Genomic DNA, 62,234 nt, shown 5'->3' on the forward strand with positions numbered 1-62,234 from the left:
TTGTTCTTTGTGGCATTTATGAGAAAGACGACAGCACATATTATTGTCCCCAGTGTTTAGATGTAGAATGACTTGCCTCAGTTCATACAGAAAGTGTTTGATCCAGTTCTTCCTCAATTGCTTGCTTATCATACAGAATAGTGTAGTGATTATAAGCCTTGGACACCTGTGTTTGAGTCCTAACATTGTCTCTTAGATTTTGTTGTTGTTGCAATTTTAGGTTTTTCCAGCCAGAGACATTTGAAGGTATTTAATATCTCTAAGCTGCAATTTCTTTATCTGCAAATAGGGTTAGTAATTCAGCTTACCACCAAATCAGGGATATTATAAGAGTAAATGAGGTGATGAATATAAAAAGCTTAGAACTATGCCTGAAACATAGTAAGCAGACAAAGTATATTGACTATTATTATTACCGTTGTTTTCTTGTTGAAGAGTTTATTAGATTATGTTTTTGGAATCAGTTTAATTTCAGTTTTCATTTCTGATATATTGGGTGAATATGATTCTTATATAATAATCAGCTACGTTTTTGTGAGTCTTGAAATTGGTCATGCCATTGAATAGCGTTGATTGTGTTCCCTATCGAGTTATACAATGGTGAGAATGTCACAGGCTGTGCCCAAAGGAAACTTTATGATCAGTAGATTCCGGGAACAGAATTGCTCCCCTGCTTCACAGCCCTGCAGGCTGAGAGACTGAGAAATCCTAGCTAAGTTGTCAGCGACCTTATTGGCTTGTAAGAGTTGACCCTGGATTGGACTTGGCCTTCCAGCCTGGGCAGTCCTTCCAGTGAAGTTTGACTTCCCTGGTCATCAGGCACAATCTCCATCCGCTGTCAACTCTGGGTAACAACCTTTAAGAACTAAACTAAATGCCTGGTTTGTTTGTGCCTAACATGCCAAGGTACTCCTTATATGTACACGAAACCCCTTAGACCAAAAAGCCTGGTGGCTCTAGCTTGCCTTGAGGCAAGCTGTATTGTCCAAAGGGTACATGGGCCAGTTTCTGCCAGTAGAGTGTTCAAATGCTCTGTCTGTCTGTCTCTGTCTCCAAAGCTTTGTTCATTGTATCTGTTAGAATTTTGGTCCCAAGGAGTAGACACTTGCCTTGCTTCTAATAGGAAGTATCTATTATAGTCCAGTGGTATCTCTCCCAGGTTTGAACTCACTTTGACCCCCACCTGATGCCTTCCTATTTAATTGTATTGTGATGGAACATTTTTGTTTCCACAGCTTTTAATTTCTATGTCCTTATTCCTTAGTTCTTATTTCTAAGATCATAAAGTTTTTGAACCAAAGTTGATACTTCTTATATATGTTTTCACAAATAAAAACTGACGTGTCAGATGAGGGAACTTCTAGGAAAATGCTCTTATTTTCTGCTTTTAGAAGTCAAAAGAATGTCTAATTATTCGGTGCTACCATTGTATATAGGAAGTTTTAGAACAAGAACACTTCTGAATTGATCCTTGTTAACTTTATTACAGAAAGTGGTAAAACAGCTGTGGCATATAGACCCTGTGAAGATGTCACAGATGCTAGAACCGAAGAGGAACTACAGGATTTAATTCAAGTATGTGGAGTTAAAAACTCAAGAGGTACATAGCCAGTGTAGCCATAATTCAAAACAACCAGCAGGATTTGGAAGACTTCAGCATGTCTACTCAGCCCTGTCTTCCTTAGGGAAATGTGAAACTCTGAAAGTACTTTTGAGGCAGGGAATTTCTAGTACTTCTCCAAGTCCCGAGCCTTGTCTCTGGTCCATTATTTGATGTTTGGAGAGTAGGATTGAGGGCCACCAGTGTACGTCTACGGTTGTGGACACAGGAGAAGACACAGGCCTTTTAGAACTCCCCTCAAATAGAATTGCAGGGACTTGGGAACAAAGTAACTATGGTCTTAAGTGTGATTATGCTACACTGTTTAAAAACCATTCATGCCTTTCAAGTAAGGTATATTACCCAGATCTCAACATCTCATATATATCTTGTGTTAAATCTTTTGCCAAAGAACCTTTCTGTAAACGAGTTATATGGATGCCTCGAATTAGGGATTAAGTTGTCAACGTAATTTCTGAAAGAAAACATTAGTGTACTGCATATAGGATTTTTATTTAAAAGGAGCAAAAAATGTGTTTCATGTCATTGAGAGCTTAATTTGGGGCTAGATTTCTGATTATTTAACTCACCCCAATGTTGCAAAGTTTGTTTTAAAGGGAAAAAAGTAGAGAAAGAAAAGGTGGTTATGTTGTGAAAAATGAAAAAAAATTGAAAGTTTTTCCTGTACAAAATAATTATTTTAATTTTAATTCAATTTAAATCAGTCAAGGAAACTTCAAACGTATCCATGTTTGGGCTATAAGAAGTCTAGCTTCCTGTGAAATGTGAGAGGAAAGGATTCGTATTGATACTAAAGATTTTGGAAACCTGATTATAACAACATATCCACTCCTAAATGAGGCCAATCTTGGAATCAGTTCCATTTAGAAACCATTATGTGTTAGGCAGTGGAGATAAGATGAAGCTCCTTCTCTCTTGGAGTTTAGGTGTTAAAGGTGTACCAGACAATTAAAAAGGACTAAAATTAAATAGATTGTGGAAAGGGCTGTGAAGAAAGTTACCTGGTGCTAGTTACAGTATTTCAAGAAAATTACTTAATATGCTGACTTTAACATTCTAAGTGTCTTCTCCATGTGTTCACACAGGGTAGACCTCTGAAAAGTGACACTGTAGTTTTTTCTAGATTAATGGCTCTGTTGAGAGAAGGTGGGATGGGGGAAGTCTTCCCATGCCAATGTAAAGGGCCATTCACTTGGTTTTAAACTCTCTTTCCCAGAATGAATTGCTCACCTGCCCCAAACCCCTCCTACAGAAATTCTTGAGTCATCACTGATTCAGTCGTTACCCCTAAGAACACAGTTGTGAATGTATAATGAGACGTGAATACTGAGAGTTTGGAGGAAATGGCAACATTTTAGCATAATTGTAAGGAGTGTCCCCCTCCCGCCACCCTAACTGGTGCTCATTTGGCAGGTCAGCTACTTTTCTTGTCAGCCGTGTGGCCAAAGGCAGGAAGAATGTCTCTCAGACTTCAGCTTTCAGGAGGAAGTGTTCAGATTGCCAGAACTGGACTAGCAGTTTTGAATTTCCCAGAATGCCAGGTCCTGTGGTTTCCTCGGGAAGCTCTGCATCCTTCCCAACACCCCTCCACCACTGGGCTGCTGGAGACACCCATTAGGATGGCTCAAATGTGAACAATGACAAGAACAAATTCTGTAGGGGTGGTGGAATAACTTGCACAACATAGGCCTGGTCCTGTTGGTATTAGGATTCTTTAATTTTGGCATCCTAGGATAGCAGCTCTTTTTAGTCCTGAGAAGGAACAGCTCAGGGGTGTACAACAATTCAGATGAAACTAACTAATATTCAATGACTATCTCTCACTACTCAGTTGTTTATTTCTATTAGTCATTATTCTCCTGGTTTTAGCTCTGATGTGGGGATTACAGAGGAGTCAACATTTAAATCTTCATAATCTGTGTATTTGTAGCTTCAGTATCATTACTGACCCATAGTTTTTTATGGTTTGGGAAGAGTTATTGATTTCATGTATCATGTAAAGGATTCACAATGATGATAGAGCAGCTAAGATTACAATAATGGCTGGTAAATTGTTCACATTTTCTCTACCTTTGCATCTATTGTATATATATGAGTTAGTTTAGATGTCAATATTAGTGAAATAATATAGAGGACTAGAGAACTTATTTTAAAAATCACTATTGTGTGATGATGAAAATGTAAAAGTTCTTCCATAATCGGTGATGTTGTGTCTTGAGAGCCTAGATGAAATTGGTATGCCTTAGTGATATACAGGATTTTAACCTATGATTTAACTTTGACAAAGTTACATCACTTTTTACTTTTATCTCATTTATTGAGAAAGACATAAGTGTAATGGTGTTGGCTTGAAACTGGTTGAAAAGGACTTGAGTCCTTTCTTATTTTACATTTACATAGGTAGGATCTTGAAACATGGGATATGATGTAGGGCATTCGTGTAACCATCCTAGGTTAGGAGTAGCAGTTTCCACTGCTAAGACTTCTTGTTTAGACGCAAATGCTTTTCAAAGAATGAAGATTATTAGCATTACCGCTGCTACTGAGATGAATGAGCCAAAGACAAAATACTTCGTGTTGTGTGTGCCTCAGGGTACTCAGACTAATGTAGTGACATCCCTGAGAGGCCAAGAAAGTGCTGCAGGAAGTCATATTTACTACTACAAATATACTTGTAAAGTGAATTTTTGCTCATGCTGAGTTAACTGTATAACCTGAGAATAGTGGGAATCAGTGTAGGAAGCCTCCTATAATAGTGAAGACTGCTCCCATGGACATTAGGTCATGGAAGTGTGCTACTACATAGTATGTATCCTAGAGGACAATGTCTGGGGATGAGTTGGCTAAGATGATTCCTGTCAAACCACCTACTGTAAAGAGAAAAACTAAAGCCTAAAACTCATAATATAGTGGGAGGTAATACAGTATTACCTCCGTGAAGAGTTGCTAACCAGGGACTTCCCTGGTGACGCAGTGGTTAGGAATTCGCCTGCCAATGCAGGGGACACGGGTTCGAGCCTTCGTCTGGGAAGATTACACATGCCGCGGAGCAAAAAGCCCGTGCGACGCAACTACTGAGCCTGCCCTCTAGAGCCCGCAAGCCACAACTACTGAAGCCCACGCGCCTAGAGGCCATGCTCTGCAACGAGAGAAGCCACTGCAATGAAAAGGCCGCGCACCGCAACGAAGAGTAGCTGCCGCTCATGGCAAGCAGAGAAAGCCCACGTGCAGCAACCAATACCCAACGCAGCCAAAAAAAAGGAGAAAAATTAAAGAAAGAGTTGCTAATCAGCTAGATACGTTTACTCCTGTAGGGATAGAAGTAATTACGGTAGCTGATGCAAAGTGTGCTCCTGAGTTGACAGCTATCCCTATGGTAAACATATGATGGGGCCACAAGAGAAATCCTAAAAAGCCAGTGGACATGACTCATACTATTCCCAAATAGCTGAAAGGCACTTTTTGTCCTAAATAGTATGTAATGATATGTGAGTTTATAACAAACCCTGGTAGGCCATGAATACAGACTTCAGGGTGACCAAAGAATCAAAATAGGTGTTGGTATAGGATTCGGTCTCCTCCTGAAGGGTCAAAGAAAGTAGTGTTTAGACTTCTATCTCTTAACAGTATGGCAATTCTGGCTGCTCGGACTGACACTGGTAATTATAGTAATATGGCTATAGTTGGGGAAGATTAAACTAATAGTGGTGTTTGGTATTGGGATATGACTGCTGGTTTTGTATGAAAGACTATAGTAATAAAAGTAATAATACCAAGAGTTACAGAGACACGGGCTAAATGTAAGAAGAAAATGGTTAGGTTGACAGAGGCTCCTGCGTGGGCCAGATTGTAGGCTAGAGCTGAATATGGGATTCCACTGGTACCAGAACCTGCTTCTACTATTGGTGATATGAGTAGAAGTAAGAATGATGGGGGAAGTAGTCAAAATTTTACATGATATTTTGGGGGAAATGCTCCCTGAGGTGTCTGAGTTGTTAGTGGGCCAAGTCAGTTTTCAAACTCTGCAATCATAATGGGTACAACTCTAAAGAAAATTATTACAAGTGCAGGGACTGTTATGACTACCTTACAGATTTGGGCATCTCCAAGTAGCGCTCCAGGTTAGCATAGCTCAGCCTGCATTAATATACTTAAGGTGCTGCCTGCTACTCCAGCTCAAGCACCAAATAGTAAATACAAAATGCTGATATCTTTGTGATTTGTTGAAAATAATCAGCAGTGTATGAACAGAGGTAAAAAGACTGAGCTAGCATTCGACTGTAAATGTAAAGACACATTGAGCCCTCTTTCTCGCAAACCCTGTGCTGAATCAACAAATTGAATTGTAACTTCAGAGAAGCAGCTTAAACTTCTGCCAGAGATTTTCCTGTCTTTTTTTTCTTTCTCAAATGAAGCAGAAGTAGACTGAAGCCAGTTGACTAGAGGATTGGCCTGTTAACTAAAGTTTCCTGGGGTTAAAACTCATCAATCTCGTAAAGATTTGGCTGAATTACAATGTTTGCTTTACATTCAATTGATGTAGGATGAAGGCTTGCAATCCTTATTTTTAGGAATTAAGTAAATTTTACTTGTTTAGGGTTATGAAAGCTCTTGGTCTGATCTAACCTAAATTCCTAGTCCAGCACTGATAGAATGGGTGTTATGTGTAGTAATCGTGTGGATATTATGATTGGTAATGATAGGAAGGTTATTTCTTTGTATGTTCAAATTGTTTTATTTTTGTGTTGTTTAATGAAGGGAACATAGTTAGTGATGTGGAGTATGTTAGCTGCAAGTAGAAATATATGTTGAGGACTGCTATGTTAGCTATTAGTGTTGGTAGAAGGATGTTATCATTTTTGTTATCTCTTGGATAATTACTCATTTGGGTAAAAACCCTGATAGTGATGGGTGATGTCCTAATGATACTATAATGGTGAGGAAAAGGATTGTGATGGGAGGTGTTTTATCTCATGTGTGTGATAACGATACTCTTGTAGTACATGATCTGGGCATAAATAAGAAGAAGAGAGTGTTGTTATGATATAAATTAGTATGTTTAGGATTGTTATAATTGGAATATACTTTATAATAGCTGTTATTCATCCTATATGGACAATTGATGAGGAGGGTGTAATTTTTTCCAGGTGAGTATGGCCAAGTCTGCCTCAGCCTCCAGCTATGATTTATAATATCACTATGATTAATAGTATATTTAGCTTGATGGATGGTGACATGTGATATAAAACTGATAGGGGTGCAATTTTGTCAGGCTGATAGCATCAGGCCTGCTGTTCATGGGATGCCTTGTGTGACTTCAGACACTCAGAAGTGAAATGGGGAAAGTCCTACTTTTGTGACAAGGGGCGATTGTCATGAGGGTGGATGCTGCTGGATTAAAGATTTTTGTTATTCTTTGTGTTCTTTGACCAGAGTATATTAGATTAATGATAATAGCCATTATAAGTAGTATTGATGTGGTGGATCGTTTTAGGAAACATTTGTTGGATGCTTCTGTAGCTTATGGGTTCATGTTTTTTATTAGAATGGGGATACCATTAACCAGTGTGAGCTTGTTATACAATTATGTTTCCTGAGAAAATGGTCAGTAAAATGATAGTAAAAACAATGAGAGTTTATTAGTAAAGGAAGGATATACAACAACATTTTGGGGGTATGGGCCTGAAGCTTACTTAGAGAACCTTACTATATAGCATGTGGTGTAAAGTGGTAGCATGGAGAATGTAAAATTCTTAGGAAGAATTCAATTCCAGGAATAAGAGCATTGAAACCTCTATGATTTACTCTATCAAAGTAACTCTTCTGTCAGACATATTTCTTAAGTTTGTGGTGGGTTGCCTGGTATGATGACAGGTAGTGAGAAAAACCCTCATATATATAGGGCTAATGTCAGTAGTAAAAAAACTTTTTATAAGAGATGTATACGTTGATCATATCAAAATTGTGGGTAGGATGCTCGAATTCATAGAAAGGAGATTGTTAGATGTGTTTTAATGGTGACTTGGGCTGTATATAATTCTGGCACCTAGGGATTGTCCAATGCTCCTAAAAATAGATTGTTGTGGAAATGTTTATTATAAGGAAATTGACATATTCTCTAGGAAGGACGGGGTGAATGGGCCTGCTACATTTTCTACATTGAAGACATATACAGGTTTTGTTTCGACTTCTGTGAAATCAAGTGGGGCTTCATTGGATTTCTGCTACTGCGGAGATAATCAAATTCTGGGTAGGGGTCAGGAGAAAATTAGTCATAGGTGTTCTCGTGTAATAATTACTGTTGAAAGTGTAAATGATCCATTTATCAGTAAGACCGAGAATGGAATAACTGCTACGTTACTTCATATGAGATTGTGTGTGCTACTGTCCCTAGAGCTCCAGTGAGTGAGTATTTTGAATGTGAAGCTCATCCAGATCTGAGGATGGAATAAATGGCTAGGCTTGATATGGCTAATATAAATAATATGCCTACATTTATATTAATTAGTGGATAAGATACGGGAAGAGGAATTCATGTTGTGAGAGACAGGGATAAGGCTAGCATTGGGGAAATAATATATAAATTGATGATGTTGATGGACATAGAGGTTCTTTAATAAGTAATTTGAATGCCTCAGCAATGGGTTGTAATAATCCATGGGGGCTGATGATTTTTGGCCCTTTCTGGATTTGTATATAGCCTAGGATTTTCCATTTAGTTAATATGAGGAATGCTATGGTGAATTAAATTGGATCATTTGTGAAAGAATGTTGATTATAAACATATTCTTAGGAAGAGGACTTGAAACAGTGCAGATAAAGGTTTCAGTTTTACATAATTACTGGGCTCTGCCACCATAACAAACCCGGTTCTACAGTAAGGTATGTATAAATTAATTGAATGTAGATTTTATCATCATTTAGCTTGCAGACTTTTTGTAAAGTAAGCCGTATTGCTCTTGTCCTTTCGTACTGGAAGAAACCTGCAATAGACAGAAAGCAACCAGGATGACTCCAGTCTGAACTCAGATCATGTGAGACTTTAATCGTTGAACAAACAGACAATTAATAGCAGTTACACGATTGAAATGTCGTCATCCAGCATCAAGGTCATAAACCATATTGCCGATATGAACTCCAGAATACAATTACACTGTTATCCCTAGTAAAACTTGTTCCGTTGATCAGTGTTTTTAGGAACAGGTGATAAAGCATTTTGACTAGCTGGTCTAAATTTTGATCACTCAGAGGTGGTTTTATTATCCAAAAAATAAATGGCACACAGAGTCAAGGTGCACCGGCTTCAGTAGTTGTGGCGCACAGGCTCAGTAGTTGTGGCCCACTGGCTTAGTTGCTTCGTGGCACGTGGTATCTTCCCGGACCAGGGATTGAACCCGTGTCCCCTGCATTGGCAGGCAAATTCTTAAGTACTGCATCACGAAGGAAGTCCCAGAATCGCAGTCTCCCTTTTAATATACCTTAAGCCCAAAGAATCCATGGAACGTTGTTACAGAAAATAAGACAATAAAATATTGTAAGGACTATAACAGAAGCATATAGTACACAGTTCATATAGACACATCCCAAGCAGTTACAAAGTATATGAAAAGGGAGGCTGCAATTTTATTTTATTTTTTATTATTTTTTTAACATCTTTATTGGAGTATAATTGCTTTACAATAATGTGTTATTTTCTGCTTTATAACAAAGGGAATCAGTTACACATATGCATATGTTCCCATATTTCTTCCCTCTTGCATCTCCCTCCCTCCCACCCTCCCTATCCCACCCCTCTAGGTGGTCACAAAGCACCAAGCTGCTCTCCCTGTGCTATGCGGCTGAGGGAGGCTGCAATTTTAAAAGAATAAGATAAATTATACCCACAAACTCCCAGTATTTCCTGGAACATTGCAATCTGTAACGCTATTGTAGGAAGCAGAAGATTCCAGGAGACATTCTACGAATGAAGGACTCTAAACGCTGTGGTTGAGCGTTTAGAGCATAAGGAATTCTGGAAGGAAGGTATCCTCACCCAAGGAGAGCAGGTTTCTATACTTCTCTAACATCACATCCCTGTACAATTCCCACTGATCTTGGTCCAGGCATTCTCACTCCTCTTGAGAGAAATCTATGGCCATATCCTGGAATGTCAGCAGTCCCTGAAATTAAAGGTACACATGCCATGTGGCCACGGGAAGAGTTCATAATGTGACCCAAGAAGAAAACAGCAAGTTAAGAGAACTGGTTTTAATTTAGAAGAGTGTCTTCAATTATCACAAATATATATATATACACTACAAAGTAACTTTCTCTACTTTATTTCTAACTACAAGAAAAGAGTATGGCATGTGATTCACAAAACCAGTATAGAGACTATACTTATCTAGAAAAGAAATGATAAAATGATGGTTTCAACACAGGCATATGCATTTTTGAATGTTTTATTTATATCAAATTGGATAAAATGTGTGTATTTCTCAGACAGAAAAGACATGTCGAGGTAGAAATGTACCTTTCAACTATTCTTGGGTACACAAGTACACTGGGGAGATTGTAAAAGTGCAGATTGTGATTCAGTAGGTCGGTGGGCCTGAGTTCTATTTTTTAACAAGCTCATTTTTAACTAGTGATGCCACAGTCTCTGATCCATTAAGGACAATTTTGAATAGCAGAGACATAATTAGAAAGGTAAAAATTCATATTTAATTTTGAACTTAAAGTGTTTTATGGATTTTACACCTTTAATAGGACAGTAAGCACAGCAGCAACAATCATTTGTGAATATTTACTATAGACCGTGTATCTTTCTAACTTTTTTGTGTAGGATTCCAGGAAAAAGGCCTGGGCTTCGGTCACAGTCGGGGGGCCCCCAGGCCGGGCCTCCCCTCCAGGAACCCCGACGGGGCCCTGCGCTCCTGGCGGCTCCCTCCCCCGGCGCCCCCCTCCCTCCCGAAAGGCCTCGGGGCAGAGCGGTCCCACCCTCTGCGCCCAGAACGGAGCCCGCGTTTCCGCAGAGCTGGAACTCCCGCAGCTCGGGGTCTCTTCCCTCCGCCGTCACAGAACTCCCCGGAGGCCGAGGGGAGGGCGGCCTCACTGAGGCTGCCGGTTCTGGAGAGGCCCCGGCGGCCGAAGCCGCGACAGTCGTGCGGACGGCGGGCCGGGTAAGTGGGCGACGACCCTCCGCCTGGTCCGGTGCCCGGGCGACAGCGCAAGACCAGCTTCTGAGGGACAGGGGTTCGCTGCCACCCGCCGCTGCTGTGCAGAAAGAGCTGCCCCCAGCGTCTGGTCCCGGGGAACTTCGGTCACTCCTCTCGCCCCTGGCTCGCGGGGCCTGTGGGGCGTGGGGAGGGGTTCGGCCTGAGCGTCCTGAGGGGAAACTGGGCAAGGGTGGAGCAGGGTCCGGCTGCAGCCTCAGCGCCTCTCCTCCCGACTGCGGGGAAAGCGGCTGAAAACTCCTCCCGAATCTCGCAGGCCCCTTATTCAGCCGAGTCTCTCTGCGCTTCTTCCTCCCTGAGCTACAGTATCGGGGTGGAGGGGACAGGGCGGGGACCTGGCGCAGGTAATGGGAAACATTAAAAGGTGATTTTTAACTAAAGAAAACCAGCTCTCCCAACGTGAGGAATGTAGCGCTTTTTTTGTATAGGAAGATGCCAGAGTCTGGGCTCACTGAAATCCTTCCTTTCATATGCACCTCAGCTCTCTGGGGCCTGCATTCTCTATTTGCATATCCTGAATTACTCAGGGCCTGCGGCTCACACTGGAGGGCTGCAAGTGCTGATGACTGTGACATACTTTGTTTACTGAGCTGGCAAGAAATATTTCATTTCTCACAGGCTTGAGGGGCAGACAGTGAAAAAGAGTCAGAGAATCTCACTCAGCATGTACTTTGGTTTACATATAGATAGTATTTATACTTAACTGTGCTAATAGAGGCTCTCAAGTCCAATCAACTTGTAGTACTGCCCTCTAGGTATTCATTTCATCAGTATCATGAGATAAATGCCTATAGAATTGACTTAATCCATTTAAATAGGATAATGATTTTTAAAGGAAACATAATAGAAATATAACATAAAAACCTTTACCACTAAAGGCTGGGTCTGGAACAACCTACATAAATGTTCATTGTTCAAATATTGAAAGATGTATTCAATAGAAATATCAGCAAAAATGACAAATAATAAGGGCAGCAGGATGTTGAAATGTTCTATCTTTATCATTACAGTTGCAGAAAGTCATATATTAGTAGGCACTGGGGGCAGAAGATGCCTGATTTTATATCTTTGTCATATTTGTACAGTTGTTTCAACAAGTTACATAAAGACAAAATGGAAAAACAAGGAGGTTTGTGCCTGAGATCACGTTGATGTGAAACCAGGGATGGGCAGCTTGTGCCAGGTGAGTTAAGTTTACGTGGCAGGTAGAAGGCAGAGCTCCTGAGAAGCAAGGGTTGTAATTTATCTGCTGGGTGCCCCTTAAGTTCTGTGACTGACTGATTGTCATGTTTTGGGAAAGACCTGATCACAGGAAAAGGGTGGGAATAGAGTGATTTGGGGAGCAGCTAACAGCATTCATCACGGCTCAGGGCCTGAATGAATTTTAAAGAAACAGGAAAACAAATGCCTCTCATGGAATCAGAGAATGTGAGGGCTGGACAATCCCACGAAATGAGGAGCACCCATCCCATTTTCCAGATGAGAAAACAGAGGCCCAGCAAGGTGAAATCCCTCACCCGAGTTGCACCAGTCTCTCTTCCCCACTGCATGGTTCATGGAAGCAGGACTCTTCCTGTCGTGATCACTGCTGAACCCCAGAAAGGGCCAGGCATCTGGCAGCTTCTCCAAAAATTTTGGTTGACTGTAGGAGGAATGCTATTTCTTTCTTTCTCACTCTTATTCAGGATTGTGCCAAGAACTCCCCAGTTTTCAATGTAATTCGATAAATGTAAATATTGAGTTTTGTTGTGATGAGGACTTAGGCTTTGAAGGTAACAGACTTGGTTCAGATCCTGGTTCTGCCACTCAATAGCTGTTTGGCTTTGGGAAAATTACGAAACCTCTCTGAGCTTATTTCCTCCTTTGTAAAGTTGGGATAAATATATCTGAGCCAGCAGAGCACTTGCATGAGAGATGTGCACTAAATATCGGTCTTTCTCACTCTCTCACGCCATCTCTCTGTTCTTCCCAGAGAAGTTGTACAGAAGGATATAGTACTTTAAAAAAAAAAAAAATTAATTAATTAATTTTTGGCTGCGTTGCGTCTTCGTTGCTATGCACGGGCTTTCTCTAGTTGTGACGAGCCAGGGCTACTGTTTGTTGCGGTGCACGGGCTTCTCATTGCGGTGGCTTCTCTTGCTGCGCTTGCTGTGGTGCACTGGCTCTAGGCGTGCGGGCTTCAGTAGTTGTGGTCTTGCAGGCTGAGTAGGTGTGGTGCGTGGGCATACCTGCTCCTTGGCATGTGGGAACTTCCCTGACCTGGGCTCGAACCCATGTCCCCTGCATTGGCAGGCAGATTCTTAACCACTGCACCACCAGGGAAGTCCGGTATAGAACTTCAGAAAGAGGGGTTTTAATTTATGTCAGGTAGTGTACATGTTTCTTGTAGAAAAGATTATTCCACTATAGAAACTTTTAACACGCGATACGACTACAAATGCAGTATTCTATGGGCTAGATCTTATCAGTAAATTTCATAAGTAATTGGGCAAATGAGAAAGCACTAGGTACTAGGGAGTAAGAAGATTCAAATCTGGTGTGCCCCCACCCCAATTTCAAGAGCAGGGTGTGTTTTTCAAATCCATATTTCATCTGGTCTTTGTTTCTCATCCATCCTCGGTGTCTGCCTTTCTCGAGAAGGCTCAGATCCTCCGCTTTCAGACCCTCCCGGCTGGCTGTGCCCCAGCTCCCGCCCTGGAACCTCTGCATGCCTGGGTGTGCCCACTCTCCCTGTGCATCACCAGCTTTGCCAGGGAGCTGCTGTATCGTGCACTGCTTGCTGTACCCCAGAGTACCTAGACCGTTCTGGTACATGAAGTACACCCTCATCACCGTGAGTGCACGCCCATCCCCTTACCTTATATCTTGCCTCTAAGCCAGGCTTGGGGGTGACTACAGTGTGCATTCAGCTATGTGAGCTGCTGGGATCAAAGTGAAGTTCCGAACTTTAGAAGTTGCAGGCTTGAGGGGCACACAGTGATTTAAAGTCGGGTCACCTGACTTAAAGCGGGGGGGCTGATTGATTTAAAGCCATGGCAGCTGACTTAAACCCCGCTTCTCTCAGCTGCAGGACGAGACCAACTTTGGCGGTGCTCGGGTTCGCTCCAAGCCAGCACTGCTGTTCAGGAAGAGCTTCCAGTAGTGCCTTAGTGCAGGGGGACTTGGTGCCTTGTCTTGCCCCTGCCCTCAGAGGGGGGCCATCTGCTCTTCTGGAGGAGAATCAGGGAGGGGGAAGTGCAGAGTGCCGGCTGGAGTTGCGGCACCCCTTGTCTGATGGCAGAGAAGGGGGGCGGGGCTGTGTGGTGTCCAGGGGCTGGACTCATCAGGTCCACTCAGCTTCTCAGCTTCCTAACCTCCCCACACACACCCCACAAGAGTCTCCAATCATATGTAATTGTGCCTTAGGTTCTTGGTCTTCAAACTCATACCCAGACTCCCAGGTCCCTTGGTTCATCCAATTCTTCTGTGCTCTTTTTTGTATTAGTTACAGTCCTAGAAGAAGGGGGTGGGGATGGGACTGGAGGGACCCCCGCAGCCCTGGCCTCAGCTGACTAAGGAGAACCGGGGCCTGCGCTCTCACACATGTGGGAGGACCCTTAAGGCGGAATCGAGCGGGCCAGTTAGAGGCAGTCCTTGCTGCCTCAAGTGAGTATGGATCACCGTCCAGTAGGGAGCACGCTGACCCCTGAGAAGTACTGTTAAGAGGATGTGTTCCTCCTTTGGCTTCAAGGACGTGGGTGGGCTTCAGGGCTTCAGTTCCCCTCCAGGCCTCCAGGTCCGACTGCACCCCAGCGGCCTTGCAGACCTGCCTTCCTGTCCCAGAACTTTCCAGGCTCCAGGAAGAATCCAGACTGCAGAGATGGTGCCTGAGGGCTCCTGCTTAGGAAGTGCTGTCCCTGGGGACCCAACAGTGGAGGGAAGAAGGGTGAAAGGAGTGTGGGGGTGGGGTAGGGAGGGGTGGCTGCCCTGGGAGTTGTTGAGAGAGAAATATTGCCTCCCACACCCCATGCCCCCTGCAACAGACGCATTGATACCATAGGATCTCAGGGCCGTTTAGTCAGAGATGTCTCTGCTTCTTTACTCCTGTGTTCAAAACTATGCAAAACCAACTCTTCATCCTCTTGCTGCCTTGCCAGGACTTTTAAAGCACTGTTCTTTTGAAGCACTCGTTCCCTAAACTGCAGTTTGGAGCTGTCCCAGCTATTTAAAAGTGTTCTCCTTAAACTGAGACTAAATCCTTCTCTTTTGGAAAAACGATCTTCACTTCAGAGGAGGTCGTCTTTTCTGCCCATTCCTTCCTTCTACTTCCCTCTTAAGTACCCCTGTGCTCAAAGAGCTTGGTGATTTATTTTATGCTTGATGTCAAAAAGAAACCTTCCTCATGCACCCCAAAAGCTTTCCTTGAACATAGGTGTTTCAAAACCGTGACAGTGTTTTCCAATTAGTATACACTGGGTAGACTGCCTAGCAATCCCTCCAAGAGCCAGAGGTGAGCGACACCTTTACTTATTTGATTGGATGCCCTTCAAGTTTAGGAAGGTCACATTCTTATGCCCCAGCAGATAAGACAGAGCCCTGGATGGCTATGGCTGTGATTAGATAACTTCTGATGATTTTATTTCCCTTACTGAGCTGCTGCTTCTAGGTTAAATTCATTTTATTACCTGTTCTTTTTTTTTTTTTTTTTTTTTGCAGTATGTGGGCCTCTCATTGTTGTGGTCTCTCCCGTTGCAGAGCACAGGCTCCGGACGTGCAGGCTCAGCGACGATGGCTCACGGGCCTAGCCGCTCCACGGCATGTGGCATCATCCCGGACCGGGGCACGAACCCGTGTCCTCCGCATTGGCAGGCGGACTCTCAACCACTGCGCCACCTGGGAAGCCCTACCTGTCCATTTTTAAAGAAAGGCTGACAAAGTCACTGTAATAGGTCAGGAGTCTGAGCTCAGGGTTGGTCAAAGGTACTCACAGGGAAGAAGATGGATAAAAATAGGTGGGTAAAATAGGAGGGTTGGCAAGTACAACCAGGACAGCCATGTTCACCGTGCATACTAATAAAGGCCAGAATCTCCTCATTTATCTCTGGTGGGAAGTTCTGTTGGTTTCACAGGATCAAACTCAAATCATATTCAAACTAGGGGGCTTCCCTCGTGGCGCAGTGGTTAGGAATCCGCCTGCCGATGGAGGGGATGCGGGTTCATGCCCCGGTCCAGGAAGATCCCACATGCTGCGGAGCGGCTGGGCCCATGAGCCATGGCCACTGAGCCTGCGCGTTCGGAGCCTGTGCTCCGCAACAGGAGAGGCCACAACAGTGAGAGGCCTGCATACTGCAAATAAAAATACAAACTAGGGGATTTCCCCTGAGCATAAAAGTAAGTATCCACCCCTTGCAGGAGTCGCTGCTGAGGAATAAAAAGCAGATGTAGAGAACCAACGTGAGTACACAGAGAGGGGGAAGGGTAAGCTGGGATGAAGTGAGAGAGTGGCATAGACATATATACAGTACCAAAGGTGAAATAGATAGCTAGTGGGAAGCAGCTGCATATAACACAGGGGGAGATTAGCTCAGTGCTTTGTGACCACCTAGAGGTGGGATAGGGAGGATGGGAGGGAGACGCAAGAGGGGGGGATATGGGGGTGTATGTATACGAATAGCTGATTCACTTTGTTATACAGCAGAAGATAACACAACATGGTAAAGCAATTATACTCCAATAAAGATGTTAACAACAACAGCAAAAACCCCCAAAAACCTAAGTCAATCAAGCCAAGGGAGACATTGTATGTGTTTACAGTTCAAGAAATCCAGAAGAGAATCCTTTACCCTGTATGCAATGAATGGTCCATTTGAAAAGAAAAAAACTTTCTGAAATGTTGTTTTTCCATTTATTGTTCAGAACATCATTTTTATACCTCTGCATTTCTTACTATTCAAAGCCAAGTCACGTGAGTTACAGGGAAGCAGCTGATTGATTTAAAGTTGGGTCATGTGATTTAAAAAGCAGTGGCAGTTGATTGATTTAAATCCCGGTCATATGACATGAGGAGGGAGCGCTAAAAACTGCTTTTTCATCTCTGGCTCAGAATATCATATTTACCTTGGTTTTTCTTATGATTTAGAAAACTTGAGCTGTCTCTCCTTGGAATCATCAGGAGAAAAATACAGTATTTCAGGTTCATTCTTGAAACCAGATTCTCACGGTTAAGGTGTATTGACTAAAAGATCCTCCTTCTTCAAGAGATTCCAAACCTCTGTAGGACACTTCGTTGTAATTGGAGAAAAAAGGATAATGAAATCAGGCCAGCAGCTGCAGAGGGCATGGCAGCCCCCAGGACTAGGGAAGGAGGAGGAGGAAGGGCTGAGAGTTGCCATTAGAGAAGACAGCCTCCAGAGGGTGCTAAAGCACCGGCAGAGCCCACCTGCACTCCCACTTTGGCACTCCAGGATCAGAGTTGTGTTTGGAGATGGGGTTGTTGTAACCCCAAGGAGATGAGCAGAGAGGAGGAGTTGATTACCGGTCTCCTCTGACTCTCTGGCCCAAATTACCTGGCTTCACAGGGGGGACAGAGTTTTGCTTTCAGCAACTGAGGGGTCACTTGCAGGCTGGTGGGGTTGCCCAGTGGCCCGACAGCCTGACAGGCTGACTGTGGTGTGACCGCCCTTTGTTTCTCCAGAATCTGTACATCAGGAGGTGCATGGCTGTGGGAGCCCATTCACTGTCCACCCCCAAGGGGGATGGCACCTTCCCTGGATATACCCTATGATCACCAGGTACTTGAAATGACTGCGAGTTTTTGACTTCAAGGCAGAGCTCACATAACCCCTTCTGCCTCATAATGTGTGGGATTTACTATAATGGAAGGACATTATAAAGAACAGGTAGAAAACTCAACTGTTGGTCTCCATGTAGGATTTTATTTTGCACGAATCCCTCCTACATGAGTAGATAGCACAGGTTTATTTTTGTTCCTGTGTGTGTAGTTGTGGCAGAGGATGTAGGTATGGTGATTTGAAGACCTGAAAGAAATATTCTCAGAATTCTCAAGACTTCTTTTCATTGGAATCGAAAGAGACCTGGAAAAGGAGGGAAAGAAAAGGAGGAGGGAGAACGAACGACTGTTTCTCAGTAAATTCACCTTCTTGGTTGATTGTTCTGTCTTCTCATTTCTTTTAAGTTCTATGTATGTCTAATGGAATAATGTAGAAAGGCTGATTTTTATGGTTTAAAAGATTTTACATCACAAACTAGAAGTGGCTAACAGAACTTACTCAAATCAATGTTACATAGAGACTTCGTTATTAAATTTGTATACTAAAAGTGGTGAATTCAAATTTTCTTTCTTTTTGAGTGAATATTTGTAACATATTTTTGTAGATAATTTATCTTAGGTATACAAAATGGTGAGAATGGGTACCATTTTTCACCACTTAAATAATTTCTTTTAAGTGAATAGATCGTACACTTTAAATGCCATTGTTGTGTCTTACATGTTGTTTTTTAATTCCTTGATTTCCAAAACTTGTGTTTATTTAATTGATTTCTACCTAATAATCTCCTCTTTTTTGTTTCCTACTTTATATTTTATTGATCTATAGTTAATTTACATTATTATATTAGTTTCAGAGGTACAACACATAGTACTTCATTAATGTTTAGGTATTTCTCCATTTATACTTATTATAGAAGAGTGGCTCTATTCCCCATGCTACACAGTACGTCACTGTAGATTATTGATTTTATACATAGTGGATTCTTCCTCAGAATTTCTACCACTATTTTGCTCCTCCATCCTGTCTCTCCCTGCTGGTAACCACTAGTCTGTTCTTTAATCTGTGAGTCTGTTTTGTTGTTGTTGTATTCAATTTTTTAGATGCCACGTGTAAGTAATAACCTACCAAGCTTGTTTTCTCTGCGGCTTATTTTACTAAGCATAATACCCTCCAGGTCCATCCATGTTCTTGCAAATGGCAAAATTTCATTTTTTGCTGAAGTCATCATAGAAAATCTTTTTTATCCCCTAACCTATTGATGAACACTTAGTTTGACTCTATATCTTGGCTATGGCAAATAACACTGTTATGAACATTGGAGTGCAGTTATGTTTTTGAAATAGTGTTTTTGTCTTCTTCTTATATACCCAGGAGTGAAATTGCAGGATATTATGGTAGTTCTGTTTTTAGTTTTTTGTGGAACCTCCATTCTGCTTTCCACAGTAGCTGCACTACTTCACATTCACATCAAGAGTGTACAAGAGTTTCCTTTTCTCCAATCCTCACTAACCTTTGTTATTTGTGACCTTTTTGATAACAGCCATTCTGACAAGCCTGAGGTGATATATCTCATTGTTTTGATTTACATTTTATTGCCAGATTAGCTATGTTTAGCATCTTTGTGAGTTCTGGCTGTCTATCTGTATTTTTTCCTTGGAAAAATGTCTATTTAGGTCTTCTCATATTTTTAATAAAGATTTTGGGTGTTCTGATATTGAGTTGTATGTGCTGTTTCTGTAGTTTAGATATGAACCCTTGCTTGGTCATCTTTTTGGTGTTAACCTCTTATCATGTGCAAATATTGTCTCTCCTTCAGCAGGTGGTCTTTTCATTTTGTCTTTGGTTTCCTTTGCTGTGCAAAATCTTTTAAGTTTAGTGAAGTCCCATTTGTTTATTCTTGCTTTCGTTTCATTTGCCTTAGTAGACTGAACCCAAAACTTTTGCAATCATTTATGTTGAAGAATGTTCTGTATTTTCCTCTAGGGCTTTAGGGTCCTACATTTAGGTCTTTATTCAGTTTTGCGTATATTTTATATATGGTGTGCTAAAATACTCTAATTTTATTATTTTCCATGTAGCTGACCAATTTCCCCAGTACCACTTATTGAAGAGAAAGTTTTTTCTCCATATTGCCTGCTTTGTCATAAATCAATTAAATATAAGTGTGTGGGCTTCTTTCTGGGATCTCTTCTATTCCAGTGATCTTTGTGTTTGTTTTTGCTCTGGTCCAATTCTCTTTGATTACTGTCGCTTTGCAGTATAATCTGAAGTCAAGGTGTGTGATGCCTCCAGCTCTGTTCTTTCTCAAGATTGTTTGGCTATTTGGGGTCTTTGTGTTTCTATACAAATTTTAAAATTACTTTTTCAAGTTCTGTGAAAATGCTTTGGTATCCTGATAAGGATTGCATTAAATCTGTAGATTGTCTTTGGTAGTACGGTTATTTTAACAGTATTGATTCTTCCAGTCCATGCACCTGCTATATTTTCCCATCTTTTTCTGTTGCCTTCAACTTCTTTCACCAATGGCTGGTAGATTTCTGAGCACGTGTCTTTTACCTGCTTAGCGATGTTTGTTGCTAAGTATCTTATTCTTTTTGGTGTGATTGCATATGGCATTGTTTTCTTAATTTTTTTCTTTCTGACAGCTTTGAGTTTTGTTTTTTCTTCTTTTTCTAATTCCTTCAGGTGTAATGTTAGGTTGTTTATTTGATACTTTTCTTGTTTCCTAAGAATAAGCTTGTATCACTGTAACTTCCCCCTGTGAACTGCGTTGGCTGTGTCCCATAGATTTTGGATCATTGTGTGTTCATTTTCATTTGTCTTGGGTATTTTTAGAATCCCTCTTTAACTTCTTCAGTGTTCCTTTCTTCCCCTTTTATTCCCTTCATCTGTGATGTGAGGACTATCTTTAATATTATATTTGGATTTCTTTCAGTTGTGTGTGTGTGTGTGTGTGTGTGTGTGTGTGATCATTTAAGTTGCTGAGCTCTTAATTTCATATGGACACTAACAACCCTGCACTGTTATTCTGCTCCCCCACAGTTACTGAATTTGACCTTATATTTTACATCTACTTGTTTTGTGTGTCCCTGAACTTCTTATTGTGAGTATAGGTGATTTTATTACTGTTTTCTTTCATCCTTCCCATTAGCTATGTACATGGTTGATTTCCTGCGTTTGTTGAATATTTGCCTTATCCAGTGAGGTTTTTCCTTTAGTAAGTTTCCTTTCCTAATTTTTAGGTTTCAGTCGTGGCCTTTCCTTTTTTACTGAGAAAAGCCCCTTTAAGATTTCTCATAAAGCTGGTTTGGCGTTGCTGAGCTCTTTTAGTTTTGCTTCTCTGTAAAACTTTAGATCTCACCATCAAATCTGAAGGAGAGCCTTGCTGGGTAGAGTATTTCTGGTTATAGGCTTTTCCCTTTCATGACTTTAAATATACCATGTCACTCCCTTCTGGCATGCAGAGGTTATCCTGAAAAGTCAGCTGATAACTTTATGCAAGTTCCCATGTTTGTAATTTGTTGCTTTTCCTTTACTCCTTTTAATAGTGTCTTTTTATCTTTATTTTTTTGCCATTTTAATTACAGTGAGTCTTGGTGTGGTCCTATTTGGGTTGATCCTGTTTTGACCTTACTGTGTTTACTGGACATGGATGTCTGTTTTCTTTCCCAGGTTATGGAAGTTTTCAGCTCTTATGTCTTCAGGTATGTTCTACACTGCTTTCTCTTTCCTTTTTTGCTTCTGGGACCAGTGTATAGCAAATATTAGTACACTTGATGTTGTTTCACAAGTCTGTTCAACTTTCCTCATTTCATTTTAATCTATTGTTTTACCGTTCATCTTCAGTGATTGCCAGTACTCTGTCCTCAGTTTTCTGATTCATTCCTCTGTATCATTTAGTCTACAGTAGTTTCCTTTTAGTGTATTTTTCATTTCAGTTATTGTATTCCTCATCTCTGTTTTGTTGTTCTTTAATGGTCTAACTCTTTTTAAAAAAATTCTAACTTCTTGCTCTGGTCGTCGGTTCTTCTCCTGAGTTCTTTGATCATCTTTATAGTCATTACCTTGAACTCTTTGTTGAGGAGATTGGCTATCTCCACTTCACTTAGATCTTCTTCTGAGTTCTTATCTCGTTCCTTCATTTGGATCGTGTTTCTGTGTCACCTCATTTTTCTTAACTTGCTGTTTTTATTGCTATGTATGTAGTAGGTTCGTTACATTTCCTGACCTTGGAGAAGTGGCCTTTTGTAGGAGAGGTCCTATGTGTCCCAGGAGCCCACTGTCCCCTGGTCACTAGAACTATATGTTCTAGGTGTACCCCCTGTGTGGGCTGCTTGGGCTCTTCTGTTGTGGTGGGCTGACTACTGTGGGTAATCTGGTAGGCTTGGCTGCCCCCAGAGTGCATGTTTGCCAGACTCTGCCTAGTATGGAGGCTGTCTGTGCTTCTTGGTGAGGCTAAATCATAAGGCAGTTGGCTGCACAACTCTGGGGGACACCAAATCTAGTGCTGGATCATTTATGGGTTGAATTGCAGTCCAGGTGATAGCAGGGCTAGTGCCCAGTCACTGGTCATGGGGCTATGCTGGCTACTGGGAGGAAGACACAGGTCCTGAGTTCTGGCTGCAGGACCCAGGAGTCACAGAGTTGGTGTTGGATCACTGTCCCTGACACAACTATCTGCAGGGTCTGGGGTATCCCTAATCTTGTATTGGCATTCTGATGGGCAGGGTCAGGACCCAGCTGAGTCCATGGCTGCTTCTGGCCTACAGGTGAGTGTTCTGGTCACACACACTGCTGGACGGTGGTATTCCTGGAGCTGGTGTGTGCCTGTTGGTGTATGGGGCTGATCCCACTGATAGAGCACGTTTGCTGTTGGGTAGGTCCAAGCTCCATCCAGTCCCTGTTCAGTAATCACCTGCTGATGGTGAGGCTGATTCCAAGGCCAGAGCAGTTAATCTGGTGATCCCGTGGAGCATGTTTTAGAAAGGGAGAGGGTAGAGATGGAAACAGCAGTCAGAAGACAGTTATACCCATCCAGGTGAAATGAGAGACTAAGGTGGAATCAATGGAAATAAGATAGTCAGCTATCGTCAAGAGTAGGTAGTTTCGAATAAAAGTCAATATGATAGAAAGTGTAATCCTGGATTAACGTTACATATTAATGATAGGAGTAACACCCTTTCAAGTTTTGTGAAAGGGTATCTTTTATTTCTTCCGGTAAAGAATTGGCCTAGAGAAACGGAACTATACTGAGAAATGTGTAAATATAAGAATATTCCTCCTAATATTAGAAATTATAATGATATATAGAGATAAAAATGTTGAGCTCATAATCTAGAATTTGATAAGGCCACAAAAGTTGGAATCTAATCAATGCCTCTGCTCTCAGGAAAGATTACCTCCAAAATCTATAACGATCTATAGTTGTATATTTAATTTATGAGGATCCTGTAGGTGAGACTCTTAAGAGAGGTGAAGTCAGGGTTAGGGGCTCTGGAAGGTTCAAATAGTAATTCGTAAGATTAGGAGATTAGAACAAAGCTTCTTATTTATTATTATCTTTCTAACTTCTACTAGTTATTCCTACTAATTAGATATCTAATAGCTAATTGAGGCAATATTTTCCTTTTACCTTTCCTAGAGACTTATCCTGCAATAAAATACCGTCTATCGAAAAACGTACATGTGAACCACTACCTTTTTGGCAGTTTATGTAAGTTACAAATATAACTTCATTATATTTGGAATTTTTATAAAGCTTAACTTTTATAAAATTAATTTGTTACTCATTCTGAAATATGATTAAAATTCCTACTAAAATTAGGTAGCAAATCCTTTTTGTCTCTAGCAAAGATTAGTATGAGAATTATTGCACAGATCAGAGGAATCTTTATGGAGCAGTGGTTCTCAACCAGGGTGATTTTGCACGCAGGTGACATTTGGTAGTGCCTTGAGATATTTTTGCTTGTCAGAACTGTATATGCTACTGGCATCTAGTGGACAGAGGTCAGAGATGCTACTAAACATCCAACTGTTCAGGGGAGCCTCCCACAGCAAAGAATTATCCAGCCAAAAATGCCAAGAGTGCTGCCTTTCTAGAGAAGTAAAGATCACTTAACACAAGTATTTAATGAACATTTACTATTTTGTATCTAATGCACCACATATATAATCATGAAAGTATAAATCATAATATCTTCCACAGTGAGATTTCTTTAGTGTATGGAGGGAGTGGTGATGTTATGGTTCATCATATATAAATTAGAATGATTGCCAAAGGATAAATGTTCTGAAAGAATATATATTTTTCTTCTTTTTTTTTTTTTTTTTTTTTAGTGGTATGCGGGCCTCTCACTGCTGTGGCCTCTCCCGTTGCAGAGCACAGGCTCCGGACACGCAGGCTCAGCGGCCATGGCTCACAGGCCCAGCCGCTCCACGGCATATGGGATCTTCCCAGACCGGGGCACGAACCCGTGTCCCCTGCATCGGCAGGCGGACTCTCAACCACTGCGCCACCAGGGAAGCCCTTTTCTTCTTCTTTTGCTTGTGTCTTTTTTTGTAGAAATCTTGGTTGCAATTTACTCACAGAACTGAGCTTTGGAACATCCAGGCCCGGCATGGAATGCAGTTTTTCCACAAGTAGTAAGTGAAATAGAAGATGAATACATGTAAGAAACTGTGTGTAAAAGCATCATGCGGTTATTGGTTAGCTGGGTGTAAGACCAGTATGAATTCTGGAAAACATGTCTTGAGAGCCATTTATTTTATTTTTTCAAATGAGGAAACTAAGGAACAAAGAGGCCAAGAGACTTGTATAAGTCATATATATGAAACGCTCTGCTTTCCATAGTACCGATCTTTGGCACAGGCAATAAAAGGCACCAAGCAAAAACACTCAAAGTCGCATTGTCAAGGAATCCCATTGATGCCTCTCCAATATGCGAATGGTCCATGAAGTTCCACTTTTGAATTTAAATTTGAATCCTGCTCATGTGCAAAGTTCCTAACTGCTTAAAATGTATGCAACACAGAGCTGCAAAGAACTAAGTTTAGCACCGAATTCTTCAGGGAGCAAAAGGTGTGGGTGCTTCCCCAACCATTATTAGCTCTTTTAAATGGTAAAGCAGAAAGAATTCCTGAACACCCACCACAGGGCTCTCCCCAGCCACCCAGAACATTATTTTTCAAAAAGCATATATCTCTGAAGTTAATTATCTGTGGCCAATGGGAACCTTTGAGATATGGAAAAAGACGTTGTTTGTGTTTAGCTGTAGTGTGAAAAATATAAAGAAAATACATTGCTGTAGCCTAATTCAATATACTTTCTTTGCTGACTACTCTTCAATAAGAAGTGTGGGTTTTACACTTCAGCTCAAAGGGGTTTTACCCCTTCAGCTCAAAAATTCTGTGATTTCTCATGACACAAGGAAATGGTAGAGAGTATGTTCAATGGCCCGAAGGTGATTTCAGACTCAAGATAAAAAGAGCTCTTCTACACCTGGCTTTGGAAAAGACTCCCTTATCTGTCTTGTGGTTCTGAAATCCAGTTTCACACAGTTCACACATTTTGGGTTAATGAAGGTGTTGAGGCTGTGTCTGGAACTGGATTAGCAATTTGTACAGATGCCTATTTTTAGCGGCCTCCTTCCTTTCCCTTGTTAGTTTGCTGATGCCTACCTTGGGGAGAGAGCACCAAGGGTCAGTTTTTCTTTTCCAGCACACCGGAGAGCAGGCTCATGAGGTCTCTTCACCAGGAGGTTTTAGTAGCGACAATACAATGTCTTAAACTCACCACCTTTCCTAAACATCTTATAACAGCAAGAGTTCCTTATAAGAATCAGAGTTTCACTATAGTTATGTAGGCAACACGGGAAAATACATTGTGGTAATAAATAAATAAATCACAGTTTAAAAATTAATGAATTCATTCAAAAACATTCATTGAGTGCCATGCCCACTGTGTGTCAGCACTGTACTAAGTGCTGGGGATACAAAGACGCATAGGGCAGGGACTTTCTCCCCAAGAAACTTTCATACTGAAAGGAAAAAGATGGATGTTGATGGGAAAACATATGTGAGAGCTATTCGAGCATCTATGCAGCAAGGTAACAAGGTGAGGGACGGGGGTGATGAAGTAGAAAATGCGTGAAGTAGAAATGCGTTAGAAAATATTTGTAATGGAAGAGACACCAACTTGTTCCTTTTGAATTTGTGTTCCTCTTAAATGACCGAAAAAGGTAGTGGAAGAATCAGATCTATCTGGTGTTGTAAATAAGTTAGTACTGTACTCCTAAAACTCTTTCACAGTTACTTTCAAAAGATTGTCACAGTGCTTCCCTGGTCGCGCAGTGGTTGGGAGTCCGCCTGCTGATGCAGGGGACGCGGGTTCGTGCCCCGGTCCGGGAAGATCCCACATGGCGCGGAGCGGCTAGGCCCGTGAGCCATGGCCGCTGAGCCTGTACGTCCGGCGCCTGTGCTACGCAACAGTAGAGGCCACAACAGTGAGAGGCCCGCGTACAGCAAATGGAAAAAAAAAAAAAAAAAAAGACTGTCACAGTATAGTAAGTCTTTGTTTTGGGATAAGTCTTTCTAATAGACATAGCTAATTTGCTTCAGGAAGCATTTGCCTTTGTGAGATATAAACTTTATTGCATCTCTTTCCAAAGGCTAGCCACCAAGGGAAGATGCCACCCTCGAGTTAAGTTATTTTACTACCTATAATGACATATTACTGGGGTGTTTGTAAGTTTCCTGCCTTAAATAAGTTTAGGAAAGGGCCCCAGCTGGGGTGGATTTATCATGAATTCAATGAAGCTTAGGCTTCAGGGCTCCTCACTTGCAGAGGTCCCTTCAAAGGTCTTGAGAAGGGTCCTAGCGATTTTTGTATTCATAATTTTGCATGTTTTTATTAGATAGGATTTTCCAAAGTAGATGAGCTTCAGGCCCCACAAAACCTTGATTCATCACCGGGCTGCAGGTAATTATAAGTCAGTAGCTTTCTGGAATGAAGCCTCTATGTTATTGACAAACATCAGGTGAAGTAGTTAGCAGTGTGGTAGTCTATTTTATATCTGAAATCAACCTCAAAAATGAGCCAAGAGCTTATTAATTAATAAAGTACCACTTTTTGAATGTTGGTAGTAATCATATCTCTTTCAGATAAAATCAGGAATGAAATATATTATGGAAAACCAGCAGTGGTTGAAAATCCTAAATGTTAAGTGTACTTTTTTTTCTGACTTTAAAGTGTTTCTCCTTCATTCAGCTATGAAGGTCCAGACTGATGGCTTATTTTTAAAAATTCTTTTAGTCACTTCATTGGTTCTAAGAATACAAGGTCCATGATTTTAGAAACTGTAGGACTCTACAGTGTAGAAAGGCTATATAACTTAACCAGACAGAGCACATTCACATGCTGCCTTCTCTGTGGTACATTAATATGGTACCAAGGGCTTCCCTGGTGGTGCAGTGGTTGAGAGTCCGCCTGCCGACGCGGGGGACACGGGTTCGTGCCCCGGTCCGGGAGGATCCCTCATGCCGTGGAGCGGCTGGGCCCGTGGGACATGGAGGTTGGGCCTGCGCGTCTGGAGCCTGTGCTCTGCAGCGGGAGAGGCCGCAACAGTGAGAGGCCCGTGTACCGCAAAAAAAAAAAAAAAAAAAGTAAAAATAATATGGTACCAGGAACATAAGCACTAAGAGAGAATAAGGGGAAAATCAAAGCCTTATCCCTATTGAATTATTTACCTCATTGTTGAGAATATCAGTAAGGGAAATGTGGCCACACTATGAAGGCAAATCGAGCTGTGGTCACAGAGCCGCACTAATGCTTCCCCAGTCAGCTAGCGTTGGTTTCCTTTAGATAGCTATGTACACACAAAAGTTTACACACTTCAGGGTGCTGTCATCACTTTCTGCTATGTACTAGAATCCTGGCACCTTCTCAGATTTAGAAAAGCATTAACACTAAAAACAAAAATAACTTGGGTCTGCCATTTGGGGTGATTCAGGGTGTCTGTTTCATTTGTAATAGTTCAAAATTTTGAGATTGTCACACCTAGCAACTACTATGCTTTTCTTCTCTCAACTGCCTCTTATTCTTCCCAACTGTAGTATTTTCTCCCATTCTATATGTTTTTTCACTTTCTTGATAGTGTCCTTTGAAGCACAAACTTTTTAATTTTTATAAAATCCAATTCATCTATTTTTCCTTTGGTTGTTTGTACTTCTGGTATCATATCTAAGAAACTATTGTCTAATGCGAGGTCATAAAGATTTAGTCCTGTGTTTTCTTCTAAGAGTTTTATAGCCTTAGCTCTTACGTTTGGATATTTGATCCATTGGGAGTTTATTTTCATATATGGTGTGAAGTGCAGGAGTCCAGCTTCATTATTTTGTGTGTGGATGTACAGTTGTCCCAGGATCATTTGAAAAGACTGTTCTTTCCACATTGAGTTGTTTTGGTACGCTTGTTGAAAATCAATAGACCAAAAATATGAGGGTTTATTTCTATACTGTCATTTCTGTTCCATTGATATACATGTCTTGTCTTATTCCAGTACCACACTGTGATTGCAGTAGCTTTGAACTGAGTATTGAAACTAGGATGTGTGAGTCCCCCACTTTGTTCTTTACCAACATTGTTTTGGTTATTCTGTTTCCTTGAATTGCCATATGAATTTTAGAATTAGCTTGGCAATTTCTGGAAAGAAATCAGCTGGGATTTTGATAGGAATTGCAGTGGAACCATAGGTCGATTCGGGAAGTAGTGACATTTTAATAAGATTATCTTCCAGTCCATGAATCCAGCATGTCTTTATACTTATTTAGATCTTCTTCAATTTCTTTCAACAGTTTTGTACTTTTCAGTGTAAATCTTGCACTTACTTGGTTAAATTTTTCCCTAAGTATTTTATTTCTTGTGGTACTCTTACACATGGAATTGTTTTCTTAATTTCATTTTTGGATTACTCATTGCTGGTGTGTAGAAATAATATTGATCTTATATCCTACAACCTTGATGAATTCTTTTATTAATGCTAACAGTTATTTTCCTAGATTCCCAGGAATGTCTTGTGGTCTTCCAGTTTCCCAGGAATACATTGGAACATTTCAAAGTCTCTGTGCACATCTCATTCCTCAGCTTTTCTTTTTAAGCTTTTTGGTTGGGCTGTTTTTTGCCCCAAACTGATATCCATTGCCTCATGCAACAGCCATGTTAAAATATTTGCTTGAAAATGTTTTGCAGAAATGCAACCTGAGGAACGGCTTTTCTCACTAGACAGCTCTCAGTCAGGTCAAAGGGCAAGCCTTTCAAGTGATGTCTTCCAGGGGACCACCAGACATGTATTACAATGACAGTTCTTGGGGAATGAGGCTTTGAAGGACCTCCTAGTCCATGCTGCTCCTTCTGGTACCAGGAATGTGGGCTGTTTTTCAAGGCTACCACTGGCATGGAGAGCAAAGGTCAAGGACAAGTTCAAACAACACAGATCTCATTGTTCTTACAGAAATTAATTTGTTTTCCTTGAATAAATTGCTCCCCAATGTGCAGTAAGCCTGTTGGCTAAATCTCCAGAGTTCAGAAGAAGTTGATTCTGACCATTTTTGCCAGTTTTGTTGTTGTTGCTGTTGTTACTGGTATTGTTGCTTCTATGGAGGGATCAATTTTCAGATGTCCTTCCTCCATCATTTTTACTGATTTTCCTGCAATATTTTTTTAAAAATCTCTAAAGTCTCAATGACCATAGGCTAATTAAATATTTGTCATGGGAGATGATTAAGGAAAAAATAAATTAAAAGATAAATACTAACTAAAAAGAGAAAATATAATTCTCATAGAGGCTTTCCCAGATGGGTAGATGAAGTTTGAAAAGGTATTTCTATATTTAGTGCTCTCCAAATTAAGGTTCAAGTAACAGATGTTTAACACACCCCCACTTTTTTTTTCATTCATGTTAAACACAGGCTTTACAGTCAGAAGTGAGTTCAAATTCCAGCTCTGCTTCTTACTAAATTGATGACTTAGGACAAGTTATGTAAGTTCTCTGTGCCTCAGTTTCCTCATTCGTACAATGGGGTAATATATCTATCACATAAGGTTACTGTGAGGATTGACTATTAAATGCTGATCACAGATGCCTGGCAACCCAAAAGATATTAGTTTTGGTAATTATCTTTATAATGTTCTTCAAAAATATGCTAATAATTCTTGAGTAGAGTTAACCTAAAGTTAGATATTCATTTCTTTCTTCCTGTTTCTTTTTGGTCTTTTTTCCCCTATTTGTTTTAAAGAACTAAGAAAAAAAATAGAGAAAGAACTAAGAAGAAAAGCTATTCCAGCATTTTGGAATAAAATTATGTTCCCCCAAATTTGTTTATTTTATTGATATATAAACAAAATGTTATTTATTCGGGAAACATTTAGTAAATACGTAGTAAATATTAGGCACTGTGTCAGGCAGAGGAATAATAATGACAATAAAGTGTGATCCCTGCTGTCATGTTGCTGACAGTCTAAGAGACTGACAAGTAAACAGGTGATTACATACACAGTAACAAAGGCTGTGATACACGTATACACGTGGGAGTATGTGACGGGAGTATGGCTTTCACCAGTTCCTCTTGGATTTATCTCTTCTTCTTTGGCTCCAGAACCAAGGAATTAGCCCTATTTTTGTCTGTAACTGGGTAGTTTAAATCATGAAATTTTTAAAAATTTGTAGAGATGAAACACCTTGATTTATGGAGGACACTAGGAATAGTACTTTTTTACAGAGCAAGGGCTTCCTACCAGCATAGTCACTTCTTGGGTTTTGAACCTGAAAAGTTCTTTGGCATATTTTTCCTCTGCTAGCTACTTTTTTTTCTATTTTTTTGTTTGTTTCTCTTCTCCACTTTATCATCTAGAGACCTGGGTAGTTCCCAATGAAAGAGTGTTTTACAGATTCTTATAGTGATTTATAGGTAAAAACAGAAAATGATTTTTTTTTAACCTTCAAGTTCCATACCAAAAAAAATGAATATAAGCTTTCATGGAAGTAATTGAAAATGCACATAATTTTAATTCCATTCCATTTTTCAGAATTCTCAATCGTAATCCTTTGACAACAGGTGAAGATTCTTATCTTTTTAAATTGCCAGCATTAAAATATTTGTAAGTATTGCAACAGTTTCATGGCTCATGAGATAATTTCTGCTCTTTTTTGCTTTCATCAAAGATTGAGTACTTTGGTTGAAAAGTCATAATTTAGATTTTAACTGGGTTATTGAAAATAAGAGTTATTGGCAAAGAAAAGGATTAAGAAAGTATATATGGGTAAGACAGCCAGCAGAGAATGAGAACAGTGTTGAAGAACACATATAGTTATGAAGATGTAGATGCATGTAGGAATATTATTTATCCCAGAAAGCAAAAAGGAATAAGGGGTACATTATTTTTTTAAAAAGAGTGATCAAAGAGGTAGATGCAATTGAAAATGAAAAGTTAGGATAATAAAAAATGATTGTGCTGTTCAGCACCATGGTCATTCATTTGATGATGCAAATTTAAATTTCTTCAATAAGAGCTTTTTGGAATTATCATCTATGGCAAGTAAGAAGCCAGAATTGAAGTAATCACATGTTAAGTATCTTTTGAAGTTTAGAATTTTTGTCTTGGGTTTTATATCATGCATATTTGGGCTTCTCCTTCATAGACATGGGAACAACACAAGTGTCACAACTATTGAAAGCATCCTCATGATGACCCTTGAATTGGAAAAAGCTGTAAATTGATTTTTCTTACATTTATTTTCACTCAATTGTGTTTTCTTTTTAGTTTTCTTTTATTATTTTCTTAAGTCAGGTTTATTTATGTATAATTTTCATTTCACAGAATTCACTATTTATAAATATACATTGTGATGTGTTTTGACAAACTTATAATTCTGTAGCCACCACCATATTTGAGGTAAAGAAATCTTCTGCACTCCCAAAAGATCCCTCATGTCCTTTTGTAGTCAATCCATCCTCCTCCCACTACCAGCCCCTGGCAACCAACAATCTTATTATTGTCCGTATAATGTTGCCTTTTCCAGAATATCGTATAACTGAAATCATGTGGAATGTAGCCTTTTGTTTTTGGCTTGTTTCACTTACCAGTCTCTTTGGAGGTTCATCTGTTTTGTTGCACCTGTCACTAGTTCATTCTTTTTATTGCTGAGCAGTATTCTAGTTGTGTGGAAACACAGTTTGTTTACACATTCATCGTTTGATGAACATTTTTTTTCTAGTTTTCTGGCTATTATGAACAAAGCCTCTGAAAACACTCACATGTGTGTGTGAACATATGTTTTGTGCGAGCATATGTTTTCATTTCTTTGGGGTAAAATACCTAAGGGTGGGATTGCATCATTATATGCTAAGTGCATATTTAACTTTTTAAGAAACTGCTAAACTGTTTTCTACAGTGCCTGTGCCATTTTGGTTTCCCCCTAGCAGTCTATGAGAGTTGCAGGTGATCCACATCGTCACCTGATCATTATATATGTTTTTTAAAAAAATTTAGCCTTTCTAGTATGTGTGTAGTTGCATCTTGTGTTTTTTGCCACATTTTGCATTTCTGTAATAGCTGATGATGTTGAGTATCTCTTCATGTGCAAGTATCTTTTTAAATGAAGTGTCTGTTAAAATCCATTTTTAATTGGATATTTGTATTGAGTTTTTTTTTTTTTTTTTTTTTTGCGGTACGCGGGCCTCTCACTGTTGTGGCCTCTCCCGTTGCGGAGCACAGGCTCCGGATGCGCAGGCTCAGCGGCCATGGCTCACGGGCCCAGCCGCTCCGCGGCATGTGGGATCTTCCCGGACCGGGGCACGAACCCGTGTCCCCTGCATTGGCAGGCGGACTCTCAACCACTGCGCCACCAGGGAACCCCTATATTGAGTTTTAAGAGTGCTTTATATAAAAAGCAATGGAAAAAGTCCTTTCTGTCAGATATGTGTTTAGTAAATATCTTCTCCCAGATTGTGACTTATCTTCATTGTATTAAAGTATCTCTGAATACTAGAAGTTTTAAATGTTTGATGAACTCTAATTTAGCAAATTTTTTCATATTTAATTTATTTATTTGGTTGTGCTGGGTCTTAGTTGCAGCAGATGGACTCCTTAGTTGCGGCTCATGGGCTTCTTAGTTGTGGCATGTGAACTCTTAGTTGCGGCATGCATGTGGGAAGTAGTTCCCTGACCAGGGATCAAACCAGGGCCCCCTGCATTGGGAACTGGGAGTCTTAACCACCAGGGAAGTCCCTTAGCAATTTTTCTTAGATGGTTTGTGCTTTTTTGTGTCTTATCTAAGAAATCTTTTTCTGAGACCCCATTGTGTAATCCAAAATCACAAAGATTTTCTCCTATGTTTTCTTCCGGAAGTTGTATAGTTCCATTTAGGTCTGTGATTCATTTTGAGTTAATTTTCATATATGTTTTGAGGGAAGGGTCAAGTTTCTTTTTTTTTTCCGTTAAAAAAAAAAACCATTTCTGTAGGACCCTATTGTGACAGTTTATTACGCAACTTACTGCACCTTAAATTGTGCTATCGCCCCTCCAGTATGGCAAGCTAATAGAAAGTTTTTGTTATGCCAAGGCTAGGTGAGGGGATTGCATGAGATTAGTATGCGGAAAGAACCCTGCATTTAGCAGTCTGTTCCAACCGTCTTTGTCAGGTCAGCTGACAAATGACTGTCTTCACCACGCCATCACACATTGTTCACTGCTCTAGCCTCATCTTCCTCAGCCTCCCACAGCATCTGCCACAATTGTGATTCCTTTCTTGTCAGCTAGATGTCCTCCTCTCTGGATATTAAAAATTATTTCCCGGGGCTTCCCTGGTGGCGCAGTGGTTGAGAATCTGCCTGCCGATGCAGGGGACGCGGGTTCGTGCCCCGGTCCGGGAAGATCCCACATGCCGCGGAGCGGCTGGGCCCGTGAGCCATGGCTGCTGGGCCTGCGCGTCCGGAGCCTGTGCACCGCAACAGGAGAGGCCACAACAGTGAGAGGACCGTGTACAGAAAAAAAAAAAAAAAAAAAAAAAAATATTTCCCTGTGTAACTACAATACTGTTAACACACAGTATTGAAGAAATTAAATTCCTGCACAATAATATTACCTAATAAAGAGTTGCTATTCAATTTTCCCCAATTCTCTCTCATATAATATCATTTCTTTTAACAGGTTTTTGAGGTATAATTGACATACAGTAATCTGTGTTCACACACACACATATATACACACCAAAAAGACATCACCAAAATCAAAATGTTCATCACCTCAGAAAGTTTCTTAACCTTTCTTCCTAATTATTGCTTCCAATCGTTCCTTGCCCTTTCCAATCGCCACGCAACCATTGATGTGCTTTCTGTTTGCATTTTCTAGAATTTTATGTAAATGGAACCATGCAGTGTATACTTTTTTCTAACTGGCTTCTAAGCTCAGCATGATTATTTTAATCTTCATCCATATTTTTGTATATATCAGTAATTCATTTCTGTTTGTTGTTGAATAGTATTCCATTATACGGATGTACCCCAATTTATCTCTTCACCATTGATGGACATGTGAGTTGTTTCAGTCTTTGTCTATTACAGATAAAGTTGCTATGAATATTTGTGTACAAGTCTTTGTATGGATATATACTTCCATTTCTCTTGGGTAAATACCTGCAAGTAGAATGGCTGGATCATTGGTAAGTGTATGTTTAAGTTTTAAAAAAATACCTATTTTCCATAGTGGCTTGATCATTTTACTTCGCTACCAGCAGTGTATGAGAGTTGCATCTTCTTCACGTTGCGGCCAACACTTGCTATGCTCAGTAATTTTAGTTTTAGATAGTTTAATTAGGTGTGCAATTTTTTCTAACTCTAGCATCCCTAATGATTAATCTTGTCAAACATCTTTTCATATGCTTATTTTCCATATGTATATCTTTGATTCTTTTATCTATATTTTTCTGGAGTTTTGAGAGTTCTTTATATATTCTTGAAATTAGTCCTTTATCAAATGTGTAAGTTGCTAAGTATTTTCTCCCATTCTGGGACTCATCTTTTCATTCTCTCAGTAGTGTCTTTTGTAGGGCAGAAATTCTTAATTTTGATGGTGTCTAATTTATTTTTTTCTTTTATGGATTATGCTTTTGGTGTTGTATCTAAGAAATTTTGCCTAACTCAAGGTCATAAAATTTTTCACTTGTTTTGCTCTAGAAGTTTTATAGTTTTATGTTATACATTTAGACCTTTGAACCAATTTGAGTTCATTTTTGTATATGGTTTGGATGGAAGTTGTTTTTTTTTTTTGAACCTGGATATTCAGTTTTTCCAGCATCATTTGTTGAAAAGACTATCGTTTCTCCACTTAAATGCCTTTGAACCTGAAAGTCAGTTGTCCACATCTCTACTTCTGAACTTCCTATTCTGTTCCTTTGATTTTTTGTTTGTCTTTACACTACTATCACAATGTCTTGAAAGTGTATCTTCATAAGCCTTGAAATCAGTTACTCTAAGTTCTTCAACTTTGTTCTTTTTCAACGTTGTTTTAGTTATTCTAAATTTTATTTCCAGATAAAATTTAGAATTAGCTTGCCTATTTCTACAGAAAAGCCTACTGGGATTTTGATCTATAAATCAATTTGGGGAGGATTGATATCTTATCAATATTGAATCTTCAGATCCATGAATACATTATATCTCTCCATTTATTTAGGTCTTCCTTAATTTCCCCCAGCAATATTTTACAGTTTTCAGTGTGCAAGTCTTTTACATAGTTTATCAGATTTATTCTAAATATTTTATATGTTTGATTCTATTATAAGTAGTATTTTAAAAGTTTGATCTCTGATTGTTTGTTGAGATAAATTAATCTTTTTGTATGTTGATCTTGTTCCCTGCAAACCTGATAAACTCATTTATTAGTTCCAGTAGCAATTTTGTAGATTCTATCAGGTTTTCTACGTAATCATGTTATCTGCAAATAAAGATAGTTCTACTTCTTCCTTTCCATTCTGAATATCGCTTTTTTTTTGTTGCCCTATTGCACTGGTTAGAACCTTCAGTGAAATGTCAAATAGAAGTAATGAGAGTAGACATCCTTGCTTTTGTCCTGATCCTGGAGAGAAAGTACTTTGTCCTTCACCATTAAATATGATGTTTGGTGTTTTGTAGAAGTCATTTATCAAGTTGAGGAAGTCTCCTTCCATTCCTAGTCTACTGAGGGCTGTTTTTTTCTTTAATCAGGAATGGATGTTAGATTCTTTTCATTGTTTTCCTGCATCTATTGCAATGATTATGTGATTTTTTTCTCTTCTTTTCTTTTCTTAATTTGTTTATTTATTTTTGCCTGCTTTGGGTCTTCATTGCTGCATGCAGGCTTTCTCTAGTGGCGAGCAGGGACTACTCTTCATTGCAGTATGCCGGCTTCTCATTGCGGTGGCTTCTCTTGTTGCAGGGCACGAACTCTAGGTGAATGGACTTCACTAGTTGTGGCACATGGGCTCAGTAGTTGTGTCTCACAGGCTCTAGAGCACAGGTTCATTAGTTGTGGTGCATGGGCTTAGTTGCTCCGTGGCATGTGGGATCTTCCCGGACCAGGGCTGAAACCCATGTCCCCTGCACTGGCAGGTGGATTCTTAACCACTGCCCCACCAGAGATGTCCTGATTTTTCTTTTTTAGTGTACTAAGTTGGGTATATTGATTTTCAAACATTAAACCAACCTTTCCTTCTTGAGATAAACCCAATTGGACATGATGTATCATCTTTTTATATAATACTGGATTTGATATGCTAAAATTTTGTTAAGAATTTTTGCCTCTGTGTTCATGAGAGATATTGGTTTTTTTCAGTTACTGTTTTCTTGCAATGTCGTTGTCTAATCTTGGTGAAAGTTGGCCTTATAAATAAGTTGGGAAATATTCCCTTCTCTTCAAATTTCTGGTAGAGTTTGTGTAGAATTGACGTTATTTTATTCCTTAAATGTTTGGTAGAATTTATCAGTTAAGCCACCTGGACTTGGAGCTTTCTTTGTTGGAAGGTTCTAAACTGCACATCCAATTTCTTTAATAGCTATATTCTTTTTTTTTTTTCTGCAGTACGCGGGCCTCTCACTGTTGTGGCCTCTCCCGTTGCGGAGTACAGGCTCTGGACGCGCAGGCTCAACGGCCATGGCTCACGGGCCTAGCCACTCTGCGGCATGTGGGATCTTCACAGATGGGGGCACGAACCCGTGTCCCCTGCATCGGCAGGCGGACTCTCAAACACTGCGACACCAGGGAAGCCCTAATATCTATATTCTTGAAAAATTTTAGTAGTGCTTTTCTTTCAAGGAACTTGTCCATTTCATCTTGAATTTATTGGTATATTCTATATATTCTCTTATTATCCTTTTCATATCCATAGTATTTTTCTGTTTTCCATTTTATTTATTTCTACTTTGATCTTTATTGTGTTCTTTCTTCTCTTACTCTGTGATTAATTTGCTCTCGTTTTCCCAGATTAAGGTGGAAGTTGAGGAAGCTGAGTACAGATTTAGCAATATCCCACATGGTGACATATTATGTTTTCAGTTTCAGTGAGTTCACAATAGTTTCTGATTTCCCTTTTGATTTCTTCTTTGACCACAAAGTTACTCAGAAGAGTGTTGTTTAGTTTCCAAATATTTGGAGCTTTTTCAGATTTGTTAACTTCTAATTTATTTCCATTGTGTTCGGAGACATATATTGAATGACTAAAATCCTTTAAAAATTTTTTAAAGTATTTTTTTAATTTATTTTTTTGCGGCGTTGGGTCTTTTTTGTTTCGCCTGGGCTTTCTCCAGTTGCGGCGAGCAGGGCCTACTCTTTGTTGCGGTGCACCCGCTTCTCACTGGATGTCTTCTCTTGTTGCAGAGCACAGGCTCTAGGTGCATGGGCTTCAGTAGTCGTGGCACACAGGCTCTAGAGTGCAGGCTCGGTAGTTGTGAGGTACAGGCTTAGTTGCTCCACGGCATGTGGGATCTTCCCGGAACAGGGATCGAACCCATGTCCCCTGCATTGGCAGGCAGATTTTTAAACACTGAACCACCAGGGAAGTCCCAATTGCAGTATTCTTAATCTTTTGTGTAGATCCATATTCCAATCTGATGTCATTTTCCTTCTGCTTGAAAATACTTCTTTTAACATTTCTTAAAGTGAAAGTCTACTAGTAATGAATTATTTCAGCTTTTGTATGTCTGAGACAGTCTTTATTTTGCCTTTGTTTTGACATATTTGGATAAAGAATTCTAGCTTGATAGAATTCAGTTCACTACTTTAAAGATGTTATTTCGCTGTGTTCTCATTTACATTGTTTCCAACAAAAATTCTGCTGTCATTGTTATCTTTGTTCCTCTGTATGTAGTGTACAGTTTTTTCCTCTTGCCGCTTTTAAATTTTTCTATTTATTGCTGGTTTTGAGCAATTTGATTATTTTTTGTGCCTTTGTGTAGTTTTGTCCATGTTTCTTATGCTTAAAGTTCATTGATCTTCTTGACTTTGTGGCTTTATAGTGTTTACCAATTAGGAAACATTTTGGCTATTATTTCTTCAAATTTTTGCATTTCTCCTCTCCTTCATGGACTCTAAGTACACATGTATTAGGCCACTTGAAGTTGTTGCACAGCTCACTGATGCTCTATTAAGTTTTGTTGTTGTTTAGTTTTGTTACTCTTTTTGTTTCATTTTGGATAGTTTCTATTACTATGCCTTAATGTTCAGTGACCCCTTCTTCTGCAGTGTCTAATCAGCCATTAACCTTTCAATATCTTTTTCATTTAGACATTGCTTTTAATCTCTAAAAGCTCAATTTTGGTCTGTTTTACCTTTTCCATGCCTGTACTTAACATTTGCAGTTTTTAGTCTAGGTTTTTAAACATATGAAATACAGTTATAATAACTTTATTTCAGGTATAACAGCTTTTTAAATGTTCTTTTCTGCGAATTCTAACATCTGTATAGATTATGGGTTAGTTTTGATTGATTGCCTTTTCTCCTCACTATGGGTCATAGTTTCCTACTTCTTTGCATGCTTGGCAATTTTTCATATGATCCCCGATACTGTGCGTTTTTGTTTCTTGTGTACTATATGTATTTATATTCCTGTAAAATGCTTGGGATTTGTTTTGGGTGGAATTAAGTTACTCAAAACAATTTTATTCTTTTAGGTCTAGCTTTTAAGATTTGTTGGGTAGGAGTCCAAGTAGCCTTTAGTCTGGAGCGCATTATTTGCAACTACTGAGACAAGTCCTTTCTGAGTATCATGAGGTTTTCCAGTCTGACTTGTAAGAACAGGTACTATTCCTACAACCTTGTGTGATATCCAGTTATTCTTATTATTAATCCTTTCATGTGGTTCTTTTCCTGGTATCAAGTAATTCCTCACACAAATGTACTGACAAATACTTTGTTGAATTCTCAAGAGATCCCTCTGTATATCTCCAGAGTTCTTTGTCTGTGCACTTCTTTTCTCTCTGGTAGTCTGCTTTGTGAACTCTAGTTACCTTGGTTTTCCCAGACTGTCAGCTCCATTTCGTCAGTCAGGGAGTCCACCAGTCTCTGCCTGGACTTCTCTTCCCTGTACCATGACCTGGAAACTCTCTCAGAAAAGTAAATTAGGGCAATTATAGGGATCACTTCATTTATTTCCCACCTTATGGGGATCACTGAACTTTATTGCCTGAGGTCCAGTTTCTTGAAGAGTTTTTTTTCATATGTTCTGTCTTATTTTTTCATTGCTTCAGGTGCAAGGTTAAATTGGTCCTTGTTACTTCATCTTGGCCAGAATCCAATAACATTCTTTAAGTGTGTTTTGCTTTGATACACGGTCCAAATAAGATTAGGCATTGCATGTCTTGTCTTTGTTTCCTTTAATCTACAATATTTCCCTGCTATTTTTTTTCTCGGTCTTTTATGACATTGGCATTTTTGACGAATCTAAGCCAGTTGTCTTATAAATTGCCCAACTATCTGAATTTGTCCGTTTCCTCATTAGATTCAAAGTAAACTTTTTGGGGAAGGTTACTATATAGGTGATGTAATCTTCATACTTCATCACTTCAGGTGGCCCAGTGCTAAGTTTGATCACTTGATTAAGGTGGTATCTTCCATATCTCTCCATTGTAAAGTTATTTTTCCCCTTGGTAATTGAAAAATAATATGTGGGGTGAAAGTTTGGGATCAGTGAAGATCCTACTTTCAAACACCTCTTCACCCAACTGTGCATCAATGATAATCCTTGTCTGAATCGATTATTACATTGATAGTTGCCAAACGACACTTTCCTAATTCTATCATTCCTTTTGCATTTATTAGCTGACATTATTCTATAATGAAGAGCCCCCCCACTTTCATTTTGAGTATCATTATGAACTCATGTGTTTTTTTTTAATTAACTATGTTATAACTTATTATAATGATAATGTTATTCTTTGGAATGTTCCTTTTGTCCAGATTTGGCCAAAGCGACCTCTGTTATTGTTTAACCACACGGTGCTTTTCTATTACTAGAATAATTTCTACTATATTACTACTCACAAATAGGACCTGAGAAAGGGACTCCAGAAGGTGCGGTCTTATTCAGACTCTTCTTAGAAGTGTGCCTTCTTCCTGTGTACTCTCAACCCAAAGTGAGGCTTTTGGGTTGGAAGGAGATACTTCGGATTTAAACTACAGATCAGTGTCACCCAATTCTAATCCCTATTCCCTTTTTTCTAGGCATACCATATCTACTGCCATCTTAATCCTTCTGTTGGGCACCTCTCTCCTCCTCTATATTTATTTAAAACAGTCAAGAGCAGCAATTGGCCAACCGGCCCCTATCCAGTTCTGCAGTCCATACACCCCAAGAACTCCTTTTTGCACTGGTCTGTGGTGTCCTTGGCCTACCTCTTCTACCTACTCAAGTAACTCTTTTACCACGAATTTAATTACCTGTGTTTCCATTTATAGGATCTTACCTAGCCGTATGGCCTGCTGCCTCTGCCAATTTAAAAATATTATTGAGGTTGTCTGTAAGACAGTCAAGCTGCGTTGTGACAGTGAATGCCTGACAGACGTCACACGTTGTGGTGAGTCTCAATTGCGGGATAATAAATTTTTAATTATTTAATATTTTTATTTTTAATCAATGATGATAAATTTTAAAATTCATGATGTAGTTGCATTATTTCAATTCATACTTTCAGAGTTCCAGCTCCCTAAGTTTCTAAGAACTACCCCCTGGCTAAAAATCAGATTCTTGGTTACATTATTAAGCTAATAATATCTCAGTTACATTGTCAGCTTAATAATGTAACTGATCCGCATACATAAAGGAACAAGAGAAAGGAATGGATGGGGGAAGGGAATTAACATTAATGGCCTCATATCCTATGCTGTGCTCTGTGCAAATGAGAACTTACTGATATAGTGCATCACAGTTTGTAAACTGATTTTATATACATTAGGTCTCAAGTACCCTTTGTCTTATAGGACAGGTGTAAATATATTTTTGTTTATTTTGTTTGTTCAATTTTATAAAGAGTACAAGTGATGCTGTTTTATGTCCTCTTTGGAGCCTGAGAGTTTCGGGTTCCATAACCAGAAGCTGCTACCTAGTCCTTCTAATGGAATGGAGAGCTAGCTTATTCTTAGACTGTCAAGCTCTGAACTTGCTCTGAATCTCAAGCTTTTCTATCCACAAAACACTCAGGGGCTTTCAACTCTTTTTCTGTATATTAGATTTATTGGCACTAAGTATTTAAAAAGCGTGCGTGCGCATGTGCAAGCGTAGTCCGCTTGCGCCCCGAGCAGCGCACGTGCGGTTATGGTGGGTTGCTGCAATTGGTACTTTTTGCGGTTCCCATCGGGGGTGACAAAACCTTGCTGGTGTGGGAGCTGAGCTCTGGACCCACCCCCGAGGCTTTGCAATTGAGCCGTGCCGGAGCGGAGGGAAGGGTGGAGGAAGCCGCCCCGCGCCCCAGTAACTGGGCGCCCCGGGATACTGCTTCAGTACCTCATCTGCCTGTGGTCTCCGCTGAGAGGAATCTTAGTTCTAGAGACGACCTGAGCAGTCATCTCACCCCCATAGATTTATGAGAGTTAGTCCCCAGCAGAAGGCATTGCCTCCTAATGCTTCTCGAAGCTTAGGATTTCAGAGGGAACTTGTTCATGAAATGAGAAGTGTTTGGAGTTCCAGGCTCACTACAGTTACCTGTGGCGAAGGGCTGGGGGAATATAAGGGAATGGGCGGTTTGGTTTCCTGGGCCTGAAATTTACTGAACTTTCTTAGTGTGAGACCACCCTAAAGCATTCTCTGTTCACAGTCTTCTCCCAGTTTGGCCTTCTGTATTCGGTCCGAGTCTTCCCAAACGCAGCAGTGGGTGGTCCTGGGTTCTATGCCATCATCAAGTTTTATTCAGCAAGGGATGCCCACAGAGCCCAAAAGGCATGCGACCAGAAGCAGCTTTTTCACACATCTCCAGTGAAGGTGGGTCCAAATGTGGAATTCCTCGCTCTACTGGGATGAAGTGCTGAATTTAAAACTAATAGGCCGGGCTTCCCTGGTGGCGCAGTGGTTAAGAGTCCGCCTGCCGATGCAGGGGACACGGGTTCGTGCCCCGGTCCGGGAGGATCCCACATGCCGCGGAGCGCTTGGGCCCATGAGCCATGGCCGCTGAGCCTGCGCATCTGGAGCCTGTGCTCCGCAATGGGAGAGGCCACAGCAGTGAGAGGCCCGCGTACCGCAAAATAAAAATAAAAATAAAAAAAATAAAACTAATAGGCCATCTGGAAATCCCTGGTGGTCCAGTGGTTAGGACTCTGCACTTTCACTGCTGAGGGCCTGGGTTGAATCCCTGGTCTGGGAACTAAGATCCCAGGGGGGAAAAAATATGGCTAGCGTTTGTACAGCACTGTGGTGTACAGAATGCTCTCACATGCACTGCTCCACTGATCCCCCAGTTCCCCAGTTGTTTCTTTCTTTTATTTTAGATGAAGAAACTCGAACTCAGGATGGTTAAGTGACTTACTTAAGGTTTATGACAGTAAATGTGGAAACTAGAGGCCAAACCCAAACTTAACTGATGTTAAACCCCATGTCCTTTTATGCTGCCCCTTAATTTAAGAAATCTTCACAAGAATCTTCCTTATATATACGTTTATGTGGATTTTAAATGTGTGAGGTTTACAAAATTTTTTTAAATTAATTAATGAATTTATTTATTTATTTTTGGCTGCGTTGGGTCTTGTTGCTGCGCGCCAGCTTTCTCTATTTGCGGCGAGCAGAGTTTGCTCTTTGTTGCGGTGCGTGGGCTTCTCATTGCGACGGCCTTTCTTGTTGCGGAGCACAGGTTCTAGGCACGCGGGCTTCAGTATTTGTGCCTCATGGGCTCTAGAGCACAGGCTCAGTAGTTGTGGCGCACAGGCTTAGTTGCTCTGCGGCATGTGGGATCTTCGCGGACAAGGATCGAACCCGTGTCCCCTGCATTGGCACCCAGACTTTTAACCAGTGTGCCAACAGCGAAGTCCCAAGCTTGACAAACTTTTGTCAGATGTAAGATAAAGGAGGCTTCATCATCATCATCACTCTCAAACTGCCTATAAAGAACTCACTTCAGATTCCAGAAAATGGTTAAATGTTCTTTAATGCATTGTAGAAACCTTATTCCATATTAACATGCCATCCAATTTTACTTCCCCAGAATTAACATTTCATTATGTTAAGGACCTTTTCAATTCCTCTGAATAAGTGAGTGAGGCTTAGATTTCCCAGACCTTTCCTTTTATAATTGTGTGTCTTCTCTGATTGGCTTCTTGCTCTAGCTACTTCCTACTGACCTTGCTGCTTCTTCTCACCCATATTTCTTTACTCACTGATTTCACCTTTATTGAATCTGAGAACTCACCTCAGCTGTGACTTCAGGTACACTACCTCCCACTTCTGTACCCTGTTTAGCACCCTCTTCAATCCTGGCTGTACTCCCTGGGATTGAAATGATTTTGTGTCAGACATTCTTTAGTTTGCGGACCCTGTGACCATTTCACGTACCACTCAGATATTACAGATGGACCTGGAAAGATTATGAAACAGTTACTTGGTATCAGTTGTGAGTAATGAGTTCTTTTCTTATATTGGACATTAAGACCATTCCATAAGCATAGATTGGCAGATTTTCGCAGCATAAAGCCCGTCACTGATAGCGTAATGAAGAAAATGTTCTCCAAGTCACAATAGAGTTGAGAGGAAAGGGCATTCGTATTAGATTTCTTTATTTAATGCAGAGCCTTAGTTTACTACCCACAACCCCGAAATTTTTCCCTACTTTACTTATGCGTTCTTTTTCAATTTTATTTATATATTTGGTTGCACCGGGTCTCAGTTGCAGCAGGTGAGCTCCTTAGTTGCGGCTCAAGGGCTCCCCAGTTGTGGCATGTGGGCTCCCCATTTGCAGCAGGCAGTCTCCTTTATTTGTGGCTTGCAGGCTTCTTAAATGTGGCGTGCGAACTCTTAGTTGCAGCATGCATGTGAGACCTAGTTCCCTGACCGGGGATCGAACCTGGGCCCCCTGCATTAGGATAACGGAATCTTAACCACTGCACCAGCACGGAAGTTCCAATAATGTGTTCTTTTATTCATTGGCAGGTATCTTCCTATCTTTTTCCCCTCTGTTTTTTATAAATACAGAAAAGAGAATAACATCTTAAAATAAAATGAAGGAAAGGCCTAATGTATCTGAGTTTTTCTCAGCACGAAGGGAAAGGTTTGCCAGCCAGAACTGTGGCAAGGTTATCCCAGATGTGAACTGTCTCAACTACCCAGTGGCTCAGAGCCCTTCTGAAGCTTCCTAATTGTCCAGGACAGCTCCTTTATGACTCACCGCACAGGACCTAGCGTCCCATGTGACACCCAACATTTAAAAATTAGTCTTCATTTCTCCTTCCCTGCAGGCAGCTTCAGTTGGAGAAAGTAATTTCATTTTATTATGTACTCATTCATTCCCTCAGTCAACAGACCATCACTCCGCTATTATATGACAATATCTATGCTTGTTTCTGGTAACAAGGAAAGAATAATATATGGTTCTTTCAAGCACTTAAGGAGCTCATAAACTAGTGACTGAGGAAGATGCAGAAACAAATCAATAAAGAATTAACAATGCTTTGACTTTATTTGTATTATTTGAATTTTTATGACTATATTTATATACTACACCCTGTTCAAAATGAAAATAGAAGTTTAAGAAAGAAGTAGTGATGTAAAAAATCCACAGTAGTATGTAAGTTATTTAGAGAGTATAAGAGTTGAAATATTTGCACTCTCAAAGAAGCTTGTTAATGCAGATGAACCTCTAATTTTTTTCGTTGCTTCATTTACATTTATAAAGGTATACATATTCCCTCTTCTAACAGTAACTTGGGGAGGGTGTGCTACAGATTAAGGTCCTAATTCAGTGGCAGGTCCATCTTGTCTCCTCTTCACGTCATATTCTCAAGCAGGAGCTGCAGGATGAGATGAGTAAAACAGTCCATTCCTTTGCTTACACCCAGCCCCATCATAGGCTTTTGCTGGGCTTTCTTGGATGCTTTCATCATCACTTTCACCACCGGATGTCAGGGAACTTTCTGGTTAATCAGGGGCCCTGGAAATGATGCAGAAAAGTACTGACTTAAAAATAATAAATAACATTTATTTAGGGCTCACTGTGAACTCATTGCTTAAAATGTCCTACTTAATCTTCACAAACACTCTATGAAATTGGTATTGATAAATCGCAGGTATATCCAAAATAAATCTCTATGTAGGGTTGAGATATTTTTAGGTCTTTTATGTGTTTAGGTTTGTCTCGGCACCAGATAGAGGTGGTTCATCATAATATGCTTGCCCTAAACAGCTCCAGATGCCAAAAATTGGCAAATTACTTCTTTGGTTTCCATGTGTGGTGAAAAAGGATCATCAAGGTAAACTGTAGATTTTCTTTCACTAACAAGACTCCTTTCAACACTGAACTCCTAGACTTTAGAGAGAAGAATAGAACAGGGCTATAGGGAGGAGATGTGGGTGGCTTCCACATGTAAGTATCTGAGCATTGGTCTGCCACCTAGAATTAGTGCTAATCTCAATGATTGGATGGTGGTGTCCATAATTTTCTCCAGTATTTGTATGGTATATCATAAAGAAATAGTGGTCCATATCTAGTGATTCATTTGCAAGTCTCAGTTGATTTTGAAGGGATAGCATACCTAAACTATTACCTGGGATTGCTGCAGTTTAGTTTTTATTTCTAACACAGAATATGTTGAAGTCTAGCCTTTAATTCAAAATCCTAACAGCTTCGGGATCTTTCTAACCTTGAAGAAAGGGAAAATGAAGATACTGTGACAGCACTTCAGAAGCAAAGCCTGAAGTTCTTCTGTGCTTTAGAGGTGGTGTTGACCTCCCACGAGTGCAGGACTCCTGGAGTTGGCATGGCTGAGGAACCTTTGGATAAGTTGGAGGAGGGTCTGCTTTCCAGTATGTGTGTGTGTGGGGAGGTGAGGGAGTGGGATTTCTCTTTTTTCCTTTCTTTCTGAAACTCAACTTTTCAGATACATCATCACCTTTTCTAAGCAACTAAAGCCCTGGGCAGAATTGTTCTGCCCGACAATATAGGTTTTTATCTTAGGCAGTACCTGACAACACCTTAAACTTTAGAATTTTAGAACTCGCTGACTGCCAAGAAGCTTAGGAGGAGGGAAAATTAATTATTATTATTATTTTTTTGGTTAATAATTTGTTTTGTGCTAAAATAATCCTTCAAATACACATGTCTTCTGACCTTCAGTTATCCCCAAAAAATCATTGTCTGAAGATTGAAATAAACTCATGTGTAAATGTTCAGTCCTTTGCCTCCTATAGAATGGCCTGAGCGGAAAAATAAATGTAGATCCCTAGAAAGGGGATTCTGATTGGTACTGAGTTTTTTCCTAGAATCCATGGCACTTGGGCTTAGGGTTTTAAGTCAGAGGCAGGGCTGTTAGCGAATGGGGTGGAGGAGGCTCCACCATTCACCTGAGTGGGTGATGGTTGCGTAGAGGCCGGATCATGTGCACTACAACCAAATCTATCTCACTGTATGAGTCCAGCCCTTGATGCAGAGGATAGCAGGGTCTGTAGCAGTGTAGCCTCAGCTTGTCCGTTTGAAATCCGTGAGTAATATGAGATTTGTGCCACGTTCTTGGTTTGCATTTCCCATGTAGTATTTTAGGAACTTCCAGAATAGATCTGAGCCGTAAAAATGTGCCATGCCAGGGTATACCTGCAACGGAGACATTCACCGTACCCCAGTGTTGTGCCTGCCCTTAATCACTAAGGTAATGAGCTAAGAATCACAGATGCATTTTTAGTTTTAAAATATAACCTAGAAATCAGTTATTCATATAGGCATTTTAAATTCATCTGTTTTGGTTGGATTTAGGGTCATTATCATTCCTTATGAGAAGGAAGATAACCCAGAAGCTTGCTATTCAGAAAGCTATGACAGCTGCATTCCAGAAATTGCTGATTGTGGTTTTAGGTAAGACCTATTTGATTGTCGTTAAGTGCTTCAGTTTCAGTGAGCAAATAAACTAATTTGAAAAGTTAATTGGATGAAAATAATGGTTATCTAAAACATTACATATTCTTTCATTCACCATATGCTTTCACAGCAACAGTCTTAAATTTGTTCTTTGTGGCATTTATGAGAAGAACAACGGCAAATATTATTGTCCCCAGTGTTTAGATGTAGAATGACTGGCCTCAGTTCATACAGAAAGTGTTTGATACAGTTCTTCCTCAATTGCTTGCTTCTCATACAGAATAGGGTAGTGATTATAAGCCTTGGACACCTGTGTTTGAGTCCTAACATTGTCTCTTAGGTGTTGTTGCAGTTGTTGTTGCAATTTTAGGTTTTTCTAGCCAGAGACATTTGAAGGCATTTAATATCTCTAAGCTGCAATTTCTTTATCTGCATATAGGGTTAGTAATTCAGCTTACCACCAAATGGGGGATATTGTAAGAGTAAATGAGATGATGAATGTAAAAAGCTTAGAACTATGCCTGAAACATAGTAAGCAGACAAAATATATTGACTATTATTATTACCGTTGTTTTCTTGTTGAAGTGTTTATTTCTGATATATTGGGTGAATATGATTCTTATATCATAATCGGCTAAGTTTTTGTGAGCCTTGAAACTGGTCATGCTATTGAATAGCGTTGATTGTGTTCCCTATCCAGTTATACAGCGGTGAGAATGTCACAGGCTGTGCCCAAAGGAAACTTTATGATTAGTAGATTCCGGGAACAGAATTGCTCCCCTGCTTCACAGCCCTGCAGGCTGAGAGACTGAGAAATCCTAGCTAAGTTGTCAGCGACCTCATTGGCTTGTAAGAGTTGACCCTGGTTTGGACTTGGCCTTCCAGCCTGGGCAGTCCTTCCAGTGAAGTTTGACTTCCCTGGTCATCAGGCACAATCTCCATCCGCTGTCAACTCTGGGTAACAACCTTTAAGAACCAAACTAAATGCCTGGGTTGTTTGTGCCTAATATGCCAAGGTACTCCTTATATGTACACGAAACCCCTTAGACCAAAAAGCCTGGTGGCTCTAGCTTGCCTTGAGGCAAGCTGTATTGTCCAAAGGGTACATGGGCCAGTTTCTGCCAGTAGAGTGTTCAAATGCTCTGTCTGTCTGTCTCTGTCTCCAAAGCTATGTTCATTGTATCTGGTAGAATTTTGGTCCCAAGGAGTAGGCACTTGCCTTGCTTCTAATAGGAAGTATCTATTACAGTCCAGTGGTATCTCTCCCAGGTTTGAACTCACTTTGACCCCCACCTGATGCCTTCCTATTTAATTGTATTGTGATGGAACATTTTTGTTTCCACAGCTTTTAATTTCTATGTCCTTATTCCTTAGTTCTTATTTCTAAGATCATAAAGTTTTTGAACCAAAGTTGATACTTCTTATATATGTCTTCACAAATAATTATAATAAAAACTGACGTGTCAGATGAGGGAACTTCTAGGAAAATGCTCTTGTTTTCTGCTTTTAGAAGTCAAAAGAATGTCTAATTATTCGGTGCTACCATTGTATACAGGAAGTTTTAGAACAAGAAAACTTCTGAATTGATCCTTGTTAATTTTATTACAGAAAGTGGTAAAACAGCTGTGGCATATAGACCCTGTGAAGATGTCACAGATGCTAGAACCGAAGAGGAACTACAGGATTTAATTCAAGTATGTGGAGATAAAAGCTCAAGGGGTACACAGCCAGTGTAGCCATAATTCAAAACAACCAGCAGGATTTGGAAGACTTCAGCATATCTACTCAGCCCTGTCTTCCTTAGGGAAATGTGAAACTCTGAAAGTGCTTTTGAGGCAGGGAATTTCTAGTACTTCTCCAAGTCCCGGACCTTATCTCTGGCCCCTTATTTGATGTTTGGAGAGCAGGATTGAGGGCCACCAGTGTACGTCTATGGTTGTGGACACAGGAGAAGACACTGGCCTTTTAGAACTCCCCTCAAATAGAATTGCAGGGGTTTGGGAACAAAGTAACTATGGTCTTAAGTGTGATTATGCTACACTGTTTAAAAACCATTCATGCCTTTCAAGTAAGGTATATTACCCAGATCTCAGCATCTCATATGTATCTTGTGTTAAATATTTTGCCAAAGAACCTTTCTGTAAAACGGTTATACGGATGCATCGAATTAGGGATGAAGTTGTCAACGTAATTTCTGAAAGAAAACATTAATGTACTGCATATAGCATTTTTATTTAAAAGGAGCAAAAAATGTGTTTCATGTCATTGAGAGCTTAATTTTTGGCCAGATTTGTGATCATTTAACTCACCCCAATGTTGCAAAGTCTGTTTTGAAGGGAAGAAAGTAGAGAAAGAAAAGGTGGTTATGTTCTGAAAAATGTAAAAATTTTGAAAGTTTTTTCCTGTACAAACTAATTATTTTAAATCAATTTAAATCAGTCAAGGGAACCTGAAACGTATCCATGTTTGGGCTTTAAGAAGTCTAGCTTCCTATGAAATGTGAGAGGAAAGGGTTCCGTATTGATACAAAAGATTCTGGAAACCTAATTATAACAACAGATCCACTCCTAAATGAGGCCAATCTTGGAATCAGTTCCATTTAGAAACCATCATGTGCTAGGCACTGGAAATAAGGTGAAGCTCCTTCTCTCTTGGAATTTAGGTGTTAAAGGTGTAGCAGATGATTAAAAAGGAGTAAAATTAAATAGATTATGAAAAGGACTGTGAAGAAATTAAACTTCGTGCTAGTTACAGTATTTCAAGAAAATTACTTGTCATGCTGACTTTAACATTCTAAGTGTCTTCTCCATATGTGCACACAGGGTAGACCTCTGAAAAGTGACACTGTAGTTTTTTCTAGATTAATGGCTCTGTTGAGACAAGGTGGGATGGGGGAAGTCTTCCCATGCCAACGTAAAGGGCCATTCACTTGGTTTTAGACTCTCTTTCCCAGAATGAATTGCTCACCTGCCCCAAACCCCTCCTACAGAAGTTCTGGAGTCATCACTGATTCAGTGGTGACCCCTAATAACAGAGTGGTGTATGAATATTGAGACGTGAATACTGAGAGTTTGGAGGAAATGGCAACAGTTTCGAATAATTGTAAGGTGTGTTCCCCTCCCGCCACCCTAACTGGTGCTCATTTTGCAGGTCAGCTACTTTTCTTGTCAGCCGTGTGGCCAAAGGCAGGAAGAATGTCTTTCAGACTTCAGCTTTGTGGAGGAAGAGTTCAGATTGCCAGAACTGGACTAGCACTTTTGAATTTCCCAGAATGCCAGGTCCTTTGGTTTCCTCGGGAAGCTCTGCATCCTTCCCTCCCCAGTCCACCCCTGGGGTGCTGGAGTTTGGGGCCACTCGGGTCTGCAGCCCAAATGCCGGCTCATTGTTTGGGGTCAGGGTGGGCAGGGCGGGGTTGGGAAGAGGGCCCGGCAGGAGGTAATTGTTGCCTTTGCAAGGGGAAGGATGGCTTGCGCCCTGGGGACTCTGGGAAAAAGGCCCACTCTGGTGGCGCGGATTGGATCTCCGCACGAGCCTAATAACTGTGGCGTAACTAAAGACGTCATAAATAACGGGAGGGACGTTAGGCGGGGGCGGGGCGCGCGGTTGCTAAGGTGAGCCGTTTCGTAGGCGCTGGCATAGCGATTCAGCTCGGATGCAGGATGTGGCTCCGGCTCCTCACTGGCCTGGGTCACTGCCCCTGGAGCCGCCGCATGTTATGTCCCGGCTGCGCCATTGGTTGCCACGGCTCTTCCTCACATGGCAAGGACGGTGGCTTCTAGTCCAGGCAGTTCAGCCTCCGGAGTGGGCCATGGGCCCCATCCAGGTGACCCCGAACACCCCGCGGCTGACAGAGGCTTGGTCTTCACAGGCCTCAGACCCTCCTCCCAAATTGCCCCATGCCCTTACACCCCTGGCAGAAGCCGTGGGCTTTAATTACTTAACGTTCTTGTCTCCAGTCCAGATGTTGGCCCCCCCTCATCAGGAGTTGACTGAGACTGAGGTTCCATACCCGGACACGGATTCGGTTAGAGAGCTGCCCCCAGGGCCAGATCAGTTTGCTATTCCACATTAGGATCTGAATAACAAACAAACCCAACATCAAAAGCTCCCAGAGGCAGTTCCGGTGCAAGACTGGGATCAGAATCAGCCCTTTGTTCTCCCTTCTCGACACAAAAGTAAGACTAAACACATAGGCCTAGATGAGGCTGAAGGTCACCAAATCATTTGAAATACTTGTTCCACCTCTAGGTAGTAACAGCTCAAAACCAATGAAGTTTATGGTTTCACCCCCAAACCTGAAGAAAGATCTAGTTCAGCATCAACAGCTTGACAAAACTATTGTTGGAAGTACTGGCCAATTTCAAAGAAAACACTCAGGGTCTAGAACAACAGTTGCAGGGTGATTATTTAGATCCCAGTACGGATGCCATTTATCCTGAGGAGTGCCTACCTACGGATTTTTTGGGAAGCCCAGATGAACCTACAGAACCCCCTGAGGAAGCTGAAATTTCTCCATCCCAGCAGAATGGCCCAGTGCTAAGTTTGATCACTTGATTAAGGTGGTTTCTTCCATATCTCTCCATTGTAAAGTTATTTTTTCCCCTTGGTAATTGATAAATAATCTGTGGGGTGATACTTTGGGATCAGTGAAGATCCTACTTTCAAACAACTCTTCACCCAACTGTGCATCAATGATAATCTTTGTCTGAATCAGTTATTACATTGATAGTTGCAAAATGACACTTTCCTATTCTATCATCCATTTTGCATTTATTAGCTGACATTATTCTATACAGAAGAGCTCCCCCACTTTTCATTTTGAGTATCACTATGAACTCATGTGCTTTTTTAAAAATTAACTATGTTATACCTTATTATAATGATGATGTTATTCTTTGGAATGTTCCTTTTGTCTAGATTTGGCCAGTGCGATCTCTGTTATTGTTTAACCACACGATGCTTTTTTATTACTAGAATAACTTCTAATATATTACTACTCACAAAAGGGAACTGAGAAAGGGATTCCAGAAGGTGTGGTCTTATTCAGACTCTTCTTAGAAGTCTGCCTTCTTCCTGTGTACTCTCAACCCAAAGTGAGGCTTTTGGGTTGGAAGGAGATACTTCTGAATTAAACTACAGATCAATGTCACCCAATTCTAGTCCCTATTCCCTTTTTTCTAGGCATACCGTACCTACTGCCATCCTAATCCTTCTGTTGGACACCTCTCTCCTCCTTTGTATTTATTTACAACAGTCAAGAGCAGCAATTGGCCAACCGGCCCCTATCCAGTTCTGCAGTCCATATGCCCCAAGAACTCCTTTTTGCACTGGTCTGTGGTGGTCTTGGCCTACCTCTTCTACCTACTCAAGTAACTCTTTTACCATGAATTTAATTATCTGTGTTTCCATTTATAGGAACTTACCTAGCCGTATGGCCTGCTGCCTCTGGCAATTTAAAAATACCATTGAGGTTGTCTGTAAGAGAGTCAAGCTGTGTTCTGACAGTGGATGCCTGACAGTCTTCACACGTTGTGGTGAGTCTCAACTGCGGGATAATAAGTTTTTAATTTAATTTTATTTTTAATCAATGATGGTAATTTTTAAAATTAATTTAAAATTAAAATTGATGATGTAATTTCATTATTTTAATTAATTCATTCAGAATTCCAGCTCCCTAAGTTTCTAAGAACTACCCCCTTGGTAAGAATCAGAGTCTTGGTTACATTATTAAGCTAATAGTTGCTCAGTTACATTGTTAGCTTAATAATGTTACTGATCCACATACATAAAGGGACAAGAGAAAGGAATGGAAGTGGGAATGGAATTAACATTAATGGCCACATATCCTATGCTGTGCTCTCTGCAAATGAGAACTTATTGATATAGTGCATCACAGTTTGTTAACTGATTTTATATACATTAGGTCTCAAGTACCCTTTGTCTTATAGGACAGGTGTAAATATAGTTTTGTTTATTTTGTTTGTTTCTGCAGTTTTATAAAGAGTACAAGTGATGCTGTTTTATGTCCTATTTGGAGCCTGAGATTTCTGGTTCCATACCCGGAAGTTGCTACCTAGCCTTTCTAATGGATGGGAGAGCTAGTTTATTCTTTGACTGTCCAGCTCTGAACTTGCTCTGAATCTCAAACTTTTCTATCCACAAAACACTGAGGGGCTTTCAACTATTTTTCTATATATTAGATTTATTGGCACTAACTTGGTAACTTCCAAAATGTGCTTTCATGCCCACGTAGCTTGAGTACAGGTCTCTATCACTGATCTAGAGCACATCATAAATAATAACACTTTGCTACTTATATAAAGACAATATTGATGATTTTTCAACACAATTTTTTTTTTTTTGTCTGTGACACACAGCTTGTGGGATCTCATCTCCACAACCAGGGATTGAACCCGGGCCACAGCAGGGAAAGTGCCAGGTCCTAACCACTAGACCACCAGGGAACTCCCCCAAACAATTTTTTTTACTAGTTGTATTACTCCCTTCTCCCCCAGAAGTGGGCAGAAAAGGCATTTTTAATTTCCTTTTACAGGTGAGGAGAAACAAGATCAGAGGTGTTAAGTGCTATGACCCTAGTGCCCGATCTCCTCTCCCCAGTTTGGGGCTCTCTGCAAGCCCATGCTCCTTCTTTCTCATGACCCTTCCCTCCTCCTTTGACCCTCAGGAAAAATACTTTTAATCCTTTTGGAAGAGAAGCCCAGCTACACAATGGTATACATTACCTTCACACAGCCAGAAGCTTTGGATGGTTCCCCAAGTAAAGCTGGAAATATTAGAAGTAAAATGAAATGAAAGCAAAGTAGCCATCTGACAGAAGTTGCTTTTTCCCTTCTGCATTTTGGACCTCAAGTATTATTCCATTGATTTGTTGAACATTCCACATTGGCCTACAATTGGGCAAATCTCTTATACCCCAGATCCCTGCCCAAATTTTAGCAAAGAGCTTGGGCGGACATGGTGTTTTTTTTTTCTGTATAGAGCCTTCTGTTTTGAGGGCTGGGATATGTGGAAGCAGGGACTGAGCAAAGGACTCGGTGGGTGGGTGGAGAAGGAAATGTCCAGATGACGACCTGTTAATGGCGGTTGTTGTCGTGGTCATCTGTGATAGTAGCAAGGATACAAGCACACTAAAGAGGTGGATAGAGGAAGGCTCACACTCCTCTGCCTCTGAGGAAGGACAGGATGAGGTATATAAATTTGAGGAGTCACAGTACATCTGCAGAGAGTCCAGCTGAGTAGGGGAATATTTGTCTTCCAGCCTTGGAGTTTCTTCAGTTCTGGCCCCTGGGAACCAGTGGAGTAATCCTGAATATAGTTAGTATATTTCACGCTACAGAATTTCTGAGTAGATAGCCACTTTTTCAAGAGATATCTTTTTCGCATTTTGTTGTTGCCAGTCATAGGCTTAAGTGTGTGTTTCTTTTTCTCCTAAGTGGCACTCAAACGTTGAGTGATTCCTAATTTATTTGGCTGTGGACTGACTAAAAGCTGTCCCATCAGTCTTCAATGATCAAAAACAGTTATTTTTGACAGATGAAGAAACATCTATAGGGAATGCAGAAGGATAGTTGATGAAGGTGTTACAAGCCTGGAGGAAGAACAGCAGCGAGCTGACTATTGAGTCAGAGAGGGCATCCTCAGATAAAGTGCTGTCAGCTTGTCAGGCTTCATGAATGAGCAGCTGGACTTTAATAATAGAAGTAATATTATCAGTGCACTGAATTACATCCTGCCTTTTATCTCAGAGGGGAATCTAGGAGATGTGGAATCAACATTATTACCATTCATTCAACTTCTTTTTTCAAATACACAAGGTGGAGATATGCCACTGGGCATTTTGAAAATCAATACAAGGAGCCCTTCTGTTAAACCTGTACCCAACAATTCAACTAATAAAAATAAATTGAAGAAACTTCACTTTCTGGAAAATTTTTAGATGCAGAAACTGAAGAAAAATTTGCTGAGGTTAAAAAGGAAGAAAAACCTGCCATGCATACGCGTTCCAACCATTTAAGTGCCATGTTTAAACTCTACATCTTTCAAAAGAAATTGGAAGCTGCCCAACCACAGAAAGACAGCCTAGCAAAGATTGAGATTACAGAGAAACATGTGCTGAGAGTGAACAGGGTCCTCAGGGGCCCAAGGGGCATACAGAAAATGCACCTCAAAGCAGTGGGAGATGAGAGCGTCAGGAGGAAACAGAATGCCCAGCAATCTGTGGCGAACACTGCCGAAGAAAGAAGGCTCAGGAGGCCATCCGCAAGAAAGCTGAAACAGCTTCTCATGGTGCAGAGGCCCAGGAAGCTGGTGGGAAAGTCGTCCAATGCAGAGTCTTCATTCATAAAGGAACACAAGGCATCAGGCTCCTCTTCCCTGAAACAGTACTTCAAGGGCAGGCCTTCTGCCTCCATCCCTCCAAAATCCCCACCTGAGGTTAAAAGCAAATCAAAAGACTTTTCCCACACTATTTTTGTTTTAGAAGCTGTAAAGGCTAGAGTTAGAAATATTGAGGCTCCTGAACTAATCTCACCTTCTGGTGAAAAATACATCTTTCATAAAACTCAGTCTCATCGGGTCCACAGAAGACCCAAAGTCAAAAGGAGTCGAAAGTTCAGAAAGAAAAGTTCACTCAATAGCATGATGCTTGCAAGCTGTCCGTTCTCTGTAGCGAGGAGTCTCATAAATTCCCCTCCATGAGAGGCTGTTTCACCTTCAAGAGAAGTGACTTCTCAGGAAAATCCTTTTCTAGCATTATTTTCTCTTTCAGACCATTCTACAGAATACACTACTTCAGAAAACAATACTGCACAAAATGTTTCTGATGAAATTATTTCTAGAGGAAACTCTACTCTGCCAAGAGGAAACGGCCCTGGAAACACTACCCATAGGAACGTCTTCACTGCACATTCTACTGTTGCTGCAGACAACAGTATGCCAACTGTTCAACACACCAACAAAACACAATGGGAGTACCACAACACGGGCACTGAATTATCCTCCGAGCCCACAGGCTTCACTTTCCCAGGGCTCACATCCCCAGGTGATCAAGTTGAAACTCAGCTAAACCAGCAGCTACAGTCCCTCATCCCCAACAATGACATGCGAAGGCTCATTTCTCATGTTATCCAGACTTTGAAAATGGACTGCTCAGAGACCCACGTGCAGCTGGCCTGTGCCAACCTCATGTCTCAAACAGGCCTCCTGATGAAACTTCTCAGCAAGCAGCAAGAAGTAAATGTTTCCAAAGCGGAATGGCATACGGACCAGTGGAAAACTGACAACTATATCAGTGAGAGCACAGAAACCCAGAGTGAGCAGAAAGAGCAGGAGTCAAGTGAGGTGAGGATAACCCCTGACACATGGGAGCTGGACTTTTACTCAGTTTAGGACATGCCATTAACGTGCCCAAGCAGGAATACCATGGGCTCCTAGTCTGTATCTTATCTTCAGCCATGAAACTGGCTAAGACAGTGATCTCCCACTTTGCTTGTTTAGAGAGTGTGCCACTATTCCTAGGGTAGATGAGAAAAGCCATAACACAAGATAAATAATGTGTAGATAAATTGTAGAAGAAATTGCTAATGATAAGATTATTAACATTAAATTTGGCTTGTTCTTATAGAAGCTACTCGCCTGAAAGGATTGGGTTTTATGGTATTTTAAGAATAGTTAAGTATCATTTAGAATAGGATTAAAAATAGTTACCTTTCATCCCTTCCATCTCCTTGTTTTAAAAAAATTGTTATTTATTTTTAGCTCACAAAAGAAGTTCCAGGATATGGCTATAACAACAAACTCATCTTGGCAATATCTGTAACTGTAGTAGTGACGATTTTGGTTACAATTCTCTGTCTCATTGAGGTAAGGACGATAATTAATTCAGATTCAGAACCCACAAACTGAGAATCAAAGCCACCTTTCCTCCTACTACTACTTGATTCTTGTCTTTAATCATGAGGACTGAATACACTTTGTTCTTTTACTGAAAAGTATATTCCCAGGATTTTTGTTTGTTTGTTTGTGCTTTTGTTTATTTTTTTTGTCTGCGTTGGGTCTTCATTGCGGTGTGCAGGCTTCTCATTGTGGTGGCTACTCTTGTTGTGGAGTACGGGCTCTAGGCACGCGGGCTCAGGAATTGTGGCGCACGGACTTAGTTGCTACACAGCATGTGGGACCTTCCCAGACCAGGAATCAAACCCGCGCCGCCTTCACTTGCAGGCGAATTCTTAACCACTGTGCCACCAGGGAAGTCCCCACAGGATTTTTAAGGGAACTCCACTCCCAGGAGATCTCTATGGAATTGGATCCATGGTAACAAGCCATTGGACTATTTTGACAGAGTTGACATGATAGTAAAATTTCTTCAACACAAAAGACTATGCTGATTAGTTGTACTCACCAGTCACTCTCATTGTACTGTTGATTTCTTTACTTGTTGGCTGAAATGATGAGAGATATAGGATCTCCATACTCACGGAGCTATCAGTCACCCTGGGAGGGCTAAAAGGACATGCCTAAAAGATAAAAGTGTGATCTCGTGAATTCCTTAGGTTTACTTAGCAGCTTTCTTCTCCGGTGTATTAGGAATTGTGTAGATATGTTCCATTAAAACACTGCAAGTAAAATCCTGCAGCAGGCTACCCTAAAGTATGTCATATTTATAGTAGCCTATTCCTGGAGCTAGCCTGTTTACCTTTTGTTCAGTTACATAATGGTTTATTACTTTTCCCAACAGGCAGTTGCTAACATTAAAAGAGTGACTTTAATAAGCTGACAATCTTGATTCTACCCTACCAATCCAACCTACTTTATTTACCTTTTCTCTTGTAACGGCAGGCCCCCATTCCAGCCAAAGCAGCTCCTCACTATACGCGAGTTACACCATACCCATTCCTACTTTTGTCTGTGCCTTTACCCATCGAAAATTCCTTTATTTTGCTTTGCCTGTGGAAGTCCTATGACTCTCTCACAAACCAACTCAAGTTCAGATACCTTTCTTCATAAAGCCTTCCCTGAATACTCCAGCCCTCCTGATCCTTGTCCTGTGAGGTTTGTCACCAGTTCTTAGGGGCCATAGCAAAGCAGTCCCCTCTCCTCAGAACTCATAAAAGTGGTAAGCAGTTTTTTAAAAGGCAGTCCCCCAGGAGAGAAACACCAAGGTTAGCACATCGTGGAGCTGAGCAGAGATGTGTAAGGACCAATGGCTTCCTGGCCTATCAGACTTGAATAAAACCTGACATGATGTACTAACTTCTCAAGAGAAATGTGTCTATCTGCAGGAGGGTTGGTCAGTAGTGAAAGCGTAGAAAAGGTGAGGAGAGAACAACATGGGCAGTGCCCATCCTCACATTGCCCGAGAGTAGAGATGGCACCTTAGGCAGCATAACTGAAGAGTCAGGCCCACCAGCCAGGCTGTGCCTGTTGAGGAGCTGGATGGATCCAGCTACCTCAGGCGTTCCCATGAAATTCTCGATTCAGCTGATTCCTTTTCTAATTCTGTTCTCACCAAGTAGCCTTTGATTGTGTGATTGTGCTTGAGTGTGCCACGGAGGCCTGTCTCCACAGAAGGTAATTCACTGACTGTGCAGACACGGATGCCCTGTGTGTAGAACAGATATATTTCTCATTGTCAAGTAATAATTTGGCATTCTGATTTTTGATCAATCCTGTGATATTGATAAAATGAGACCACCACAACAGGAAGACATGAGTTCTTTCTTGGTGCGGAAGAGGATGATTTCTGAGCCTCAGAGGCTGGGGACTAGCATGGGGTCAGCTTGCTAGTCATTGGCCATTGCCCAGACTGTACCCTCTACATCTCCAGGTGGCATATGTCCTTTTGCTTTTTTACAATTTCTGTAAAGTCCCCTTTTTATTGTTTTTAACTTCTATGTAGTTTAACCTTGCATTTGTTTCCTTTTGTTTTGATTTCGCCTGCGAGATCTTAGTTCCCCAAGTAGGGATTAAACCTGTACCCTCGGCAGTGAAAGCAAGGAGTCGTAACCATTTTTTCCTCTCCCCACTTATATGATAAGCTTTTTGAGGACAGGGGCCATGCAGTGCTCTTCCTTTGGTAGACAATAATGGTGTTCAACGGAAGAGAGATGAGGCGTTATGTCAATTCCACAGTGAGGAATAATGCAGCCGAATATTTATTTGAAGTAGCATAGAGTCCAGCAGTAGACCCATGTTTTCTTAAGACTTTTGAAATGTCACATTTTAATATTCGAATCAGTGGAAAAAAATGAATTAATGGTGATAGAATAAGCTGCCTAACTATTTGGGGGGTAAATAATAGCAGATCCCCATTTTTCATCTTAAATAAACATATTTCCATAAATGTGAAGAAAGACCACATAAAGATATTAGAAGAAAATAAAAGCAATATTTTTATAATCTTATGGTGGGAAAGAGCCTTCAGAGCCTGATGCCACAAGCAGAGCCTTTGATATATTCCGCCATCTTGTCTGTGACACCAGCTTAGCACTGATTCATGCCAAGCGTAAGAAGAAGAGTTTTCCATATATTGCGTGATTTAATGCCCACAGTCCTGTAAGGATGATATTACTATCCCTCCTTCATAGATGAAGGAGATCAATGTAAGGCCCCAGTGGCCAAACCAAAAGCAGAAGCCAGTTTCACCTGACTGCAAAGCTTGTGCTCCCTACTCCACTCTTTTGTCTCCTTAGAGACAAAAAAAAACTGGAAAGATTCGAAACACTGAAATTCAATGAAAGCCAGCATTTCTTTACTATAAGGAGTTTTTTGTTTGTTTGTTTGGGCGTGGCGGGGTTTGGCCATGCTGTGCAGCTTGCGGGATGTTAGTTCCCTGACCAGGGATTGAACCTCGGGCCACAGCAGTGAAAGAGCCAAGGCATAACCACTGGACCACCAGGGAACTCCCAAGAGTTTTATAAGTCAACAAGAAGACAAACAGTCCAGGGAAAAAGGGGACAAGTGCTGTGAAGAGTAGGATGTGTGTTGACAGTCAGCCACCATATCTGCCCAACCTCTCCTCATGGCTCGTGTGCAGTGGGTTTTGTTAGCCAGGCCTTTGTCACCTCATGACGTAAAAATAATCCATAATATTTTCTTCAAGTACTTTAATAATCTGTCTAGAATTTGTTGTATTTGTTTTTTCGTGTGGCTGAGGTAGGGGATCTAACATTTTCCCCCTATATGAAGATCTAATTGTTTTCAAAACTTTCACTGAATGGTTTAGTCTTTGTTCCCTGGTCTAATATACTGTCTTTATCTGGACTCTATTCTGTGATCCAGTTATCTTGTCCTGTACCAGTACCAATATCACAATGCTTAATTCCAGTTGCTCTATAACATACGTTATATATGGTAGGGCAAGATCCTACTCTTTGACCTTCTTTTTCATACATTTCATAACTATTCTTACATATATTCTCTACCAAATGTCTGCTGGCCAGGTTTTACTTAAAAGTTATTTTGGCTATAAATAGATTGCATTGAATTTGGAGGTTACTGTGAAGAGAATTGACCTCTTTACAACCTTCTAGGAGGATGGTATCTCATGCCATGTAAGTACATCTTCTTAATGTCCTTCAGAAAAGTTTTAATATTTTCATCACATAGGTCTTACAAATTTTTGGTTAAGTTTATTCCTAGGTACTTTACGCATTTCTATTGATATAGTAAATGGGAGGTGTCTTCTGTTTTTCAGTTAGTTATTTGTGTTATATGGGAAAGCTATCGAGGCTTATATGTGGATCTCTTGATTTTGTATGGAGCCATCTTACTCATGTTGCTTCCAATAAAATTTCCGTTGATTCTTTTGGTCTTTTTAGGTCCCTCATTTCATGGGCAAATATTTTTGTCTCTTCCTTTCCAATACTTCGTTTTTCTTATCATACTGATTAAGACCTCCTCCACAGTGATTAATAGTAGCAGTAATCATGGGCATCCTACTCTTGGTCTTGACTTTAAAACAATGCTTAGATTTCTGCTAGATACTTTTATTTTCTTTTCCTACTTCTAAGAGTTTTTATTAGGAATTAGGTGTTGAACATTATCTAAAACAGTCAATAACATATATCGCCTGCTGCATGCAAGTCCCTATGTTAGGTACTGTGGAAGAGTCAAAGGATTATTAAACAGGGTAGAATTCCTTTCCTTAAAAAAGTTATCATCTCACTGGGTAGATAAGATTTAAAGTAAAAAGGAATGAATAAGGATTTGGAAATAGTTGTAATGGCTAATCATGATCACGTTTTCTTTCAAAACAGATTTATTCTCATAGAATTGCAAAAGAGGAAGATAAAAAAAGAAGCAGAAGGTAAATATTGGTTTTGAAAGCAGAATTTTACAACTAGAGGAGAACTTAGAACTCATCTATTTCAATTTCCTGAGCAAAGGCAGGAAGAATGTTTAATTACCCTAATGGTTTACCCTAATTTATTTATTAGCAGAATTAGCTCCCCAGCCCAAGCTGACTTAGAACAGGACTGGCACCGATTCATCTGCTTTCACTAGTCCTTTAAGGAAAGAGGGTAGACGGGGAGAGGTTTTGGTTGCACCTGTTCCTGCTGGCCTGATGCCGGGTTCCTAGGCATCAGGCCAGGCCAGAGGCCTTCTAGGAGGCTCCGGGGTAGGAAAGGCCACATGGTTGGGGATGTAGGGGCTGTCCTCACTCAATGCTGACAAAAGGTAGAACATATGAGTCCCTTCTGTAATTTGGCAAGGAAACTTCGCTTCTCATCCTACTGCTTTTTATGCCCCTACTCTCTATTCCCTTTATCCTAACCTCATAGAATTTTAACTGGGAGAAACGTTAGACAGTAGTTTGTCTCTTCCTTCTATAATAAGGAAATGGAGAAGGAGAAAGGGAAAATATCTTGCCCTATGGTCATACTGCTAGTGATTATCAAAAAGAAGAGTGTCCCTTTCCACTGAGGACTTCTCTACTGATCGCACTGTGCTTGGGCTGTGAGCTATGTTTTATGTCACAATTCAGTATACACATACTATATGGACATAAGTAGTTTCTGAAACAAACTTATTGTGCACTCT

The 62,234-nt window shown here is 40.5% G+C and overlaps 2 pseudogenes across 2 annotated transcripts in view; both read left to right on the forward strand.

Moving 5' to 3' along the window:
• LOC309819410 (RAD52 motif-containing protein 1-like) overlaps positions 1-3,136 on the forward strand; it is an 8,815-nt pseudogene extending 5,679 nt beyond the window's left edge. Inside the window, exons 6-7 of the transcript in view lie at positions 1,490-1,575; positions 3,035-3,136. The product of the transcript in view is annotated as an RAD52 motif-containing protein 1-like (transcript). The remainder of the gene's footprint in view (positions 1-1,489; positions 1,576-3,034) is intronic.
• Positions 3,137-5,249: 2,113 nt separating this feature from the next.
• On the forward strand, positions 5,250-50,426 carry LOC309819283 (RAD52 motif-containing protein 1-like; annotated as a pseudogene). The gene is made up of 10 exons: positions 5,250-5,280; positions 10,446-10,782; positions 40,588-40,706; positions 41,411-41,547; positions 41,927-42,106; positions 45,455-45,576; positions 45,949-46,117; positions 47,073-47,171; positions 48,783-48,868; positions 50,325-50,426. The product of its transcript is annotated as an RAD52 motif-containing protein 1-like (transcript).
• Positions 50,427-62,234: the final 11,808 nt, after the last annotated feature.

The sequence above is a fragment of the Grampus griseus genome (assembly GCF_964374135.1).
Source record: "Grampus griseus genome assembly, chromosome: 2".
Classification (NCBI taxonomy): domain Eukaryota; kingdom Metazoa; phylum Chordata; class Mammalia; order Artiodactyla; family Delphinidae; genus Grampus; species Grampus griseus.